The sequence below is a fragment of the Mirounga leonina genome, unplaced genomic scaffold (genome assembly GCF_011800145.1).
Source record: "Mirounga leonina isolate KUSES-001 unplaced genomic scaffold, KU_Mleo_1.0 Mir_173, whole genome shotgun sequence".
Classification (NCBI taxonomy): domain Eukaryota; kingdom Metazoa; phylum Chordata; class Mammalia; order Carnivora; family Phocidae; genus Mirounga; species Mirounga leonina.
In genome coordinates this window covers 66,869,792-66,940,988 of record NW_023270447.1, presented here as the reverse complement: position 1 = coordinate 66,940,988, position 71,197 = coordinate 66,869,792, and the positions used below count along the sequence as shown (strand labels likewise).

At 42.8% G+C, this 71,197-nt stretch overlaps 2 protein-coding genes across 5 annotated transcripts in view; both read left to right on the top strand.

Moving 5' to 3' along the window:
- The first annotated feature begins 21,805 nt into the window (after positions 1-21,805).
- Positions 21,806-59,299, top strand: LOC118019695 (protein argonaute-1). 3 transcript variants are annotated; one of them, XM_035019112.1, is made up of 19 exons: positions 21,806-22,027; positions 27,215-27,398; positions 30,631-30,751; positions 31,184-31,365; positions 31,762-31,898; positions 32,123-32,257; positions 32,396-32,483; positions 33,138-33,285; positions 36,876-36,995; positions 37,362-37,484; positions 37,624-37,757; positions 40,862-41,046; positions 47,590-47,749; positions 47,935-48,025; positions 49,098-49,292; positions 51,395-51,529; positions 52,076-52,177; positions 52,879-53,078; positions 53,317-59,299. In XM_035019112.1, the coding sequence occupies exons 1-19, from the start codon at positions 22,003-22,005 to the stop codon at positions 53,423-53,425; spliced, it is 2,574 nt and encodes an 857-aa protein (XP_034875003.1). In that variant the 5' UTR covers positions 21,806-22,002; the 3' UTR covers positions 53,426-59,299. The 3 variants fall into 3 exon arrangements, with proteins under 3 accessions (XP_034875003.1, XP_034875004.1, XP_034875005.1); XM_035019114.1 differs by lacking the exons at positions 21,806-22,027; positions 27,215-27,398 and adding an exon at positions 29,364-29,395; XM_035019113.1 differs by lacking the exons at positions 21,806-22,027; positions 49,098-49,292 and having other exon boundaries at positions 25,053-27,398.
- Positions 59,300-64,184: 4,885 nt separating this feature from the next.
- Positions 64,185-71,197, top strand: part of LOC118019694 (protein argonaute-3-like) — a 127,582-nt gene continuing 120,569 nt past the window's right edge. For both annotated transcript variants that reach the window (XM_035019108.1, XM_035019109.1), the window contains exon 1: positions 64,185-64,576. In XM_035019108.1, the coding sequence (XP_034874999.1) occupies positions 64,558-64,576 (19 nt within the window). In that variant the 5' untranslated portion in view covers positions 64,185-64,557. The remainder of the gene's footprint in view (positions 64,577-71,197) is intronic.

Below are 71,197 nucleotides of genomic sequence, written 5' to 3'. Positions count from 1 at the left end.
TAAGCTCAGACTGGTTCTTCAGCTTGCACAGGGCACATTGTAGGACTTTTGGGCCTCCACAACTGTATGAGCCCTATATTCCTATCATATATACAATTCCTATAATATATATAGTTCCTACTATACATATAATACCTGTATTTATATCTCTCTCTCTATATCTTCCATTAGTTCTATTTCTCGGGAGATTCCTAATATAGTAGGTAACTGCCTTTTTTCCTCTGGCTGCTTTTAGTATCTTCTCTGTCTTTTTTATTTTCAATACTTTTACTATAAAAGGGCCTAGGTATCTTTATATTTAGCCTGCTTGGTACTTTGTCTTATTCATTTTTGTGAAATTGGCACATAGCGTCTGACATATAGTAGATGTTCTTTTTTTTTTTTTTTTTAAGATTTTTTTATTTATTTGACAGAGAGAGACAGCGAGAGCAGGAACACAAGCAGGGGGAGTGGGAGAGGGAGAAGCAGGCCTCCCGCCGAGCAGGGAGCCCGATGTGGGACTCGATCCCGGGACCCCAGGATCATGACCTGAGCCGAAGGCAGACGCTTAACGACTGAGCCACCCAGGCGCCCAGTAGATGTTCTTTAATGTATGTTACACACATGAAACCCACAGATTACCACAGATATTTAAGGAAGTAATACTTGAACACCGCTCCACCCTAAATTTTGCTCTCCCAGTGATCCTGTCTTATCTAATTCTGAACTCGAGTCTCTCTGATCTCTTTCCTTGACCCTGCTCTTGGCCCCTAGACTTGGTTGTCATTTGAACTTGGTTTGGTTTCTCTTATGTTTAATCTTGCTTTCTCCAATTGCCTTCACTTGGCTGCCCTCAGAGTCTCAGTGTCCTTTGTGACATTAATCCCCCACCCCCAAGCCTGTGGGGGGGGGTGGGGGGGGCAATTCTGACATTAGGAATAATAGAAAGTTTTAAAATTCTTTTTTTTTAAGATTTTGTTTATTTATTTGACAGAGAGAGAGACACAGCGAGAGAGGGAACACAAGCAGGGGGAGTGGGAGAGGGAGTGGCAGGCTTCCTGCTGAACAGGGAGCCGGATGTGGGGCTCAACCCCAGGACCCTGGGACCACGACCCGAGTGGAAGGCAGACACTTAACGACTGAGCCACCCAGGCGCCCCTAAAATTCTTGTTAAAAAAGATACCACACACCATGGCAATTTATTTCAAATATTACCTTTCAAGGCATACACATTTCTATATAGTTATAATCTTAATGCATATAGGATTTTGTATTCTATTATTTCACTAACTATTACATAACGAATAGCTTTTCTTTTTCAAAACTAAAGTCATGTCATTTTGCAGTCATAATAATTCATTTGGCAAACATTTATTGAATACCTACTGCTTGCCTGACATTGTGTTAAGCACTGGGGCTACAAAGATAAAGTTCGGTTTTTCTTTATGCTTTTGAGAGTTTTGTTTTTCATGCTTTTGAGGCTCCTATGTGCTTAGAGGAGGGGGAGGTGGAGGAGGAAAGGGAAGGCCATGTCAAAAAAGGAGAGCAGCTAAGTGTTGCCACATACACCACAGGAAGTGCAACAGGGACACATAGGAGGGAATATCAGAAGTTGTCATGAAGGCAGGAAGCCTTGAGCTGAGTTTTGAAACACAAGTAGGTTTCACCAGTCAGATGGAGGAGACGTTGATGTTTTAGGGGGTTAATATATCATACCCTCTTCCCTACACCAGTTCAGAACCACCTGAAAGATGGACATAGATATCACATAGTTGGACAGAGAGTAAGATGTCAGCTTTATTGCTGGTAAGACTTAGATAAGAGGCCTTGCTGAGAAGTGAGAACAAATGGGAGTGCTAACATTGCCCTTTATTTAACATGCTTACCTTCACAGCAAGCACAGGACAACCTTGGTTTTCCACACAAGGAAAGAGTCTACTTTTCCAAGTTTAGTGATTATGAACTTCAGAATAAAATTGAAATTTAAAAAAAAAATCCCATTTAGGGTGCCTGGGTGGCTCAGTCGTTAAGCGTCTGCCTTCGGCTCAGATCATAATCCTGGGATCCTGGGATTGAGCCCCGCATCGGGCTCCCTGCTCCGCGGGAAGCCTGCTTCTCCCTTCCCCACTCCCCCTGCTTGTGTTCTCTCTCTCGCTGTGTCTCTCTCTGTCAAATAAATAAATAAATAATCTTTTTTAAAAAATCCCATTTGAACATCGTCAAAAATATAAAATGCTTAGGGATAAATTTGAAAAAAAGATGAAAAGTTGTGCTAGATCTGTACATTGAAAACTAGAAAATATTGCTGGTGGAAATTAAAGAAGGCCTTCATAAATGAAGAGATATATTATTATCATGGATCAGAAGACTTAAAAGACTCAAGGTGTTATGTGTACTCAAATCGTTTTATAGCTCTAACACTATCCCAGTCAAAACTTGGCAGGCTTTTGGTAGAAATTTACAGCTGATTCTAAAATTTAGATTGAAATGCAAAGGACCTAAAAGAGCCAAAAACAATTTTGAAAAGAAAAACATTGTTGGAGGGGTGCCTGGGTGGCTCAGTCATTAAGTGTCTGCCTTCGGCTCAGGTCATGATCCCGGGGTCCTGGGATCGAGCCCCGCATCAGGCTCCCTGCTCAGCGGGGAGTCTGCTTCTCCCTCTCCCACTCCCTGCTTGTGTTCCCTCTCTCGCTGTGTCTCTCTCTGTCAAATAAATAAAATTTTTTTTAAAAATTAAAAAAAAAAAGAGAAAACATTGTTGGAGAACTTATGCTACCTGTGGAGAATGGATTCTAAGATGGTCCTATAATCCCTAGCTCCTCATGTTCAGGTCTTTGTATAATCCCCTCCCCTTGAGTATGGATAAGACCTATAGCTTGCTTCAAACCAATAAAACATTGCAAAGGGTGACGGGACGTCATTTTGTGATTTACATTAAGTTATATAAGACTCTGTTTTGCTAGAAGACTCACTCTAAAATGCTTCTCTCTCTGCCTCTCTCACTACCCCTCCACCCACTGCTTTTAAATATGTTAGGAAAGCCCAGGTGGCAAGGAATTGTGAGGGGCCTCTAGGAGCCCATGGTGGCCTCTAGCTGCTAGCCAACAAAAAATGGAAGCTCTTGGTTATACAGCTGCAATGAACTGAATGCGGCTAACAAGCACAGAAGCAGGAAAGTAGATTTTTTTTTCCTAGTCGAGCCTCTAGATGAGAACCCAGCCCTGGCCTATACTTTGCACCCTGTGAGATGCTGCTTAAGCAGAGGACCTGGCTAAGCTATGCCTGGACTCCTGACCCACAGAGAATTGAGAAAATAAATATATGTTATTTTAAGCTTCCAAATTTGTGACAATTTTTATGCACAATAGAAAACTAGTACAATACCTGATCTTGAGACATTATAAAGGTGCAATAATCAAGACAGTGCAGTATCGGCATCAAGATAGAGAGATAGATCCATGAAACAGAAATAGACCCATACATATATACGGCCAATTGGTTTTCTTTTTTTTTTTTTAATATTTTATTTATTTGACAGAGAGACACACAGTGAGAGAGGGAACACAAGCAGGGGGTGTGGGAGAGGGAGAAGCAGGCTTCCCGCAGAGCAGGGAGCCCGATGCGGGGCTGGATCCCAGGACCCTGGGATCATGACCCGAGCTGAAGGCAGATGCTTAACAACTGAGCCACCCAGGCGCCTTTTTTTTTTTTTTCCAATTGGTTTTCAACACAAGTGCCAGGACAATTTAATGGGGGCAGTCTTTTCAACAATTGTATAGACTATTGGAAAAAAAAAAAGAAGAAGAACCTTGACCTTTATTTCTCACTATATACAAAAAATAGCTCAAAATGGATCATAGACCTAAATGTAAAAGCTAAAAACTTCTAAAACTATTAAACTTCTGGAAGAAAACCTTAGTGACCTGGCATTTGACAAAGATTTTTTTTTTTAAAGATTTTAAGTAATCTCTACACCCAACATGGGGCTTGAACCAACAACCCTGAGATCAAGAGTTGCATGCTCCACCAACTGAGCCAGCCAGGTAGCCCTTGGCAAAGATTTTTAAAACAAAATATAAGGGTGCCTGGTGGCTCAGTCGTTAAGCGTCTGCCTTTGGCTCAGGTCATGATCCCAGAGTCCTGGGATCGAGTCCCGCATCAGGCTCCCTGCTCAGCGGGAAGCCTGCTTCTCCCTCTCCCACTCCCCCTGCTTGTGTTCCCTCTCTTGCTGTCTCTCTCTGTCAAATAAATAAATAAAATCTTTAAAAAAAATAACAAAAAATGTAAATAAATTGGATTCCATGGAAATTAAAATTCTTTTGCTCTTGAAAAGACATTGCTATAAAAACGAAGAGGCAAGCCATAACCTAAAGAAAATATTTGCAAAGCATATATCTGCTAAAGAACTTGTATCTAGAATATATGAGGAATTCTTATAGTTTAACAAGACAGATAACCCAATTTAAAAATGGCTAAAAGATTTGAACAGACACTTCACCTAAGAAAATATACAAGTAGCAAATAAGCACTTGAAAAGATGCTAAACATAATTTGTCATTAGGAAAGTGTAAATTGAAACCACAATGAGATACCACCACACTCCCACTGGAATACTAAGATTCGAAAGACTGAGCATACCAAGTGTTTGGGAAGATGTGGAGCACCTAAAATCCTCACACACTTCTGGTGAGAATGTAAAATAATGCAATCATTTGGAAAACAGTTTGGCTGCTTCTTAAAAATTTCTTTATGATTTTCTTTAAAAGTAGGGCACCCGGGTGGCTCAGTCTGTTAAGCATCTGACTCTTGATTTCGGCTCAGGTCATGATCTCAGGGTCATGGGGTCAAGCCCCGTATCAGGCTCTGCTCTTAGCGTGGAGTCTGCTCGTCCCTCTCCCTCTTCTCCTCCTCCTGCTCTCTCTCTCTCAAATAAATAAATAAAAATCTTAAAAAAAAAAAGATCTTGTTAAAAGTTATGCACCTGCATTAAGATCCAGCCATTCCAGGGTGCCTGGGTGGCTCAGTCGTTAAGCGTCTGCCTTCAGCTCAGGTCATAATCCCAGGGTCCTGGGATCGAGCCCTGCATTGGAATCCCTGCTCAGCAGGAAGGCTGCTTCTCCCTCTCCCACTCCCCTTGCTTGTGTTCCCTCTCTCGCTGTCTCTCTCTCTGTCAAATAAATAAATAAAATCGTAAAAAAAAAAAAAAAAAGATCCAGCCATTCCATTCCTAGGTGTTTACTCAAGCAAATGTCCAAAAGACTTGTAGGCAAATATTCATAGCTTTTTGTTTGTTGTTGTTGTTTTTAATTCCGGTACAAGTAAGGTACAGTGTTATATTAGTTTCAGATGTAAATATAGTGATTCAACAGTTCTGTATGTCACTCGGTGCTCATCAAGATAAGTGTACTCCTAATCTCCTTCACCTATTTCACCCACCCACCCTATTTCACCACCAGTTTGTTCTCTATATTTAAGAGTCTGGGTTTTGTTTGTTTGTTTTTCTCTTTTTTCTTTGTTTTGCTTCTTAAATTCCACATATGAGTGAAATCTTATGGTATTTTTTCTTTCTCTGACTTATTTCACTTAGCATTATACCCTCCAGATCCATCCATTTTGTTGCAAATGTCAGGATTTCATTCTTTTTTATGGCTGAGTAATATTCCATTGTATAACCACATCCTCTTTATCCATTCTTCTATGGATGAACACTTGGGTTGCTTCCATAATTTGGCTATTGTAAGTAATGTTGCAATAAACATAGGGGTGCATATGTATTTTTGATTTAGTGTTTTCATCATAGCTGTTTTATTTCTAATGACCTAAAACTGAAAACAACCCAAATATCCATCAGTGTGTGAATGAATAAACAAATGGTCATATATCCATGTAACGGAATACTATTCAGCGTTAAAAGTGGGGAATATTGATACAAGATGGGTGAATAGCGAAATAATTATGGCAAGTGAAAGAAGCAGCCAAAAAAGGAATTTTTTCTGGTTATATAAAATACTGGAAAATGAAAATGAAAACGTATGGTGACAGGAAGCAGATCAGTGTTGGGGTGGCAGGGAGGCCAGCAGGGATTAGAGGCAGCATTACAAAGGGGCAGGAGGAGACTTTTGAGGGTGATAAGATATATTCATTATCTGGATTGTGGTGACAGATTCGCCTGTGTATGCTTACATCAAAACTCATCGGATTGCACACTTCAAATACATGCAGCTTATTGCATATCAATGGCACCTCACTAGAATGGGGTGGGGTGAGGGGGGATGCAAAAAAATCAAGCTTTCACGAGACGGGAGCGGCGGGAAGTAGGGAATGGGGCGGAGCTAGGCCGCGCATGCTCAGTCCTTCCTCCTCGCTCACCAATCAGATCCCGGTTGGGCGACCTGGCTCGGCTGCGGCGGTGTGCAGAGCTGAGAGGGCGCCATGGCGCGCGGGAGCTCTGCGAAGCGAGAGGTGCGGGGCTGCTTGAGGCCAGCCCGGAACTCGGTGGTGTTTAATCGTGAGGGCCCAGGGGAGCCATTGAGGGACTCCAACCAGGCAAGTGGTGTAACCTGTGTTCAGTTTGAAATGATATTTTGAAGCTGTGTGGAAAATGGGCTCAAGAGTGGGGAGCAACTGGTTGTCGGGAGGCTGTGGTAATTTTTTTTCCTGTTGGTCTCCCCCTTCAACCATGAACTCGAGGGAAAGGACTGTTTCGCACTTGTCACCGAAGTGCCTCTTACGTGCGTCCCAGCCCCGTGGCTGGTGGTCAGTGAATTTCTGGTGAGGGCGTTGAAGATCCTCAGGTCACACACAAATATAGCGCTTTTTGACTCCGGACCCGAGGCCTTTCCTTCTCAGCGCGATGAGAAATCTGGACGATATTTGGGATTCATTTTGGGATTCATCCGTCTGGTCGATGCAACGACTCTGCCAGCTGTGAAATGCCTGCCGTAAATCATGAGGGATTTCCGAGACGGTATGGAGGAGCTGGTGGATTTTGGAAATGACAAAAATTGAGTCAACAATTATTAGGGCCCCTACTCTTTTCCAGGCTATGCGTTTGGCGCTGAACGTGTCAGTGAGGAGGGTGGACATTGTCACTGCCCTCATATAAAACAGGCACTGTGAGAGCAAGATCTAAGCTCTCTTTTTTTCCCCTAAAATTTTGAAATTTGTGCTCTTACGCGAGTTTTTGTTTTGTTTTTTTTGTTTGTTTTTTTAAGTGGTCTCAGTGTGCTGAGCACAGAATGGCCTCTTTCTGGGCACTCGTGCCCTTTACTTATGAGGAAGTTTTTTGTATTAGATCTTTGATGATTTCTTCTCCATTTTCCCCCCTCCTCCTTCCTCAGCTGGATCTTTTATTGCTCAGATGTAGGACCTAATGAATGGCTCTTCTAATTTTCTTTCCTTTTTTAAAAAAAAAATTTAAAGATTTTATTTCTTTATTTGACAGAGAGAGTGTGCACTGGCACAAGAGACCATGAGCAGGGGGCATGGCAGAGGGAGAGAGAAAGGGAGGCGCAGTCTGGCCCCTGAGCAGGGAGCTGGACTTGGGGCTCCATCCCAGGCCCCTGCGATCATGACCTGAGCTGAAGGCAGATGCTTACCCCACTGAGCCACTCAGGCACCCCTTAAACCACTCTTCTGTACCGCCTCATGTTTAAGAGTGAGACCTGGCTTCTGGTTAAAGAAGGTGGATTACACACACACATTGACCTGTTTCCTCAACTAACCCCACAAAAACAATAATAAATGGATTTTTAAAAAAAGGTACAAACCCATAAGGACATAGAGTAAAGGAGAGAAGAAAATAGAAACAAATTTTGGGAAGTTAGAAATCCTAGGGACCAGTGGTAACTGACTTTGTTCATCCTAGGAAGAGAAATCCTCAAGTGATTTAAGAGAATCCCAAAAGGCAAACCAATTTAACCTGCATACCACATTCTTTCTGTCTCTCAAGCTCTTTCTTACACAGACATAGACACACAGAGGTTAGGAATTGGAGGCACATGGAACCTCTGGACATGGATATGAAGGTGGGGCTTAAAAAAGGAAGATATGTTGAAAGAATGGTAAAAGTCTGCCCAGATCTTCTTCAACTTTACAGCAGTCAGCTGACTGCCCATTTGGGCTGTATCCAACCTGATAGAAGATTGAAGGTTTATTCTGGGGAGGATAAAACAAAATTCTAGTCTGGGAGATATTAAGTACATTTGAGGTAAGAAGGACCACACTGAAAATAGGCAGTGAGTGAATGTGTACACATTAGTTGAGCCACTGCTCTAAGCATTTTATATATATTAAACAATTTCTTCTCCCAACTTCTGTATAGAGGTGGGTAATGTTTTTCTAAGATTTACAGATGAGAAAACAGATAAGGGACAGTGAGACTAAATTAGTTGTGTAAGATCACACAAATAATTATAAAAGAATATTTATAATGTATGGTATAAAGAAGAATGCTATAATGAACACCTATTACCGTTTAGTTTATCAAAAAAAAAAAGGAAAAGAGGGAGAATATACTTTTACCTTGTTTTTTTGTTCTGTTTTGTTTTTAACTTACTCTTTCAAAATGTATTTCTTCAAAATCCAGTCCTATTTTTTCCTCTTAGATGTAACTACCATCTTGAAATTTGGGTTTACCATTCCCTTGCTTTTCTGTATTGTTTAAAATATATAATTGTACCCTTAAACCATACAGTTTACTTTTGCGTATTTTTATTATGTAGACTCATTTTGTATGCATTCTTCTACAGCTTGTTTTGTCACTAAATATCATGTTTCTGAGATTTATATATATATATCTCCTACTTTATTCTATGAATGGAGTTAGTGTTGTTTTAATATTTTGAATATTGAAAATAATAAACAGTGCTACTTAGATTCTTTTTTTTTTTAAGATTTTATTATTTGAGAGAGAGAGAGAGTGAGCAAGAGAGAGAGAGAGAGCACATGAGTAGGGGCAGAGGGAGAGGGAGAGGGAGAAGCAGGCTACCTTGCTGAGCAAGGAGCCCGATGCAGGGCTTGATCCCAGGACTCTGGGATCATGACCTGAGCTGAAGGCAGACGCTCAACGACTGAGCCACCCAGGCGCCCCTGAAGGCAGGTCCTTAACGGACTGAGCCACCCAGGCGCCTTTGCTACTTAGATTCTTATGCATATCTCCTCTTGGTGAAAGCAGAAGTTTCTCTGGACCCAAACTGCTGGGTTGTAGGTTATACACATTTTCAGCTTTACAAAGGTAGTGTGCTGGTTGTACCAATTCACACTCTCACCAACAGGATCTAGGAGTTCTCATTATTCTACATCCTTATGTTTTACCCACTTTAGTTAGGTGAAATTGATGTCTCACTGTGATCTTACTCGGCATTTGCCTCATAAATAATGAGATTGAACTTTTTATATGGTTTTTCATTCTGCATGTTTCCTCTTCTGTGAAATGGTTGTGCATGAGTTTTGCCTATAAAAACATATACAGTTTTCTGTGTTTCTTATTGATTTGTAGAATTGTTACCATATGTTGGAAATTTACAATTTGATGGTTATATATATTGTAAATACTTGTTTTTGCCTTGTCTTCACTTTCTTTATAATGCCTTTTGATTAACTAAAGTTCTTAAATTTAATCTAGTTGAACTCATACTCTTTTTTTAAAAAATGGTCAGTATGTTTTTAGTTACTCTTTTATGCTTAAGAAATTCTTCCTCTTCTCAAGTTACTTATATTTTTTCCTACACATTTTTGAAAGCTTGCCTTTCACAGGAGTTGATTTTTGTGTATGGAGTGAGGTAGGTCTCCAAGTTTTAATTTTTCCATATAGGTAATCAGTTGTCCAAGTTCCATTATTATTATTTTTTTTTAGATTTTATTTATTTATTTGTCAGAGAGATAGAGAGCACAGATAGTCAGAATGGCAGGCAGAGGGAGAGGGAGAAGCAGGCCCTCCGCTATGCAGTGAGCCTGATGCAGGGCTGGATTCAAGGGCCCCGGGATCATGACCTGAGCCGAAGGCAGACACCCAACCGACTGAGCCACCCAGGCGCCCCGTCCAAGTTCCATTATTGGTTAGTCTTTTGCCTAGTGGTCCAAAATGCCACCTCCGTCAGTACTGCATCCATACATGCATGGGTCTGTTTCCAGACTGCAGAGTTCTCTAACTTTAAGCCAATTTATCGAACCCTAAGCCCCTACCTCACTGTCTTTAATTACCACAGTTGTGTAATAAAACTTGTTATCTGGTAGGACAAATTCCTCCACCTTACTATTTTTCTTCATAAGTGTCTTTGCTATTCTTTGGGATGCTATTCATCTATATAGATTTTAAAATAAGCTTTTCAAGTTATAAAACACAAAGTCACGCAGACTTGATGGAACTTTTATTACGATTCTTCTGAATCTGTAGATGAGTTTGAGAATAAAATAATGAGACTTTCTATGTAGGGGCAGAGTTTTTTCCTCCATTTTTTAGGTCTTTTAAAATGTTTTTTAATAAAATTTTTATAATTTTTTTTCTATACAGGTCTTGTACAGCTTTTGTCATATTTATTCTTTGGTACCTACTTATTTCTGTTGCTATTGTAAGTTATTATCTTTTTCCTGTAGTGGATTTTTAAGAATATTAATCTCTTATTTATCAGTCTTGCTGAATTCTCCTTTTTTCATATGCAATAGTGTCTATAGATTATTTTTGTTTTTTTATAGACAATTGTATCATCTGTAGATAGTAAGGTTTATTTCTTTCTTTCTAGTCTTCTAACTTTTCCTTTGTTCCCTCTGTACTGGCTGGACCTCCAGTACAATGCTGAAATAAGTAAGAGCCTATTTGTCTTGGTCCTGATTTTAAAGAGAATGCTTCTGATGTTTTACTATTAAGAATAAAGTTTGTGGGCGCCTGGGTGGCTCAGTTGGTTAAGCGACTGCCTTCAGCTCAGGTCATGATCCTGGAGTCCCGGGATCGAGTCCCACATCGGGCTCCCCACTCAGTGGGGAGTCTGCTTCTCCCTCTGACCCTCTCCCCTCTCATGCTCTCTCTCACTCTCTCTCTCTCTCAAATAAATAAATAAAATCATAAAAAAATAAAATTAAATTAAATTTAAAAAAAAGAATAAAGTTTGTATTTTGTAATTGTTATATCTGGATGATAGGTATCTGATGGGTACCTGGGAGTTCATTATACTAGTCACTCTCAATTTGTGTATGTTGGAACATTTTCACAATATAATATTAATTTATTTTTTTAAATATTTATTTATTTATTTTAGAGAGAGAGAGCATGAGTGGGAGGGGCAGAGGGAGAGAAAATCTCAAGCAGACTCCATGCCCCGTGTGCAGAGCCCAGCTTGGGGCTCGATCTTAAGAACCTGAGATCACAACCTGAGCTGAAACTAAGAGTCAGATGCTTAACAGACTGAGCCACCCAGGCACCCCTATAATATTAATTTAAACAGTGTTTGTTACAGGGGTTTAGTAGATACCTTAAAAAAAAAAAAGGCTCCACGCCCAGTATGGAGCCCAACATGGGGTTTGAACTCACAATCCTGAGATCAAGACCTGAGCTGAAATCAAGAGTCAGATGCTTAACTGACTAAACCACCCAGGTGCTCCTTGTTAGATACCTTTTAATTGTTTAAGAAACTCCCTTTTTCTTGGTTTGCTGAGATTTTTTTAAAGATTTATTTATTTATTAGAGAGAGAGAGAGAGAGAATGCAGGGGGAGGGGCAAAAGGAGAGGGAGAGAGAGAATCTTCAAATCGACTCCCTGCCAAGCTTGAAGCCTGATGTGGGGCTCGATCCCAGGACCCTGAGATCATGACCCCAGCCGAAATCCAGAGTTGGTCGCTGAACCAGCTGAGCCACCCGGGCACCCCTAAGATTTTTTTTTTAATCATGAATAGGTGTTGAATTTTATTAAGTGATTTTTCTTTTCTTTTTTTAATATTTTTTTTTTCTTTTGGGGAGGAGGGGCAAGAGGAAGGAAGAGAGAGAGAATCTCAAGCAGGCTGTATGCCCAGTGTGGAGCCTGACGCTGGGCTTGATCTCACGACCCTGAGATCATGACCTGAGCTGAAATCAAGAGTCAGTCATATAGCCTACTGAGCCATCCAGGCACCCCCTTTTTAAGATTTTTAAAAAAATTTTTAAATAGTCTCTACATCCATTTGGGGCTCAAACTCACAACCCTGAGATCAAGAGTCACATGCTCCATCCACTGAGCCAGCCAGGTGCCCCATTAAGTGATTTTTCTGCATCTGTAAGCAGGTCGTATTGGTTTTCTCCTTTACGCAACATTTGCAGATTTTCTAATGTTAAATCACCTTGCATTCTTGGGATAAGTGCAATTTGGTCATGAGATACATATATATAGATATAGATCTGGTTTCCCTTTTTTTTTTTTTTAACTTTTACATTCTTGCTCATGACTGAGACTACCCTGTAATAATTCCTTTCCTGTATAGCCTTTGTTGGTGTTGGGTATCAAGATTATACTAACTTGGGGAGTATTCCATTTTTTTCTTCTCTGGAAAAGTTTGTATAAGTTCAAAGGATCTGTTATTCCTTGACTGTTTGGCAGAACTCTCCTTTAAAACCATTTGATATATTTTTATTTTGTGGGAAGATTTTAAACTACTGACTCCATTTCGTTAATCATTTAGAGGTATTTAGCTAATGGTTTGAATGTTCTCTTTCTATTCTATTCCATTTCTTTTTTTAATAGCTTTTTTGGGACATTTTACTATATATGCTTACCAATGTCTAAAGTGAATCAACACCTGTATCTTTGTCCTAAACAGTAGGGATGCTTTAGAGTGCTTTAATTCTTATTACACTGTCTCCAAACTTACATGCCAATGACCAATATTTTAGTTCTACCCTGTTAAAGAAATAACTCCATCTCTGTTGACAAGTGATATAAAATAGTCACCATCTTCTTTTATTATTATTGTGCCTTACAGCAACCTATTCTTTTTGTTCAAAGCACTTATTTTGAAATATATATAAACCTTGTTTATTGTCTATGCCACTGTTTTCTTCATGAGAGCAAGGAACCACATGTTTACTTTGTTCACTAACTGGTAAGCATTGAGTAAATATGTGTTGAATGGGTGAATATATATTTGTATTTTGGAAAGATCACCCTGGACGCAATTAGAGAATGAATCTGAGGGTGCAAGACTAGATGCAGGGAGTTAGGAGGCTGCTGCACTTAATCTAGGCAAGGGTAAGTGGTGAGCTGGACTTGGACAATAGTCATAGAGATAGAGAAAAATAAAGAGGATTGAAAGATATTAGGAAGTAGAATCCATAGGATTTTATTACCATTTCAATATGAGGGCATGAATTAAGTGGTGTTTTTTAGGGTTTTGTCTTTGCTTTATTCTCACTCCATGTAACATACTCTGAGAGTCTCATTGATGCCTATGGCTTCAGTTACTATCTGTATGTTTCTAACTCAAATGTGGATTTTTTTTTTTAAGGTTTCAGATTAACTTTATTTGAAACAAATGTGGATCTTTTAAGTGTAACATCTTTTCTGGATTCCACACCACGTATCCAACCATGTATGAGACATCTGTACTAGGATATCTTGCAGGCACCCAAGCTCAATATGTCAAAAACCACACTAATATTCTTTTTTTCCCTTGTGCTTTTTATATATTTTTTTATTTTGAGATTTTTTTCTTCAGGAACATTTAACAAGAGATCCACCCTCACTTTTAACAAAATTTTAAGTGCACAGTTACTATTGTTAACTATAAGGATCTATGTTGTACAGCTGTTTTCTAGAACTTATTCCTCTGTCATAACTGAAACTTTATTTTTTTAATTTAAATTCAATTAATTAACATTAATGTATTACTAGCTTCAGAGCCATACTAATTTCCTTGCTAAACCTATTCCTCCTCTAGTGTTTTCAGTCTCAGGGTATGTCACCACCAACCTCCTACTTGCTTAAGCCAGAAACCTATTAGAAGGTGGCTCTTGGAGCCCAGCCTAAGATCAGCCTAAGAAAGGCAGATATAAGTATCTGCCTTTTAAAGGGTGTGGCTCATTTTCTGTTTTTATTTACTTTCCTCTTCATTTTCTGTTTTTATTTACTATTTTTAAAAGGTTAAGGCAAAGTAAAATCATGAGAAAAGAAAACAAGGACCTGCCCCAGGAATAGAGCAGAGGATCATAGGAATTATCATATATTCAGCACCTATAAATACTAAGCTCTGTGTTTGGTGTTTGCCATTAATTAATTAATAATTTATAATAATGAATTCCCACAACTCTATGAGATTTTTACAGATGAGGAAATTACAATTAATAATGGTACTATGGCTTGCTCAAGGTCACACATCCACATATGGTAGAGCTGAGATTTGACCGAGGTTTGTCTGATTCCAAGTGTTCAGTATGTAATTGGTGGAATTAGAAGTCAAAGAAACATCATTATGACTTGATAAATATTGCCAGATTGCTTTCCACAGGATCATACTGGCATAAAATGCCACTGTACCAGTTCCATCACAGTATCTTTAAGTAGGTAATAAGATTTTTTAAAATTGGTATATAATTATTATTCTATGTTGACTTTCTTTTGAATGAATGATAATTATATAGTCCTACTTGTACAGACTATCTTTTCCTTGGCCCATTGATATACTGAGGCCATATTTACTGTAAATATTTTTCCATTGAGCCCCCTTATGGATTAATGGAGGTGAAGGAAGATAGTGGGAATTAATTCTGCCCCTATCCTTACCACTAATCAACAGTTTGGTAACATCCACCCAGATAGATTCTGGGTTGAAAGTCAAATCGTTAGTTTACATTTTCTAAGAGGTAAAGATAGTACACCACAGGCTGACTACCATTTTCGGGGTTCATTTGTTATAGTAGATCTACATCTACTTTTATATCGAAGAGGACACCTGTCTTGGTCATACCTGACTTCAATATCCTAGAATTCCCTTCCCCTACTTGGATGTAGTTAAGATTCTCCAACCCCACAGGACTAGCCTGTCCAAAGGGATCTCCTATTCTGCTAGGTGAAGTTTAGGTTTTGGGGACCTCCATCTGGGTCAGTTCACTTCCAACCTGGGTGGAAATGAACTATGAATCTGGGTGGAACTACAGTGTGAGAACGCCTTGGGTGTCAGAACCAGGGACAGCTCCTTTGTCCCTCCCCCTGCTGCCCCTCCCCTGGCTTGGGCTGCAGAGAGAGTGGGCATATTTGAGCATAGTATATACTTCTCAGAGTTGCATTGAAATGATCATGTGTTGTCCAGTATAATAGCCACTAGCAACATGTATCAAACACTTGAAATGTTGCTAGTCTGAATTGAGATGTGCTACAAATGTAAAATAAACACCAGATTTCAGACTTACATAAAAAGGAATGTAAAATATTAATAATTTTTTATATTGATGGCATGTTGAAATAATATTTTTGGATTAAATAAAATGTATTATTAAAATTAATTTCACTTGCTTCCTTTTTATTTTTTATAATGTGGCTACTAGAAAATCTAAAATTATATATGTATCTCACATATTTCCATTTGATAGCACTGATCTATATATTTATCTCTTCTTAGGGGGTAGGGACTGGCGGAATCCATCCTTATCTCTTTGTATTTCTGGAGTGCAATACATGGGGATGGGTGGGGATTAGTCCTCAGAACTTGGGACTGGAGTAGCAAAGGTCTAAAAGACATTATTACATTATTTGGTTTTTCCATTCAGGAGCTTGGCCTCTCTCTACTTAGGCTTTTATATGTCTCTTTATTGATTCTTATAGAGTTTCTCAATCGCAAATATATTGTATTAAATTTATTTCTAAGTATTTTGTTTTTTTCAAAAAAGAATTTATTTATTTGAGAGAGAGAGCGCGAGAGAGCACGAGCAGGGAGGAAGGTCAGAAGGAGAGGGAGAAGCAGACTCCCCGCTGAGCAGGGAGCCTGATGTGGAACTCGGATCCCAGCACCCCGGGAACATGACCTGAGCCAAAGGCAGACGCTTAACTGACTGAGCCTCCCAGGCGTCCCTTGAATTGGATGTTTTATCATTATATTTTCTAATTGTTATTACTTGTTTGAGCAGTGAATGCTACAGATTTTTGCTTATTTTCTTGAATCTTTCCACTTACTTAGTCTTACAGAAGTTTTAGTAAGACTGTACATTTTCTTGTTATATAATTGTATCAACTACAATAAAGATATATTCTTATATATTTAAGTTTATCTTTCTCTCTTCACCACCCTGTGCCCCTCCTCTCTCTTTGCTGGCTAGAATATCTAAACCAGTATTAAAATAGTGTTAGTGAGGGGGAACTTGGATGGCTCAGTCAGTTAAATGTCCGACTTCTTGATTTTGGCTCAGGTCATGATCTTAGAGTTGTGAGATCAAGCCCTGCATTAGGCTCTGTGCTGGGCATGGAACCTGCTTAAAATTCTCTCTCTTTCTCCCTTTCCCCTCCCCTCCCTTCTAAACAAAAGAAATAAAATAGTATTAGTGGTATATAGTGACCTTGTTTATGCCTGTTTTAAAAGAAAAATATCTACTGCTTCCCCACTAGCTAAAAGTACTATCTTGTTAAGGATGAGTGATTTTAGTTATTAAGAATGGGTATTAAAATTTATAACATATTTTTACCTATTACAATTATCATGTTTATTTTTTATTAATCTACCTTCATGGCATATTAAGGTATTTATTTTTTAACCATCCCTGAATTACCCTTATGTTTGTGTTATGCTTTTCTTTTAATAATGTCATATAGTGTTGTGGTTAAGAGTGTTGACCCTGGAACCCTCCAGCCTGAGTTAAAGTTCTGCTTCTGCTAGTTACAAGTTGTGTGATCTTTAGGCAAATTACTTATCTATGTCTCCATTTTTATTTATTTTTTTATCTTTTTTTTTTAAAGAATTTATTTATTTGAGAGAGAGTGAGAGAGAGAGCCCAAGAGGGGGTAGGGTTAGAGGGAGAAGCAGACTCCCTGCCGAGCAGGGAGCCCGACGTGGGACTCGATCCCTGGACTCCGGGATCATGACCTGAGCCGAAGGCAGTCGCTTAACCAACTGAGCCACCCAGGCGCCCTTATTTTTTTTATCTTTAAAGATTTTATTTAGAGAGAGAACATGTGCACAAGTAGGGGGAGGAGCAGAGAGAGAGGGTGAGGGAGAGAGAGAATCTTAAGCAGACTCCATGCCCAGTGTGGAGCCTGACATGGGGCTCTGTCTCAGGACTCTGAGATCATGACCCAAGCTTAAATCAAGAATCTTATGCTTAGGGGCACCTGGGGGGCTCAGTCGTTAAGCGTCTGCCTTCGGCTCAGGTCATGATTCCAGGGTCCTGGGATTGAGCCCCGCATCGGGCTCCCTGCTCGGGCGGAAGCCTGCTTCTCCCTCTCCCACTCTCCCTGTTTGTGTTCCCTCTCTTGCTGTCTCTCTCTGTCAAATAAATAAATAAAATCTTTAAAAAAAAAAAAAGAATCTTATGCTTAATCAACTGAGCCACCTAGGCGCTCCACTGTGTCTCCACTGTTAATAATAGTACCTGCCTATGCTGGTTATTTACCTATTGCTTCTCAGCCCAAACCCACCTATTTGTTCTATGATGCACCAGGATTTTTGTGAGGAGTATGTGAGTTAACATATGTAAAGCGTTGGAATCGTACCTGGAACTTAATATTAAGTAAATACCTAGTAATGTTAGTTATTGTTGGGGCACCTGGCTGGCTCAGTTGGTAGAGCATGTGACTCTTGATCTCAGGGTTGTAAGTTCAAGACCCATGATGGGTATAGAGTTTACTTAAAAATAAAATAAAAAAACAAAAAAAATAATGTTAGCTGTTATTATCATAATAATTTTAATTAATCTCTTATAGAATTCTATATGCTAATATTTGACTTGTGACATTTGCATCCTCCATATTCTTGAGATCTCTTTTTATAATATCATCATCTGATAAGAGATGAGATCTTTATCTGCAACTGTGAACAAATTAGGAAAATTCCTCTTCCTCGCATGTCCTAGAACCATTCATATAACTGGAACAGAATTATTTCTTTCAGGAATGGTTGGAAGTATTTTCTTTAAAGATTTTATTTTTAAGTAATTTCTATACCCAACATGGCGCTTGAACCCACAACCCCGAGATCAGGAGTCACATGCTCCACTGACTGAGCCAGCCAGGGGCCCCAGGAATGGTTGGAAGTATTCAACAGTGAACATTTTGGGCCAGATGTTCTTTGGTCGCTTTTGATAACTTTCTCAGTGTCTTCTATAATTGTTGCTCAATTTTTGTTTTTGAACCTTGTTTTTCATTTTTTGAAGAAAAAGTATGTATGTAACTTTAAATTTTACTTAGGGTTTCAAATTCATTAGTCTGTAGGTATGTAAAAAATTACCTTTTGTTTATTCCTTGTAATAAGTTTTAAAATTTGGGAGTGGTAGATATGTTCCATACCCTGATTGTGGTGATGGTTTCACAGGTTGACACATAAGTTAGAACTGATTAAATTGTACACGTTATGTAGGTGCAATTTATTATATGTCATTTATAACCCAATTTAAAAAGAGTAATTTTGGGAGGTCTTCTCGGGGGACTCAGTCTGTTAGTTGTTGGACTCTTGATTTCCACTTGGGTCACAATCTCAGGGTCGTGAGATAGAGCCCTGCCTCTGGCTCCGAGTTCTGTGCGGAATCTGCTTGAGATTCTCTCTCCCTATGCCCCTCCCACTGCTTGCGTATGCACACTCTCTCAACTAAATCTTTAAAAAAAATAATAATTTTTTAAAAGTCTACCAGTTTCATGTCTTTTTAAAGTACCAGTTGACATTTATTAATTCTAATGTTCATGATTTCTGATTTTTAAAATTATCTCCTGAAATATATGAGATATATTTATTATAGATAAAAAGAGATGGTGCATGCAAGAGCAGCTGGTGATTCATTTCCTGATAGTAGGGTATATGATTTGGTTTATGTCTATTACAATACCTTGATCTCATTGTTTTCAGACTGTTTTAAATATAAAAAGAGGAAAATATAGATGGACTTTGATCTCGTTGTTCCCAGACTGTATTTTAGATATAAAAAAAGAAAACTATAGATGGAGATGCAATTTTTTTCCCAGGCCATTCTTGTTTTGTGGCCAGGAAACTCTGGCTGTAGAGAAGGTATATAAGTGGAAAGACCTGGGCTCTGGCCCACACAACAGAGGCCTTTGAGTGTGAGTTAGCGTGGACTGAGATGCAAGGATTGAACTACAAATAGGCAAGGACCCAATAGCTTTCTGGGAAAAGCACATTAGGAGTTACTGGAAGAAGTTTGTGTGCATAAAAATACCAAAATGCTATGAGGATTTCCCTTAAACTCTACCTCTTTGCCTAGCCTAGAGTGAAATCCTTGATGATGGAGATGGTCTGCAGAAACAACAGAAAGGCCAGGGCCAGGCTTGACTCCATTAGCCACTTGGAGAGGAGTCAGAATAGTGACCAGTGCCTTTCCACAAAGTTAAGTGTGAGACTTGGTATTTAGAACAGGGGATTCCAACTCTTCTAATGGAATGCTGAGCTTCTAGCTTAGTTATGCCAAGGCAGAGGTCCTGCTATTTCTGAGGATGTTTTGATGCCATCTGTTTGATTCAGATCAACCCATATTTACTGATCATTCTAGGCACAGCTTATGCCAGGCACTAAAGGGGGACGGAGATGCATCTGATTTGGTCTCTTTTCTTCGGGAACTTAGAATACAGTGCAATAGGCAGATAGTGATTACAGTAGTGACTAATATTTTGTCTGCATTCTTCTAGGTACTGTTCTAAGGTCTTTATGTGTATTAACAGCAGACCAATGAGGTAGGTGCTATTTCTACCTCCTAAAATGGGGGAGGAGGAAATTGAGATACAGAGAAAGTAAGTAATTTGCCCGGTGTTACACAGCTAGTAAATGGCAGCACCAGGATTAAAGCCAAAACAGGCTGGCTCTGAAGTCTTTGTTCTTAACCCTATGCTTTAGAGCACTAGTTCTCAAAGTGTGTTCCCTAGATCAGCAGCATCAGCCTCATCTAGCAACTTATTAGAAATGCACCCTGAAGGAAAAAAAAAAAAAAGAAATGAACATCCTTGGGTTCCACCCAAGACCTACTGAATCACAAACTCTGGAGGTGGGGCTCGGCAATCTGTTTTAACAAGCTCTCCAGGTGATTCTGATGCTTGCTATTTGAGAACCTCTGCTAGAGAGAAGCAAGGCACACTATGGTAAGTGTCAGAAATTAATATCCCTGTGGGTAGGGACTGGGTATGATCTTTCTCTTAAGTTTCTAGCCCTCTGCACAGCATCTAGTGTAAAGTAGGCATCAAAAAATATATGTGGTTGAATACATATAAATATATGGGAAAGTGATGTTTGAGCTGGGTCTCTTACCACCTCTCAACTGCAGCAAACTGAATGAGAGAAATGTTCCCAGAAACTGTGAGACTAGCAAGGAAGTGGCTATGTTTACTTTTGGCGAGGTATGTACCAGCATCAAGGATCTGCACTAGCACAAGGAGCCTGCAGAATGGTGGAGGGTCATGTGGGAGCAAGTCAGGAGGTAAACATGTCAAGACTTGGTGAACAGCTGAATGGGGGCAAGAAGCAAGGGAGAGAAATTGTCATTTCTGGAAACTGTCTCCATTTGCAGAGAAAGGAGGCACAGAACAAGTACATTTGTGGGGGAAAGATAACGAGTTTGATTTTGGACTCCAAATTTGAAGTGCTGGAGATCCAGGTGGAGCTGTCCAGCATACACTTGGAAATACGAGTCTAAGACGTGGCTGGAGATAGAGATTTGGAGGGATAGTTGAGCTACAAGAATGGATGAGACCTTCATGGAAAAAGTAGAGGGTGGAATGAGAAGAGAGGTGGATTTGAACCCACAGTGAACAGTTATTTAATGGGGCAAAAAAGCAACACGGGACCCTTGAAAGAAGACTGAAAAAGATTTAGGCAATAGGAGAGCTTAGAAAATTCTGAAGCCAAGTAAGGCTCAAAAAGGAAGGAGAGGTCAGTGCCAGATGCTGCGGAGAAATAAGAATCGAAAATTATCCTTTGAATTTTGACACAAAAAGTATTTTAAGTGACGTGGTGAGGACAAAAGCAGATTGACAGAGTTCAGGAGTGAGCTCTGGATGAAAAAATGCAGGCAGGTGCTTCCCAGGTCCCGCAGATAGAACTCTGTTGCCGCACTTAAGTTGAGACTGTGACATCTTCCAGGGTAGACAGGGTCTCTTTCGTTTGTAGTCCCAGCGCCCAGCAATCGGCCTGGAAGAGAGGGTGGCGTCAGTGAGTTCAGTGACTAGGGACGGAGAAAGGCTTCGCGGAGGCAGTCGCTTTGCAGCCGAGGCTGGAAGGATGAGGGTGATTGGGAGGAGAGGTGGGAGGCAGGGCCCCTGGGTGATGGGGCGCTCGGAGTGTGTGAGGGGGGTCTGGGAATGAGGTGGGGTTCCTGTAATGTGCGTGTGGCTGTGCAAAGGGGGAAGGCTGTATGTAGGTTTGGAGAGACCTGTTTGGGGAAAAGACACACGGCCAAAGGCTGCTGCGGGGGGGGTGGGGGCAGACACCCCCCCTCCCCGCCCCACCCCACTTACGCCGCTGCGCCGTTCCGCGGCGCCTCTACCGGAGCCCTCCCGCCGGGCTGCATGGCGACGGGTGACCGCCAGGGGCCGCTGCCTCGGGTCCCCGGTGCTCCCGCCCCTCTCCATTGGCCTTTGTTGCCGTCGGAGCGCCCCGCTTGACTCGTTCCCGTCCGCCCCCTGGGCCTGGCGGTCGCGCCTGCGCACTGGCAGCTGGCCGGGCGCTAGCAGGGGGAGCTGCTGCAGGCTCCGCGGCGGCGGCGGCAACGGAGGCTGCGGGGGCAGCGGCGCTAGCGGCCGGGCTTCGGGGGGGGTGCCGAGCCCGGCCCGGAAGCCCGAGCAGCTAGAGTGCGGGGTACCTAGGCCCCTCACTCTGGACTCCACAGTCTCCGGGCCGCCTGACCTCCGCACGGGTATATGGGATGGAAGCGGGACCCTCGGGAGCAGGTAAGGGCCCCCGGGAGTGGGGGACGGTGCGTGCTCCAAGGACCGGGGGACTCCCGCGTGAAGAACAGGATTTCCGAGTGAGGAAAGGCTTCCTGAGTGAGGAGAGGGGTTCTTAGGGGATGGGGGGCCCAGTTTGAAGGGGGCTGTATGCAGTTCCGGGGGAAACCTTGTGAAGGAAGCCCTAAGAAGGGGGCTGTTTATGAAAGGAGACTGTATGCACTCCTGGAGGTGGGAAGTAATCTGGGAGAAGGGCCTGAACGCACGTAAGGACTCCCGGAGATCCCGGGAGGCCTAGGGAGAGGCCCGGCAGGTGGCAGGGGGCGGGCTCCAGGTGTCCAGGAGAGGAGGGGGTCGACACAGATGGGCCCAGTGGGGCTGCTTGCCGGGGGGCGGGGGTAGGCTAATGTCTCTTGGGAGAAGGCGCCAGAGCTGGGCTGTGAGCTCCGCCCCAGCCGGGCCTGACGCGGGGGCGAGGGTCAGGGGGCGGTGGGTGGGGATCCAGTCCTGGGATTCCCCCCCGTGAGTCTGGGGAGCTGGAGCGGAGGCGCCCGAGCATGCGCGGAGGTGGCAGCTGGAAGTGGCAGCCCGAAGTGGTGGGGGCGTGGCTGCCCGAATCCCCCCACCCCGCCCGATTTGGCTTGGAAAAAGGAGCCCGCTGATGGGGCGCATTCTCTCTTAAGGTTAAGTTGGCAGAGTGCAAATAGAAATGGCCCCCTTCCCCATCTTTGGGGCTCTTACACTTGATCCTGGAAACCCTCAGTCACAATTTGCCAAGAAGGGGTTGAGAGAACCTGCCAAAATGCCGCCTTATGTCCCTGGGATGAGTAAAGACTGGGACCAAGGCAATGTCCTCCCCCTGAAGAGAGGAGTTAGAAAAGGTGTTGGTTACTGAGGGAGCAAGGCCAGGACCAGGTTTACCTGGAAGGGGTTGTCTGCCTGGTTTCCTCATTTCTGGTCCAATACTTTGTAGAGATGGGATATTTTAACCCAAAGATAATGATTTTTCCATTGAAATGTCTCCTCAGGTGACAGCCTAGTCTCTTTCTATTCTTTAGTATTTTTTGTGGGTCTATCCCCCACTGCGTATCTTTTCTTTTTCTTCTGTCTGCTCCCCAGAAACTGTCAGGGCCATGTTATTAGACCCAAGGTTGCCAAGTTAGCCTTTTGTCACAAGTAAGTTGTTTAGGGAAGGGGGAGCTTATAGCTTTCACGCTGATGAATCCCAGGTGATAGCCTTAACTTCTTATTCACAGGCAATCAGAGAGAGGCTGGGAAAGATGAGAACAGAGGAGAGACTGGGGTAGGGCTACCTCAAGATCAGAGTCTCCAGGATGGGCTGTGGGATGGTGGCACTTCCTGTGTCCTAGGTCTCTTACCCTTTGATCAGAGGAGCATTCTGGACCTGGGAATCCTTTAGGTCTTGTCTCACTACCTCCTTCCATTTGCTCTAGGGGTGGAAATAGGATTTCTTTTTTTTTTTTTTTAAGATTTTTATTTATTTATTTGACAGAGACAGAGAGAGACAGACACAGCGAGAGAGGGAACACAAGCAGGGGGAGTGGGAGAGAGAGGAGCAGCCTTCCTTCCCGCTGAGCAGGGAGCCTGATGCGGGGCTCCATCCCAGGACCCTGGGATCATGACCTGAGCTGAAGGCAGACGCTTGACGACTGAGCCACCTAGGCGCCCGGAAATAGGATTTCTGTTCAGGACATGAATTCCATTTCATTTGGGACATGAATTTCATTGCCGGTAGAAGAATCATTCTTTTTATGCCAGATCTTACCCCACCCCCCCAAGGAGATAGTTCCTACCAATTTACTCAGCTCATCCTTTTAGTGATCTATAAGTACTTAGTGACTACTTTTCCCCCAAACAAAAACGACTTTGTAAAGGCTGTGTAGGTCTTCATGAAGAGCACAGGGAGCAACTGACTTCAGAAAACCATTTCTCCTTCCCTTAGGATTCTTTCTCCATTCTAGGAACTCTCCTGGTTTTCTAGGCTGGAGACTATTTGAGCAACCTGTGTTCTAGATAGACTAGGAGTAGGTCACAGAGGTCCAGATGGATTGCTAGGAGCCGGCACCCATATTAGACTGCTAATGATTTCATTCTGATGAATTCCTAATGGACTGGAGGGATGAATAAACTGACTTTTTTGCTTGTTACAAGAGATAAGCTTCTAGGGAAGGGACTAGAGCCTGGTATCTGGAGTTGGCTGTAGCCTAATGGGACAGGCTTTGCCTCGTCAAAAGGTGTAATTGGAATTCAGTCTGGAAGCTGTGAATGGAGGGACCCCATAACTGCCTCCTTCCTAGGCCCAGATTATTCTCTTGGAAGTTGGAGGACACAGTACACAAAATTAAAGGTACTGGTGGTGGCTTCACTGGGCTATGTCCTGATGTGCTTTCTGTGCTCAGGTGTGTTCTAAGCACATATACTGGATTGGGAGCTCCAGGAGGGTAGAGGTAATATCTAATTTATTTGTGGAAACAGTGAATGTCTAGGCCCTGACACAAAGTACACATTTAGTAATTGAATTGAATCACATTCCAGTGTAAACATAAATGGTTAAGCACATATATGGATATTTAGTAATTTTTGTATACTCACGTGTGGACACTTTTTTTTTTAAGAGAGGTTGGCTTCTTAGTCTCTCCTTACTGGACAGCTAACCCAGCCTTGAGTTTGTGTTTTGAATAGGCAGTCTGGCTCCCAAGGAGGTATGTGGGCCTCAAAACTGCAGGGAAGGAATCCCTGAGCCAGGCCTTTCAGCTCTGTTACTTTTCCTTCTCAGGGCTGGTTGGGGATGGGGGAGGGGGAGTGTCCTTTTCATGGCCCCTCCCTCCTTGCTTTTGTCTGCAAGGAAGGGCCCCGCCCCTTTCCCCCAAGGCCCAAGCTTTGTCCTCAGTGCTGGGGCCCTCATCTGCATCACAAAGTGGCCGTCTGTCCCTGTCTGGGTTTGAAGGGAAGTGTCTCCCTTTCTCAGACTAAAAGCTGGGGGCAGGGTGGAGTAACGAGGGGGGGGGAACTTTGTACAGCTCTAAGGCTTGCAGGGGGATGGGTTGTGAGAGAGGTTCTCCCTTTTGCCTTCCCTAGTTTGGGGATGAAGGGGAAGGTGGGGGTTCCCCTGTTTTCCCAAAGCCTCCTTGGAGTGGAGGGTGCCTAAGGCTGAATTTGATGTGTGGTCCTATTTCTGGGGAAGGGAAGCCTTTGAGGTTAGAGTGTTTGTCCCATCCCCCATCATTTCTACCCACCCCCGAGCTCTAGGGGATGTCTTTTTCCCAAGAATTCAAACGATTATTCAGCCTGGAAGGCTAAGGAGATGAATGGAATGTAAAAACTTGGGGAGGGGAAGGGTATCTCTTATATCCACCAGGTTGTTTATCTTGTGCAGGGTTTATAACTGTGTTTGAGCAGTTTGCAGGTGTTTGTGTGCTGTGTATGCATGTGTGTTCTTTGTGATGTATCTGTGGATCTTTTTGTTCATTCATTTAATATCTGTATGTTGAACACCTCCTATATGCTAGGAGGCAAGATACAGTCCCTGCTCTTGAAGAACTCACCATCTAGGGCAGTGAGGGGTATGTATATAAAGGTAAACTATCTAGGTCTAAGTGTGTGCTTGGGTGTGTATGACAGGAATGTGTCTCCCTATGTGTTTGCATCTATCTGTTGCTTGTGTGCAATTTCTGTCCAGCTCTTTCTGGGGTAGGTACCCAGGTGCTAGTAGTTAGGCTTTCACTTCCCCATGTAGCTGAGTCCTTGAAGGCCTTTTCCGCCCAGGCTGAGCCTCCATTTCTGTCTGCGTTTCCCTGTCTGCAGAGTGGGGCTGGGCTTGACAGGTGGTTAGAAGGAGATGTAGCAGCTTAGCTCTGGGAAGCATGCCCCTCCCGTGAATGGTTCTGACCTTTTCCTGACCCCCCAGCTGAGGATATGCCCCATCCCCCAGCCTGGCGGACTGTGAAAGCAGAGCTACGGTGATGGGAGGTTCTGGGCTGGTTTATCCCTCTCTCCTCCCACCTGGGCTGGTCCTCTACTGGCAAGGACAATAGTAGCTGTGGACAAAGGCTTCTCTTAGTGTCCCTTTTTCCTCCCTTTCCCCTCAAGCTAGAAAATAAAACTAGGGGCAGCAATCTAGCTGGTGGCAAGAGAGGAGAAAGTAGTAGAAGCTGGCTCTGCCCTAGCCTTTTCCCAGGGGCCTGCTCTATCTTGAAATTGATCCCTTCTTTTACTATCTGTGCTTTCTGTGTGGAAGGAAATGTGGCTGTGCAGAGTACCTTATTCTCCTTCTCAGAGCCAGTATCTCATTCTTCTCCAGCATGCTAATGGCTGCCTCTCCTTCCCAAGTCGTCTACTCTAGCCTATTCATGGCTCATTCTCCTGTCTTCTTCCTGTCTTCATTCCCTAGCTTTTTCTTCTTCTGAACTTTTTCTTGTCTCCCCAATTGCAGCCTTGCTTCTTGCTCAAGCTCCCAATTCTAACCTATATGTTGCCCAGTCCTTAACTCCAGCCTTCCCTCCTTCCTAGATCAAGCCTCTTTCTGCTGTGATTTCCAGTTGTGGCGTCTTTGTCAGCTCCCTGTTTCAGCCTCTCTCCTTTCTTTTGTCTCCAAACTTTACTTTTTAAGCCTTTTCTACTTTTCTGTCTCTCCAACCTCAGCCATTCAGTTGCCTTAATCCTTTCTAAAACATTGTCTCTCTCACATCCCCCTAGCCTGACCTTTGGATCTTCCTCCTGCCTACATTGTATAGGAGCATTAAGATGTTGCTATTTCATGTTCAGGATGGTGATGAGTGAAGTGAGCATCTGGCTGGCAGAGAAGAGAAGCATACTTGGTCTGCTAGATACCTGGTGGAGGCAGGTGTCTTAATCTAGTACAAGAAAGAAAGTTTTATTATTGGGAGCCAGATTTAGTTCCTCTACTTAACATGTAATAGAAATGTATTAAGTATTCACTTGATGAATTGAAGAGAGACAAGAAGGATAATTTTCCTAACTGGAGAGAGGTTTGAAAAAAATGAACGTGGGTTGTCTGAGCCAGTGGAACCCCTCATTTGGGTTGGGTAGGCAGGAAAGAGCCTTCCCCTATACTCTGCTGTTCCTGTTCTGGGAGGCCTTGTGCCTTCTCTGATCAGAATGATAAGGAGATTGCTAGACTCTGCCCTCACCAGCCTCTTTATCTTGTAGCTGCGGGCGCCTACCTGCCCCCCCTGCAGCAGGTGTTCCAGGCACCTCGCCGGCCTGGCATTGGCACTGTGGGGAAACCAATCAAGCTCCTGGCCAATTACTTTGAGGTGGACATCCCTAAGATTGACGTCTACCACTACGAGGTGGATATCAAGCCGGATAAGTGTCCTCGCAGAGTCAACCGGTAAGTGATGGACATCTAAGCTACGATGTCCAGGAGTCTTTACGTTCCTGAGTCTCAGAATCTTCAAAGAGTATCCAGAGAAAACTGGTAGAGGGTAGTATCACCGGATTCAAGGAAGTTTTTGAGGAGGAGATTCCAGGTAAGGTAAACACTGAAAAATATCATTGAATTTGGCTACTAGGAGATAATTGGTGCCTTTTGCAAAGCAGTTTCAGCAGAGTAGTTGGGCTAGTAATCTAACTACAGTGAGTTGAGGAATAAGTAGAAGGTAAAGTGGTAGGGATAGTGAGAGCAGTTAGCCTTTTCTAAATAGCTTGACAGTGAAGCATGAGGAGAGAGAGAATATGTTGGTTAGAGAGGATTCATAGGGGTCAAGTACAATGCATTGCACATTGCAATATTTGTTAAAATGAATGAATGGAAAGTTTTTAAGAATGAGACATGGATATGCTTATAAACAGGAGAAGAAGCTAGTTAAAGGTACAGGACAGAAAGAAGAGGAATGCGTTCCCACTCATTGCTAAGGCAGGAAGACATTACAGGACACATAGTTGGGGGAATTAGCCTTAGAAGAAACAATATTTCTTTCTTTTTGTTTTTTTAAAGATTTTATTTTTAAGTAATCTCTATACCCAACATGGACCTCAGACTCACAACCCCAAGAACAAGAGTCACATTCTCTTCCGACTAAGCCATCTGGGTGCCCCGAAGCAATATTTCTTTTCAAAATTAATTTATTTCATTATTACTTGAAAACTACATATGCACAAAATAAAAATAAATAAATAAAATATTACAAAAAGAGCAGCAGTGAAAAATATCTCCTGTTACCCTGGTCTCCAGTCCCCTAGTCCCTTTCCCTAGAGGCATTCATTGTTACCATTCTTGAGTATGTTTCCATATATTTTTGTTTGCATATGCAAGCATATGTGTATATAAAACATTTTTAAAACGCACAAAATAGGGGCGCTGGGGTGGCTCAATTGGTTAAGTATCTGCCTTCGGCTCATGTCATGATCTCAGGGTCCTGGGATTGAGCCCCGCATCGGGCTCCTTGCTCAGTAGGGAGCCTGCTTCTCCGTCTCCTTCTGCCGCTCCCCCTGCTTGTGTTCTCTCACTCTCTCTCTCTAAATAAATAAATAAAATCTTTAAAAAAAAAACAACTCACAAAATATAGAATTCTATATGCCTTGTTCTGTACCTTTTTTCCACTGAACAGTATATATCAGATCATGCATATCTGCCTCAGTCTTTTGCATTGCTCGATAGATATTCCATTGAATGGATGTATTATAACTTATTTAATAAATCTATTGAGGAACACTTAGCTTTAACCTAACCTTTTGCTACAAAAAGTGAAACTGTTGAATATTATTAAATGTAGATACATTTTTGCCCTCAAATATGAGTGTATCTATAGGATAAATTCCTAGGAGTAGAATTGCTGACATAATACATTGAAAAATTTGGAGATATTACCAGTTTTTTTTTTTTTAAGGTAAGTTGTACCAATTTATACTCCCATCATCAGAGTATCAGTGCCTCTTCCCCTGTCTGTACCAGTCCAGTGTATTGGATTTTTTGACCTTTGGAATTCTGATAAGTAGAAAATTGTATCTTGGGCTAATTTTACTTACTTATTTTTTAATTTTTTTAAAGTAAGCTCTGTGCCCAGCGTGGGGCTTGAACTCACAACCCTGAGATCAAGAGTTGCTTGCTGTACCAATTGAGCCAGCCAGGTGTCCCAATCTTGGTTTAATTTTAAATTCTGTTTCTCTATTGAGTGAAGTTGAACAAATTTTCATTTATTTATTTATTTATTTTAAAGATTTTATTTATTTGACAGAGAAATAGCACAATTAGGCAGAGCAGCAGGCAGAGAGAGAAGGAGAAGCAGGCTCTCTGCTGAGCAGGGAGCCCGATGCGGGGCTCCATCCCAGGACCCTGGGATCATGACCTGAGCCAAAGGCAGATGCTTAACCGACTGAGCTACCCAGGCGCCCCAAATTTTCATATATTTAAAAATTAAATATGAAAGGGACATTTCAAGTGTGAGGGGAAAAGAAAAGAGGTGTACATATATAAATATGTTTATTCGTATTTCTGGGAACTTGAAGGTGGCCTTGCCTATCTTGTGCTCTCTTTTTAGAGTCATGAGAGTTGATTTTTGATTGGAGGTAGGAATGGGTTCTGCAGTTAGAGGGTAGAGGAGAAAGTTTGACACAGTCTATGAGGGATGGAACTGATCAGGGATATGGAAAAGATTGCTTGGTAGGACTAAAGCCTAGTTGGGATTGAAACCATGTGTTTACAGTTATTTACAATGTATAATTTGAGTTTTTTAAATCCAGTAGTATTCAAGAGCTTTGAAAGTGAAGTAATCAGATAGTTGGATGGAATGGTATTTTGAAGGATAAATGGACATTCTGGGATCTTAGTGGCAGAGGAGAGGAAGTGAAATCAAGAAAGAGATGATAGGGCGCCTGGGTGGCTCAGTTGGTTAAGCGACTGCCTTCGGCTCAGGTCATGATCCTGGAGTCCCGGGATCGAGTTCCGCATCGGGCTCCCTGCTCGGCAGGGAATCTGCTTCTCCCTCTGATCCTCTGACCCTCCTCCCTCTCATGCTCTCTGTCTCTCATTCTCTCTCTCTCAAATAAATAAATAAATAATCTTAAAAAAAAAAAGAGAGATGATAACGGAGTGATAATGGGGTGGTGGGACTAAGGGCTTCAGAGAGATGGAAGAGATGGGGTTCTTCTTCCACAGTTTACTCCTATTCCAATTCATATCTTTTCCTCATCTACCTTCTTTATGTCTCAGCTTGGGGATTGGAGCAGCCTGGATTTTGTTCCTGATTCTAGATAGACCCTGGGAATGAGTGCTTTTCCTCTCTGTGCTGCCCCCCCTCCCCCCACCCCCGCTCAGAAGGCACATGTACCTACTCTTTCAGATCCTTTAGAGCCTTGGTGATCTGAGAGCCAGAAGCATTACTTGATAGCTTGTTAGAACTGTAGAATTTCAGGCTTTGCTCTAGACCTGAATTAGAATCTGCATTTTAATAAAATATCCAGGTGATTCATATGAATGTTGACGTTTGAGAAGCACTACCATAGAGTAGATGAGATTAGAGTAGCTGCTAGGAGGGGATGGACATTACCTGAACATCGAATTGCTTCCAAAAGCTTGAAGTAGTAGTCTCTCAGCTCCTATAGGCTGCTCCTATCCCCCACAGGGAAGTGGTGGAATACATGGTCCAGCATTTCAAGCCTCAGATCTTTGGTGATCGCAAGCCCGTGTATGATGGAAAGAAGAACATTTACACTGTCACAGCACTGCCCATTGGCAATGAACGGGTAAGCTGGGAGTCAGGCTAGACCTGTGTCAGGTGTCTGGGGTGGTACAGAACTCATATAAGCCTATTTGGAGTCTGGCAGTCCAGAAATTCCTTTCATCTTTTATGATGAGCAAGTGTGTTTTAGGGTGAGGGATGGGTAGATGCTGATGTTTATTTAGCCTAGTGTATGTCTGTCCCTGTCCCAAACAGACTGAGATAAGACTTAAAACAGACCTAAAGGACTTCTGCTAAGTTGAGAAGGATAGAAGTACTGAGCTAAGGTACCTAGAGACTAAATGTCTGGATTTCGTCTGAAATCTTCTTTGTGAGCCCCTGTCAGTTTAAGGAGCAGGTGCTTGGCAAATCTGTGTGGTGCGGGACAGCTGGGACAGGGCAAGGAATGTTGGACTGTGGGAAGGCATTGGCAATCTTTCACTCCTTTCCTCTGAAGGTTGACTTTGAGGTGACAATCCCTGGGGAAGGGAAGGATCGAATCTTCAAGGTCTCCATCAAGTGGCTAGCTATTGTTAGCTGGCGCATGCTGCATGAGGCGCTGGTCAGTGGCCAGATCCCTGTTCCCTTGGAGTCCGTGCAAGCCCTGGATGTGGCCATGAGGCACCTGGCATCCATGAGGTACTGGGTTTAGTTAGTATCTGGGCAACTAGTGGTGGCAGAATTGCTATGCGGGGAGGTGGGGAATGAGCACATACTAAGGTCCCACAGTATGCCTTTCAAATAAAGCATTCATTGAAGCCCTACCATATGCCAAGCAGTGTGCATATACATTTAGGTGGTTTAAAGCCTTGGCCCTGGCCCTTATAGATATCTTTGGACCTTCACCCCATCTGTCCCTGCAGGACAGAGAAAAGATAGACTTGCACAAGGTCAGTCATACAACTAGTAAAGGATCAGAGCTGGAATTAAAGCCCTGGTGTCCTGCCTTCCAGGCCAGGGCTCCTCCGTGCCCAGGATGCCTCACAGGGTGGGGGCCTGTGCCCGAGGGACCAGTTCTCTGCCTGTCCCTGCCAGGTACACCCCCGTGGGCCGCTCCTTCTTCTCACCGCCTGAGGGCTACTACCACCCGCTGGGGGGTGGGCGCGAGGTCTGGTTCGGCTTTCACCAGTCTGTGCGCCCTGCCATGTGGAAGATGATGCTCAACATTGATGGTGAGTGGGGAGAGCTATGGAGCCAGGGGCACCCTGAGTCCAGTGACCATACTCCCAGCCTCATCCCTCCCAGCTCTGCAACCATACTCCTAGTCTAATCCCTATAGCCCTGGGACCCCTCTCCCATCCCAATACCCTATAAGGAAGAGGGTGTGAAGAGCAGTGCCTCCATTTATTCTGGAAGACCAAACCTGAGCTGAGCTATACCTGCCCTGTCCCCACAGTCTCAGCCACTGCCTTCTACAAGGCACAGCCGGTGATTGAGTTCATGTGTGAGGTGCTGGACATCAGGAACATAGATGAGCAGCCCAAGTCCCTCACAGACTCTCAGCGTGTGCGTTTCACCAAGGAGATCAAAGGTGAGGACCCAACCAAGTGGGGAAGGGAAACAGCACCATTTTGTCTTTAGTCCTACTTGGGATATGTCCAGGGGAGAGGCCAAGCCTGGGCGCATGAGCAGCCTTTTCCAACCCTGACAAGCAGTGTGTGTATCCCAGGCCTAAAGGTGGAAGTGACCCACTGTGGACAGATGAAGAGGAAATACCGTGTGTGTAATGTTACCCGCCGCCCTGCCAGCCATCAGACGTGAGTTGACAGGCTGCTAAGCCATACCCTGATAGAAGAGGGCTGATATTTCAACATACTTCTTTCACTCCCCTCTCTCTCCCCAAGCCCTACCAGCCCTGAGGATGAGCCCTGTTTTCAAAAATAAGCTGTGGGAGTTTGGTATCCCTCCTCCAGACTTCCCAGATCCTTAATACTCTCCTTAATGTTTTTACCTTCTTGGTCTCCACCTTTCCTCCTTGGGCCTTTACTGTAGAACAGGAGTCTTCTCCGGACTGCTGTCTCAGTTCTGTAAATGTTAGGATCTCTCACAACTTATTCTTCCTCCTGAAAAAGAAAGCAGGGCTCCTGGGCTAGACCTTGGGGAAACTGTCATTGATTCCATCTACTTTCTTGACCTCAGACTACTGGACTATGAGTACCTGCTGTGTGTTGGACTTTATGCTCAGCCTTAGAAATGCATATGTCAGATATGGTCTTGAATGTTGTGGAACTTGCCTCTCAAATCTTTTGTCTTCACTCTGGGAGCTGTGTATTGCCTGCTTTCCCATGAGTGGCAGTGCTCAAAGAGGCTGGATAGGGATGAAGCCAAGTCTGGGGCTTCCCATGGTCGTAAGCCTAAAGAGTTGGGATTAAATGCTGGGCTCTGACACTTCTTTCCCTTTCCCCAAACAGGTTTCCCTTGCAGCTGGAGAGTGGACAGACTGTGGAGTGCACAGTGGCACAGTATTTCAAGCAGAAATATAACCTTCAGCTCAAGTATCCCCATCTGCCCTGCCTGCAAGTTGGCCAGGAACAAAAGCATACCTACCTGCCCTTAGAGGTGAGGCTGCCAAGTAATGGCTGGGTTGGAGAACAAACATTGTACCTGCACACTGATATGAGAGGTCTGTTCTTCCATTCGTAGTCTCTCATTCTCATTTTGAAGTTTGGAAAATTGACGTTCTGAGAGGTATGAGGTCATTCTGTGAATTGTAGACCTCATTCTTACCTGCTAATTTCTTTCGTTATTCCCCATCCTGCTCTCATGTTCTTTTAGGACTGCCAGGCAAAGGTGAAAGCTGTATTTATGTTTAATAAATAAGTAGTTTGTTCATGACAGATTTCAGATATCCACATTCATTTTAATTTTTATTTCTCTTACCCTGTCTTAACTTTTAATTTTTTTTACCTGCAGCTGGGGATCCTAAATGACCTAGAGATACAAGTATACTTATTTTCCAGAAAATGGGAGATACCTGTTAGCTATGATGTGAATCCTATTCATGTTATCAATGTGATGATCAATGTGTTCCTTTTGAAAAGGTTTTAGGCCCAAGATTTATCATAGTTTTATGCTTTAGCAGACCTTTAAAATCCTGCAGTTAAAGAACAGAAATGCTGTTTAAGTCATAGAATATAAATGCAGAACCATTGGGGTATATTTGATTTGGTATACACTAGCCAAAATGTCTAATGAGAAACTACTGCTGACTTCTTCATTGTTTAGTCCAGTACTATTCCAGGTGTGGTCAGTAAGAGCAACAGGTATTACTTGAGTGGGACTTGTTTGAAATGCGGCATCTCAGGTTCCACCTAGAACTATTGAATCAAAATCGTCTTTTAACAGAATCCAAAGAGGATTCATATGAACATTACAGTTGGAGAAGCACTAACCTAGACTAACATCTTGCTCTGTTTCCACAGCAGGAGTCAGATAGCTGGGACCAAAGCTCAAGCCTTCCGTGAGCTTCTGGGATTTCAGAACTAACCAGGGGGAATTAGGCTGAGGGGAGATAAGATCCCAACACCTAAGAACTCTGATTTTGGTTAATAGCTGTTGATGCATGGAAAGTGGGATGAAGACAGTATGTTCTCTTGAAGTGTAAAAAGGAGTCTTCAGGGACAATCCCAGCTAAGTAGATAGGCTTTAGTTAATATCTACTGCAAGCTAAGATCTTTAGCAAATTAACATTACTTCTGTTCAAGCATTAGTTTCCAAGGTGAATAATTTACATAATGACATATTTTTATTCTTATTATCATTTGTTTATTTAACAAATATTAATTGAGCTCATGCTGTGTGTCATATGCTCTTTTAGGTGCTGGAAATACAGAGATTAACAAGACAGAGAAGGTCCCTGCTGTCGTGGAGCTTACATTCTAGAAGGGGGAGATAGACAATAAATAAATAAGATAGTTTCAGATAGTTGTAAGTGGTATAAGAATAATAAAACAGATTAAGGGGACAGAAGTAAGGGAGGAGGGGTTTGGAGAGCCACTTTAGTTATTATGGTCAGGGAGGGTCTCTTTTAGGAGACATTTGAGTCCTAAATTATGATAGAAACAACCTTTAATAACTTGAGGGAAGATCCTTCCAGGCAGGAAGTAAATAGTAAGTACAAAGGCTCTAAAGCAGCAAGGAGCTTGGATTTCTTAAGAGATAAGAAGGCCATAGTGGCTGGTGTGTAGTGTATGAGGGGAAAAGCAATAGGGGATGATTTCAGAGAGAAGTGCAGGGTCTAATCATGTAGGCTATTATAGCCAGGTGGGACTTTTGTTTTGTTTTGTTTTGCTTTTTAGAATAACTTTATCAAGATATAATTCACATACCATAAAATTTACCGTCTTAAAATGTACAATTCAGTGGTTTTTAGTATGTTCAGAGTTGTATAACCATTACCATTATCTAATTCTAAAACATTTCGTCATCTCCAGAAGAAAACCTATACCCATTAGTAGTCACTTACACTCCGCCTCGCCACGAATCAGCCCTTAGTAATCACTAATCTATTTCTGTCTTTGTGCATTTGTCTATTCTGGACATTTCATATGAATAGAATTATATAATATGTGGCTTTTTTTGACTGGCATATTCCACTTAGCATAATGTCTTCAAGGTTCATTATATTGTAGCATGTGTCAGAATTTTCTTCCTTTTTAAGACTAAATACTATTCTCTTGTACATATATACCACATTTTTTTATTCATTCATTCATTGATGGATACACTTAGGTTGCTTCCACTTTTTTAGCTATAATGAATAGTGCTATGAATATAGGTGTACAGATATTTGTTCTAGTCCCTGCTTTCATTTCTTTTGAGTACATACTCAGATATGGATTCACTGAATCATATCGTAATTATGTGTTTAATTTTTTGAGGAATCACCATACTGTTTTCCACAGTGGCTGTACCATTTCACATTCTCACCAGTAATGCACAGGGTTCCAATTTCTCCACATGCCTGCTTTAGTTTTTTCCTAATGTTGATTCTGTAGCTGAAATTATCTGTCAAGAGTGCTACAACTTTAAGGTGCTTTTAGGAGGGCAACCTCCTAAATTAACAATTCTGGATTTTTATTAATTGAATCAACTAATTTGTATATTCTTTGGGATATGGAATTTAAGAGCAGGTGACCTTGTTCTGGTTTTACCTACCATTTTTCAAAATAAAATTTGGAAATTAGGAGGAAAACCAGTACTTACATAGTGTTGGCCCTGTGGGAACAAATTACGTATTTCATTTTGTCTACCTCCTCACAACAACCTCATAGACAGCTAGTGTTTTATCCCATGACTGAAATTAAAGAAGCAGGGTCTCAGAGTAGTTAAGGGACCTGCCCAAGGTCATATCACCTAGAAATGGCAAAGCTGGACTTCAAACTCAAGCCTTCCCAACCTACTGGCTTTCTCTATACTCTGCCAACAGACTTCCTGTTCATAGCATCCTGAATGTAGTATATTGGGGAATGGAAGTCTTGTATTTTACTAGAAAGTCTTTTCTGATTTCCACTGTGTTCTCTTGGGCCTAAAACAGGAATGCATGGCAGGATGTCCCTCACACCAATAGAGGACGCTGTCAGACAACACAGACTGATTTTAGGGCTTAGTGATCATCTGTAGGCTGGGGCTCAAGAGTTAAGAGCCATCTCCAGTTCTCCTGGTGGGTTGCAGAGGAGCAACTGACCGCTTGTCACCATTTAAGAGGGCTATCTACTACCTTAGGAATCCAGTTTGTGTGTATTGAGTTTTTTAGTATCCAGAAGAGCTCTATACTGGGTCCTTTGGTAAATAATAATTTATGCTAGAGTTTACTGAGTGTTTACTGTGTTCCAGAACTGTACACAGTCCTTTAAGTGCTTTATTTTATTTAGTCTCTGAACAACCCTATGAGATTGTTACTGTTCTTCCCAGTTAACATGAGACCTGAGCCCAGATCTGGCTCTGGATCCCAATCTGTTAATGACAAAGTGGCTATATTGCCTTTTGTATTGCACATGGATATTTTCTAACTTACCTGTCTCTGCACAAGAGATTTTGCAGTCCCCTTCCCAGGGCTGACAGCCAAGGTCTCTTCCCTTATTGTGGGGCTCTGGGTACAGGGTGGACTGTACTCAAGCCAGAGCTACCTGTCCTTCTCGTTTCCTCAGGTCTGTAACATTGTGGCTGGGCAGCGCTGCATTAAGAAGTTGACCGACAACCAGACTTCGACCATGATAAAGGCTACAGCTAGGTCGGCCCCAGACAGACAGGAGGAGATTAGCCGCCTGGTCAGTAGGGCTGCAGAGAAATGTATGCTTGGTTGCTCAGTCATTGGGGCCCCTGGTAGCATAGATGCTTTTCTGCCTTGGCAGGATCCTCAGGAGAACACAAGTCTGGATTTGTTGCCTGGGATTCCATAGGACTGCTCTTGCTCTTGACCCTGTAGCTACTTGGCTTCCTATTTCTTTTTCCCTCCTGTATTACTTCCCTGTGTTATCCACTCCCGCTTACTTCACTTTCCACTTTCCCACCTTTTTTTAGGGCTATTACTTGCCAGCCCCAGCTGCTCTTCAGGGCTTTCTCCTTGGGACCCAGAGGGTGAGCAGTATTGCCAAGCTGCTACTCTCCTGAGATCCCCTTCTTTTGTCTTGCAGATGAAGAATGCCAGCTATAATCTAGATCCCTACATCCAGGAATTTGGGATCAAAGTGAAGGATGACATGACGGAGGTGACGGGGCGAGTGCTGCCGGCCCCCATCTTGCAGTACGGCGGCCGGGTGAGCAGGGTCAGGGCCAGACAACATCTCTAGGGCATATGGGAGGGGGGAATTGGGTTTATATAACCAGGGGCTTTTGCTCCCCTACTCACCTGGCTCTGCTGAGGCTCACCTGGGCAACCCCTCTGCCTATCCCCAGAACCGGGCCATTGCCACACCTAATCAGGGTGTCTGGGACATGCGGGGGAAACAGTTCTACAATGGGATTGAGATCAAAGTCTGGGCCATCGCCTGCTTCGCACCCCAAAAACAGTGTCGAGAAGAGGTGCTCAAGTAAGGAGGGTTGGGTGTATGGGTGGAAGGGTGGGAAGGACCCTAGCTGCCTACCTTCCCCTACCCACAAGGGACCAAGATTTGATCTGTGGTCTCTTCTTTCTGACTCTTGACCCTGCTTCCCTGTGCTTCCTGGCTCAAACTTCTGCCTGTTCCTTTTCTGTCCATCTGTGGTCAGAAGTCTTGATAAGAAGCTGTATTTGTGTCAGAAATGATGATTTCAGGACATGAATCTCCTAAGGGAGGCCTGAATTATTTTATTGTTATAATTACTAACATTGGTAGTAAATAGTATAGTGATGACTATAATGTTGCACCAACACTCTATCTAATTTTATGTTCTCTCATTTCATCTTCACAGTGAGTAGGTGGTGGTATTTCCATTTTCAGGAGACTGAGACTCAAAGAGTACCTTGTACAAGGTTTACATATCAGGAAAGTGTCAGAGTTGGGATCAAATCAGATCTGAGGCTTCAAAGCTTATATTCCTTATTGGAAACAAAAGCTCAGCTGGTTCTCTGCACTGTCCTCTCCTGTATTATATACAGAATTTGTTCATTCAGGTCCAAGTGACCTGAATTAGATGAACATGAGTTGTAAGGGCCTCTTAGCTTACTTAGTGGCTGAGGGGCTGGGAACATATGACAGCAATGAAGAAAATGATATAACCAGATGGTTTAAAGGAACACATTAGGGGAGTAATGGTCTTGAGCAAATGAATGAATAGTAAAGTAACTGACCCTTCCCCTGCAGTCTTTTTTTTATTGCGATATTTCAAATACCACAAAATTAACCCATTTAAAGTGTATGGTTAAGTAGTTCCTGTAGTCTTTTGATGTGGTCACTTCTTATTCTCTTTGGATCTAGAGTAGGGTCAAAGGATCAATGCCCACCTAGGCTGAGGAAGAGTTGGTGGAGCTGACCACTTTAGGTATTGACAAGGATAATAAAGCTGTGTGTTCTGGCAGGTTCAGCTGGCCTCAGATTTTCATAAGAATTAGTTACAGCAGCACCTGATGAATGTAGGGACTCCAGCTGCCCTGCCTGTCCTTCTCCCCTCTCCCCTCATAGATACACAACTACCACCATCACACTTAATAGTTTCTTTTAAATGAGTTCCTCTTGTCCCCTTTCCTGGGTTTTGGGGATTTTAGTGCCATTTAGATTAGGCCACTCCTAGCCTTGGCCTAGCATTGGAGAGCTGGCCTTTAGCAATATTGGAAAGGCTCCCAGCTCTCTGCCTTTGTGTCAGCTTATTGGCTAGCTCTGTTCTCTGTATGCGTCTCTCATTCCCATGTTCTTTCCCTGTTCAGTTCTTTTGAGAAAATCCATTGTTTTTGATATTTTGGGGTACAGAAACTGATAAACCTAGAATCTCTGCATTGGGAGTCTATTCATCAGACATCCCCTTCTACCAATGATCCCCAGATGCAAGGGGTAAGAATATGACTTGTACACCTGGGTCAGTGGTACCCAGTTGGATGTTTGGTTCTGGGCTAAGGATTAAAATCGGAGTCTTCGGGTATGGCAGTGGATGAGATTGTCCCGGGAGAATGTACATGGTGAACAGAGGCTGAATATAAGAACTCTGAGAAACTGGAAAGTAAATAGAGCAAAGTTCCTAAGTGTGTGTGAGGGGATGGGATCCAGAGCACAGGAAAAGAGATAGAAGAGAGAAGTGAAGGTGGCTGTGGAGGTTGAGAAATTGGTAATTGGGCATGGATGAGGGAGTCCTATGGTCAACCCTCAGGATTTTTCTTCTGGCTAAAGAAGTTCTGTTACCTCCACCATATCACTTTTAGGAGAGTATTTCAAGATCTTCCCCATTCTAGACTTCTTTCAACACGTGGCCCCCAGCACAGAACACAGTATGCTAAGTATGATCTGGTGGTAGAGAAAAGATTGGGAATACCACTTTGAAGTAGAGACCCACTTAATAAATTTGACTTACTAAATTTGATGTTCCTTTATATCCTCCATACTAGTTCAGTTCCTCCCTCTAATGTAGCCACTGTCATGAACTACTATGACCTTCCATCTAATTTATATGTTTTATACACCTATATACAAATGATTTAAATTTTATTTTTAAGATTTAGTTATTTATTTTAGAGAGACAGCACAGGGGTGGGGGGGGGCGGGGAGGCGGGAAGGGGCAGAGGGAGAGGGAGAGAGAAGCCCAAGCAGACTCCAAGCTGAGTGTGGAGCCCAACATGGGGCTCAGTCTCATGACCCTGAGATCACAATCCAGCCAAAACCAAGAGTCAGAGTTCAACGGCCTGTGCCACCGAGGCGCCCCTCAAGTGATTTTGTATTTTACATAATAATATCATACTGTATTTATCTTGTGTTTACTTTTTGTTTCTTTACTAAATATGTGAAAAAATACTTATTTTCTCACAATATAGACTTTTGAATCTATCATACTGGTATTTATATGCTATAGAATGTCCCCTAAATAATTGCTTTTATTCCCTATTTGTATATTGCTTTTAATCTAAATGTAGGATTTTCACAAGTTAAATTTTCTGCTATTTATTTCAGTCTGTCATTGTACTCAGGTAGCTGGATTTTTTAAATCTACTGCATATGTATCATTTCTTCCAACTTTCTCTTCCTTTCCTAGGGTAAAGCCCTAAAGCCAAAGGAAAGAAGCTTGTTTAATTATCTGCTCTTAGGCTTCAAAGAATCAGTAGGGGACAAGGGAGCTCAATTTTACTGAGCACCTCCTGTGCTCTGATCACTGTTGGAGCTTATTTTAATATGAGCAGAGGCCTTTCTCTTGGGCATTTGCCTGCTGCTACAGACTTAGTGCACAGAAATCAGCTACTTGAGTGGGACAAAGTGGGGACTCAGAATTCCCAGAGGTCCCTTCTCTGGGCTCCCTTGGCTCTCTGCTTATACCATTGAATACTTAGCAAGTGTGATTTTGTCCTACTCAGTTATAAATGTGTTTTTTTTTTATACTGGCTGTGATCATGTCTCATTTATCTCAGAATGTCTCAGTGGCTGTCCTAGAGCTAGGTACCTAAGATGGAGGCATTTGTTCAGAGGTATTAAAGTGGGACTCACTGCCTCCTGTCATGACCATACTTGTGCTGCAGGAACTTCACAGACCAGCTGCGGAAGATTTCCAAGGATGCAGGGATGCCCATCCAGGGCCAGCCTTGCTTCTGCAAATATGCGCAGGGGGCAGACAGCGTGGAGCCCATGTTCCGGCATCTCAAGAACACCTACTCAGGGCTGCAGCTCATTATCGTCATCCTGCCAGGGAAGACGCCAGTGTATGGTACAGTTCTCTGGGGACAGTGATAATGAAGATAGGACTCTTCTCAGGGTAGCTCCCTGGAGGCTCCTAGGGAGGACTCAGTGTGGGTTCTTTGCTCTAGCCAGAGTTCTTCCTTAACATCAGTATTCCTTTTGAAGGAGAAATATTAGCCTGTATGAGCCATTGAGCTATCCTAGGTCCTGCTTACCTGCTCACCCTCCATCCCCGTAATATTTACTGGGGTCCTCTGCATGCTGGTCTTTATGCCAGGCTAAGCTGAGCCAGATACAGATATGTGTCAGTCCAGATTCCTTCCTATCCCTAGGAGTGTGTTGACTGTCAGGACATTGTGCAGCACGCTCAAGCAGAATTGGTGGTGGTTCAGTAAGTGGTTTGTTGCCTGGGAATGACTTGGACTTTCTGAGAAGTTTTCTCTCTCTCCCACTTCTAAGAATAGGGATGATTACATATATCTCTGGCTCAATTCTTTTACTCTGTTTTCCCAGCACCTCTCCTGTTTCAAAAGAAGAGGTGTCCCTCCTCTTACCTTGTTCAGCCCACGTATGCTCTTGTTCCCATCTCATCCTGCCACTTTTGGGACTTCATACCCCTTGACCCTCAAACTTGTTCAGATTCCCCATCCAAGAGTACATTACCACAATCATGCCATCTCCTTTAGCTTTTGTCTTCCTGTTTCTTGTCTTTCTTCATCATACTTTTTGAATGAGTTCTCCACATTTTCTAGACCCACTTCCTCACCAGCTGCTTACTACTTTGCCTCTTTCATCTGTCTTACCTCTAACTTTCTCCAAAACTTCCCCTGCAGAGAGCCGTCTGTGACCTTTCTCACTTCTCTTCGCTTGACTTTCTCCTGTCTCTCTTTAATTATTTTTGTTATTACCAGATATGCCTGGTATTTTCCAGATTTCTATACCCTGCCTTCTCTATCTTTACATTCTAATGAAATTTTCATTTATTTCAGTTGCTTAAATCATCACCTCTTACTAATATATGTTATAATGTATTGTTAAATCTTGGTCCAACCCTTGACCTCTCCACTGTTCCCATCTGTCCCTTTGACCTTTCTCCCTTCTATAAGCATTTATTAATCACCTACTATGTGTAAAACACTGTGCTAGGTCATAAATACATTGGTGAATAAAACAGATGTAGTCTCTGCTCTTATAATGTGTTTTGATGGACATCTCTTTAGTAGCTTATCTTCTCTCTTCTCTCTTTATCAGTAAGCTCTTCTCTTTACATCTTCTGTGTTTGGCATTGTAATTGCTTCTGGGTACCTTCATCCAAACTCTGGAGGCAATGTTAACTTTGCTTCATCTCCATCATCATCTTTTTTACAGTCATAAGATCTGTTCTCTGCTCTCTACCCACACTTCTCAACTTAATTCTAACATTTTTTCTTAAATCTTTCTTGTATAAGAAAGGTTTTTCATTTACTGGATGAGACCTTTTGTAACTCTACTCCCAAAAAAACTTTCATTGGTATGAATTCACAAAATAAAAATTTTTCAGGGCCCTGATCTTAGTTTAATGTTTTCAGCTTTATCTTGTACTGTTCCCTTTGCCACACATACTGGGAAGATCACTTGTTCTGGAATTAGATAGAAATGGATTTTAATCCTGGCTATGCCGGTTTACTGATTTAGGCAAATTACCTAACCTTTCTGAGCCTCATGAATTAGTTATATAAAAAGCAACATCTAGCACAGTGCCTGGCACATAGTAGATACTCTAAATCTCATTTTTTCTTCTTTTTTTTTTAAGATTTTATTTATTTATTCATGAGAGACAGAGAGGCAGAGGCAGAGGGAGAAGCAGGCTCCCGCAGAGCAGGGAGCCCAATGTGGGCCTCGATCCCAGGACCCCGGGATCATGACCTGAGCCAAAGGCAGATGCTTAATGGACTGAGCCACCCAGGCATCCTAAATGCTCATTTCTTGCCTGTGCTTTCTAATCTTTGGCTTTGTTTACATCATCTGCCTTTTTCTAGAATATCTACATACTCTTCTTTTTATCCCCCCATGTTGCCCTTAAAATTCTATCTGTCAAGTCTCAATTTAAGTGTACTTATTTCTGGAAGCCATCTCTTATCATCCTACCTAGAGGATAAATCTTTCTGGATACCTCTGGAAATTTTATCAGGCTGCTGATCAGTTACAACCTTCCTTGATATTATTTTGAGCATGGAGTAGATCTTATTTTGCTCTGAAACCTTCTTCCCCTCTGCACATACAAACTTAAAGTCTTCCACTGACATGATACTCAGTAACTGCTTGTGGAAGGAAGTTGGTTGATCTCCAGTCCATGTCTCTGGGCCTTTATTGATAGCCCTTGGATGCAAAATAAGGATACATATTAGGAGAACTGCCTTGAGTAATTATCCACATTTCTGGTTCTCTCCATTAAGGGGAGAATCCAGTATTGGTTTACTTGGGGAATAGTATAGTACAGCATGCTGGGGGAAGGCAGTGCTTACTCAGAGAATTTCCCCCCATCCTGGGCTCAGTAATGCTATCCCTCTCTCCAGCCTTGATTAGGACCTTGGGTTTCTTCTACTTACGTTCTGTTCCTTGATTATATGCCACTTGGACAATGAAAACAATTGCCTAGGAATTAAGCCAGCAGATAAGAGGAGCAGTTAGATTCTTCTAAAGACCCTCACCTTCCCTCCTTGGAGACCAAAGCAAGATCCAGTTGCATTGTGGTTGCCCTTAGAGTATAGAAGGACAGTGTCACATTTATCCAGTTCTGATCTGGTACCACATCTCATCCTGTCCTTAGTATTTTTAATTCCTTCCTCTCCACTAAATTGATACTATTATCCTTTTTTTTTTTTAATGTAAACTTTTTATTGTAGTATACATATAGAAATCTTAAGAGTTCAGGGGCGCCTGGGTGGTTAAGCGTCTGCCTTCGGCTCAGGTCATGATCCTGGGGTCCTGGGATCGAGCCCCACGTCGGGCTCCCTGCTCAGCGGGGAGCCTGCTTCTCCCTCTCCTCCCCACTCATGCTCTCTGTCACTGTCTCTGTCTCTCTCTCTCAAAAAAAAAAAAAGCTTAAGAGTTCAGTTCAATGAATTTTTACAGAATGTCACAATAGGATAACCAGTACCCAGTTTTAGGAGCTAAACATTACCACAACCTCGGGCTGCCAGTCACTACAGCTCCCCATCAATGGTAATCACTATTTTGGCTTCTAATGCCATAGATTCGTTTTGACAGTCTTTGAACTTTATGTAAATGAATCATTTATTAGGTACTTTTTTTGTGTCTGGCTTTTACTCAACATTATGCTTATGAGATTCAACCATGTTTATTTAGTCGTAGTCTGTTACAGTTTTTCCATTAGATGAATATAACACAATTTACATGTATTTATCCATTCTACCATCGGTGGGCATATTTGTGTTGTTCCCAGTTTTACTGTTATAAATAAAGCCTCAGTGTACATTCTTGTACATATCCTTTGAACATATATACCCATTTCCACTGGGTGTGTATTTAGGAGGAATTTTATTTATTTATTTATTTATTTTTAAAGATTTCATTTATTTGTCAGAGAGAGAGCTCAGGCAGAGGGTGAAGCAGGCTCCCAGCTGAGCAGGGAGCCTGATGCAGGGCTGGATCCCAGGACCCCTGGGATCATGACCTGAGTTGGAGGCAGACGCTTAACCTAGTGAGCCACGCAGGCGTCCCTCTAGGAGGAACTTTAGTGTATAGTTTACACTTCCACCAGCAGTGTATGAGAGTTCTAGATATTTTATATCCTTACCAAACTTGATATTGTCTCTTCCATTTTAACTGTTTTTGTGGTGTCTGGTGATGTTGTGTTGTGCTTTTAATTTGATTTCTCTGAAGATTGATAAAGTTGGGTATCTTTTTATATGTCTGTTGGCTATTTCACTAGGCTGTTTTGTAAAGTGTATACTCATGTCTTTCCCTTTTCTTTTTATTGCCTTAACTACCTTTTTCTTATTGATTAATTTATAGGTGATTTCTTACTGATTTATAATTCCTTCATTTAATATGTATGTGTATTATACATATATTCTCTACTTTGTGACTTGCCTTTTTACTTTCTTAATGGAGTCTTTTGTTGAACAGAAATTCAAAATGTTCATGTAGTCCAATTTGTGTAACATTTTTTCTTTATGGCTAGGAAGTTCTGTGTCCTGTTTAAGAAATCCGAAGATCGTAAGATGCTAGCTATGTTTTCTTTTTTTTTTTTTAAAGATTTTATTTATTTATTTGAGAGAGAATGAGAGAGAGCGAGCATGAGAGGGGGGAGGGTCAAAGGGAGAAGCAGACTCCCCACTGAGCAGGGAGCCTGATGCGGGGCTCCATCCCGGGACTCCAGGATCATGACCTGAGCCGAAGGCATTTGCTTAACCAGCTGAGCCACCCAGGCACCCCTATGTTTTTTTTTTAAATGTGTGGTTTTTTGTTTGTTTGTTTTTAACCGTTCACATTTAGAATTAGTCTGTCTCCTCCAGAAACTCTTGCTTTCTCTGTCCCCTGGCAGTGGTTCCTCTGCTGGTGCAAAGCCTAGAATCTCAGCCTCCTGCCCACACCTAGAATCAGCAAATGTACCCAGGGTAAAAGCAGCTGCAGAAGATAGCTCACCTTGGTGAGACTCTCTTCCTCTCTGGTGTTTTTGCCCCTTCAGTTCTTGTCTCAGCACCTCTCTTTTGCCTTCAAAAGATGATTTCTGTATTTTGTCTGGCTTTTCTGAATGTTATCTGCAGAAGCATTGGTTGGTCACTAACTACTCCATCTCTCTTGATAGTGGAAATGATCCTTTTAGCTTTTTCAGCATGTTCAGGTCTCTCTCATTGAAAACATACTAAATCCTTCATTGATCTCACATCTCCTTTTTGGCACTTTATATCACCAAAATAGTTTTTGCCTCTATACATTAGTTTTTTGCCTTGATATCGATTCAAAGGACATTTCTGGGGGTGCTTGGGTGGCTCAGACGGTTAAGTGTCTGACTCTTTTTTTTTTTTTAAGATTTTTATTTATTTATTTGTCAGAGAAAGACAGAGCACAAGCAGGGAGAGCGGCAGGCAGAGGGAGAAGCAGGCTCCCCGCTGAGCAGGGAGCCTGATGCGGGACTAGATCCCAGGACTCTGGGATCATGACCTGAGCCGAAGGCAGCCACTTAACCGACTGAGCCACCCAGGCATCCCGTGTCTGACTCTTTTTTTTTTTTTTTTAATTTAAAGATTTTATTTATTTATTTGAGAGAGAGAGAATGAGAGAGAGAGAGCACATGAGAGGGGGGAGGGTCAGAGGCAGAAGCAGGCTCCCTGCCGAGCAGGGAGCCCGATGCGGGACTCGATCCAGGGACTCCAGGATCATGACCTGAGCTGAAGGCAGTCACTTAACCAACTGAGCCACCCAGGCGCCCCTGTGTCTGACTCTTGATCTCAGCTCAGCTCTTGATCTCACAGTCATGAGTTTAAGCCCCACACTGGGCTTCACACTGGGCATAGAGCCTACTTAAAAAAACAACAGAAAAACAAAGGACATTTCTGGTCCTTATTTTACTAGATCTCTTAGCATTTGATTTTGTTGAACATTTGCTCCTTCTTGAAACCCTCTCTTCCCTTGGTATTCATGATACAACACTGTCTTCCTCCTAGTTTTCTGGGTATTTCTCCTTTGCAGACTCATCTTCTTAGCTGTTCATCTTCTTAGGAGTTCCTCAAGACTCAGGCCTAAGCCCTACTCCTTTCACCTGTTCTCTTCCTTGATGATCTCATCAAGATCATGCCTTTAATTACTATCTGTACAAAATATCTAACAAATTTGTATCCCCTTTCAGACTGCTTTTGAGCTTTCAACTACTATTCTCATTGCCGAATTGACATCCTCACTGGAATTACCAAAAAGCACTTCAAATTCAAAAGGTTTCAAGAACAGTTTATGACCTATCTTTTATTACAAAAGCTAGAAACTTGAAGTTAACTATAAAAATTATTTTCCCTTACATATATCATCTCTGAGTCCCTTAAGTATCTCTTGAATCTGTTTGTTTCTTTCCATCTAAGCAACTGTCTTCTTAGTACAAGCTACCTTCACTTCTTGCGGGATCAGTCCGATGACCACATTCTTTCTCTCACACCATGGTTCCTTTGCTCTCCTTTTAGTTACTTTGGCCTTTCATTTTCTCAAACCTATTTCCTATCAGAGTGCATTTTTGATGCTGTTCCCTCTGTCTGGAATGCTCTCTCCCAACTCCGCCTCTCTTCTAATGAAACCTTTGGGTTTCATTTCTATCATTATTTAGTCCATTCCTGGCTGGGTTATTACCCCCTATTAAAAGCTCTCATATCTTCATGAAGTTTTCTGTTGTAGCATTTATCATTGTTGTACTTTTCATGACTTTTAAGATTAGTCACTAGACAGTAACCACTATGATTAGGGACCCTATGTTTCTGGTTACCATTGTGTTCTTACCACCTCGTATCCTGCCTGACATCTAATCAGCATTCAGTAAATATTCGTTGAGTGCATTAATTACATCTCTCCCTGCTTATAGCTGAAGTGAAACGTGTTGGAGATACGCTCTTGGGAATGGCTACACAGTGTGTGCAAGTGAAGAATGTGGTCAAGACCTCGCCTCAGACTCTGTCCAATCTCTGCCTGAAGATCAATGTCAAACTTGGTGGCATTAACAACATCCTAGTTCCACACCAGCGGTATGAACTCTATTGCCCACTTGCCCTGTCAAGCAAGGTACCGTGTCGGGGATTGACAAAACGACAGGACTCTGGCCAGGCAGAGTGAATCAGACACAAGGGGAGAGATGACCAGAATGGGTACTAGATGGTGCCAGGAAGAGAAGACCCAACTCCTCACCATTTGTTTTCTCTTCTTTGTTTAGCTCTGCCGTCTTTCAACAGCCAGTGATATTCCTGGGAGCAGATGTTACACACCCCCCAGCAGGGGATGGGAAAAAACCTTCTATCACAGCAGTGAGTGATACTCTCCAGCTTCTTCTTAAGGTTCTCATTTTAGCTCTGAGCACCGAAGACTACATATAATCTCCTTTTCTCAGCTCTGATGCTTGACCCTTCGTAAGAACTTTTTTTTTTCAGCTGATCATCCCCATTAACCACTCCCTTGATATCTTCATAAAACTAACTCTGTATGGTATCTATTTTTCAGAGAGAGCAGTGAGAGTGTAGGTGGTGGCCAGAGACTTTGCCCAGTCTCCATCACTCTTGCTCTGTGTTCAAATTTCTCTCTCTCTCTCCATGCCCACTTTTGGGATATGGGAAAGACCATGTCTCTTCTCTGAAATCCTTTTGAAGGTGGTTACTTAGTTGCTGGGACTGTCCTTTCCTCTTCCCCATCCCTACCCCTGATCCGTCTAGTAGATTAAATGTCTTTCCAGTCCCTCTCCTGACTTCTCTGCTCCCTGTCCCTAGAGACTTCCGAATTGCTAGAAGGATCAGGCCTTCTTCCCACTTCTCTTTCCTCAACCCTCACATTTCTCTAGGCAGACTGGGCTAAGCACAGTAAATGTGGGGAAATCCTGTACTATGCTTACCCTTGTTTTCCTTGTGGCCATCCGTCCTAGGCTCTGGCCACTGTGCCCTTTGAAAATGATGTTACTCCTACCTCCTGCAGGAACACTCTTCACTATGGTTTCTGGGTAGATTAGTACTTGAATTGAGAAAAGGACTAACCTGTGGCTCTTTGAGCTAGTAGTGCCAGACCTTCACATGCCTTCCTGCAAGGGGTAAGAAAATTGAACTTACCAAGCACTTACTGTGAGCTAGGTCCTATGCAAGGTGTTTTATATGTATCCGAGCAGCACTGCAAGCAGGTGGCATTCTTACCTATTTGAGAGGAGGAAAAGGATCAGATGGATTAAATAACTTCTGCATGCATGATAGAGATTGAAACCAGGACACATTGAATCCCAAACCCTACTAACTCGTTTGCGTAGTTTTCTTGCTAAGAAGCTTCCCCAAATCTACGTCCTAACAGTGTTGGGAGGGTGGAGATTCTGGAGGCTGATCCTGCCTCTTTGACTGTTAGGTAGTAGGCAGTATGGATGCCCACCCCAGCCGCTACTGTGCTACTGTGCGAGTGCAGCGACCCCGGCAGGAGATCATTGAGGACTTATCCTACATGGTGCGTGAGCTGCTCATCCAGTTCTACAAGTCTACCCGCTTCAAGCCTACCCGCATCATCTTCTACCGAGATGGGGTTCCTGAAGGCCAGCTCCCCCAGGTAGGGTCCAAAGTGGGTGGAGAAAACCTTCACATTGGGGCCAGAGGGCCTAATGGGTACAGAGAGTACTGCTCCCTTTTTTAAAGCTATTGGCATTGGGAGGTGGCACTTCTTCGAGAGCTTTGCTATAAATGGCGGTAGGCTTAGGAGCAGAGATCTCAACTGAGGATGGTGTGTACAGCATCTATAGACCTTTCTTGTGACAGAAGAGCCTCAGTGCGTATTTACTAGTTGGTTCATGTTGAAGACTGATTCTTTAGACTAGTAGTTCGCAAAACTTTAGCATGCATCAAGATCACCTGAAGGGCTTGTTACAGCAGTTTACAGGGCTCTAAGAAGTGCTGATTCATCTAGTCTAGGATGGTCCCTAGAATTTGTAGTTCTTTTTTTTTTTCTAAGATTTTATTTATTAATTTGAGAGAGACAGAGAGACAGCATGAGTGGGGGGAGGGACAAAGGGAGAGGGAGAAGCAGGCCCCCGCCGAGCAGGGAGCCTGACGTGGGACTCGATCCCAGGGCCCTGGGGTCATGACCTGAGCCAAAGGCAGATGCTTAGCTGACTCAGCAGCCCAGGCGCCCCTAGAGTTTGTAGTTGACAAGTTCCTAGGTAGGTGATGGTCTGGAGGCCACACTTTGAGAACTGCTGTTGACCTTCCTTCAGAAATGTTCCTCCTATTCTTTGTCCCTGCCAAGCCTTCATATTTCTGTTGTTTAGAATATATAATGAACTGGTTTCCTTGACTACCATTTAATATTAATATAAGTGTCATTTATTGGGTATCTCTTATGTACTATGAATTGTGGTAAGCACTTCATATATGTTCTATTTAATGCTTAGAATAACCCTATGAAATAATAATTATCACATTTGACAGATGAGGAGGCTTGGAAATGTTAAATGATTTCTTCAGTGTCAACCAAGCTAAGCAGTCATGGAACTGGGATTCAGACAAATTGGTCTGATTCGAGTTTATGGTCAGTTTTCTCTAAGTCATCCAGTGTTCCCTAAAACAGCAGACAAATTTATCCTATCATTTCTCTGTTCAGGAATGTCTAGTGGCTTCACATAGTCTTGGGTTAAAATTCAAACTGCTTATTAGCAAAGCAATCAGCAGTTATTAAGCCCCTACTAGGTTTTCTATGCTTTTACTTAATCTGTTATACTTTTCACAACAGTTTTGTGAGGCTGGTCTTACTAGTAACTTTGGTAGATGTGGAGAAAATGAGACTTAGAAGGGCTAAGTAGCTTGCTTACAGGAATACAACTAGATAAAGCTTGGGTTTAAATCTAGTTCTAGGAGCACCTGGGTGGCTCAGTTGGTTAAGCGTCTGCCTTCAGCTCAGGTCATGATCCCAGGGTACTGGGATCGAGCCCCACATCGAGCTCCCTGCTCAGCGGGGAGTCTGCTTCTCCTTTCTGCCTGCCACTCTCCCTACTTGTGTGCTCTCTCTCTCTCTGACAAATAAATGAAATCTTTATAAATAAATAAATAAACTAGTTCTAATTTATTTCCATTCTATGTATTTCTACCATACAGTTTTGATTCCTTATATCTGACTTCTAAGACCACAAAGCAACCATTGCATATGGTTATTTACTTGTGGGCCCTTCATTAGCTAGTCCATATTCTTAGAATCCTACTTCTTTGTAGGACTGAATTCATCTACTCCCACTGTACCAATTCCTGAACTGTGTGTCTGCTCTTCTCTGGTGGTCTCAACACTGTCTGCTTTTGGAGCTCACAGGGGAATTCCTGTTATCCTCCTGATCCTGAGATTGACCTTACTTTGGGCATTGTGATTTTAGTGAAGTCTATGTGCTTTGGTTCTGTGTCTTGATATTAGGTCTCTTTATGCATAGGAACCAGGTGAGTGCTCTCTGCTGATGCCAAGCCTCCTGGCCAAGGTTTTATAGCAACATATGTGAACTGAGTATAAGGCTGATTTGGACAGAAAGGCTGTGTCATCTGTAATGGTTGGGTGTCTGTTTATAAAGGGAGACTGAGCAAAAAGCCATATTACAAACAGCAACCTCTTAGTTGACAAAGATGTGACTCAAGAGGAGCTATTTCTCTTTGTCTCCCTCCTCACCCTGTGCCTAGATCCTCCACTATGAGCTGTTGGCCATCCGTGATGCCTGCATCAAACTGGAAAAGGACTACCAGCCTGGGATCACTTATATTGTGGTGCAGAAACGCCATCATACCCGCCTTTTTTGTGCTGACAAGAATGAGCGAGTGAGTGAGAGACTGAGGAAGTCACCCTTATCCTCATCCTATCTCCCTTCTCTTAATATGGAAGAAGCCCTTGAGATAAATCTGGGGATTTAGTCCTTGGTTTGTCTGTCCTCCCTAACCCCTTCCCCCAGCTCTTGTACTTCCTCTCCCTCCTCCTAGCTCCCTGGCCTATAGGCCCCCATATAGACCAGCTCCAGAGAAGGGAAAGGGAACAACTACTTATTGAACTTCTCTTATATGTCAGACACTGTACAAGGTGTCTTCCTCACAGCAGCCCTGTGAGGTAGGTACTGTTATTACCTCCAGTTTAACCTCAGAAATCTTAAACGACTCACTAAGGTCACACAGCTAATGAATAGTGAAATCAGCACTTAACCACAGGCTTGTGTGACAGTAGAAGCGCATTATTTCAAGATCTGGTACCCTCTGGGACAGCAACTTCTGCTTTACTTTTGAGATTCTGGTGGAGTCAGAGTAGAATTGAGTTGGGGCCCTACTTAGGGCCAGGCAGATCTTGGGATCTTGTTTGTCTTTGTCTCTATACAGATTGGGAAGAGTGGTAACATCCCAGCTGGGACAACTGTGGACACCAATATCACCCACCCATTTGAGTTCGACTTCTATCTGTGCAGCCATGCAGGCATCCAGGTAGCTGGGCTATGTCCAGGGCTTTCCAATGGGTCAAAGATGAGTTGATTATTCCCACTGCCTTTAAAATATATCAGTTGTCACTGAGGGCATTCAGAAAAGGATTTTTCTCTTAATAAGCCCTTAGCATACTTGAACAGAAGTACATTTTGAACATCTTAGGCAGGATTGCCCATAACAAGGGTGTTTTATGACATAGGTGGCTTTGTATTTGCCTTTTCGTGGATGGGTCTTCCAACCCAACCACACTTTTTTTTTTTTTTAAGATTTTATTTATTTGAGAGAGAGAGTGAAAGAGCACAAGCGGGGGGAGCAGCAGAGGGAGATGGAGAAGAAGCAGGACTCGATCCCAGGACCCTGAGATCATGACCTGAACTAAAGGCAGACGCTTAACTGAGCAACCCAGGCACCCCAAACGACACATTTTTTTTTTTAAGATTTTATTTATTTGCCAGAGAGAGACAGCACAAGCAGGGGGAGTAGCAAGCAGAGGGAGAAGCAGACTCCCCCACTGAGCAGGGAGCCCGATGTGGGACTTGATCCCAGAACCCTGGGATCATGACCCGAGCCGAAAGCAGACGCTTAACCGACTGAGCCACCCAGGCGTCCCCCCAACCACACTCTTAACAGTGATCCTGTTCCTTAGCATTGGCCATCCCTTCTGCCCAGCTTGGGGCCCCCTCATCTTCCTATCTTCCCAGGGCACCAGCCGACCATCCCATTACTATGTCCTTTGGGATGACAACCGTTTCACAGCAGATGAGCTCCAGATCTTGACGTACCAGCTGTGCCACACTTATGTACGATGCACACGCTCCGTCTCTATCCCAGCACCTGCCTACTATGCCCGCCTGGTGGCTTTCCGGGCACGATACCACCTAGTGGACAAGGAGCATGACAGGTGAGGCCTGGGATCAAGCTGGCTTCCCTTTTGCTTCAGCTTCTGGTACAGATCCTCTCAACTTTCCTTGGGCGGAAGGAAATGAATATTGTACAGTATGATATCCTTGGGCTCATCTGCCCAAATCTGGGTTGGGACTTTCTCTTAAGTTGGTATGGGAATTGGTACTCTGGATGGGGGAATGAATTAGCAGCAGCTCAGTGCACCAGGAAGGACTTCTTTCATTTTTGCTTTTCAGTGGAGAGGGGAGCCACATATCGGGGCAGAGCAATGGGCGGGACCCCCAGGCCCTGGCCAAAGCCGTGCAGGTTCACCAGGATACTCTGCGCACCATGTACTTCGCTTGAAGGCAGAACGCTGTTACCTCACTGGATAGAAGAAAGCTTTCCAAGCCCCAAGAGCTGTGCCGCCCAAATCCAGAGGAAGCAAGGAGGAGGAGGGAGGGTAGGGAGGAGTTCAGAAGGCCTTGTTTCCTTCTACAAAGGGGGCTTTAAAAGGGTGGGGAACAGGGCCAGTAAGCCAGACCACCAGCCAGAAGTCTCTGATGTCCACCTCATGACCCCCACCCCTCACCCCATCTTGTCACATCTGGCCCTGACCCCACTGGACCAAGAGGGGCAGCACTGGTGCCCACCATACACACAGGTGTCTCACGTGACTTGCAGTGCTAAAGACTCATGCCTGACAGCTTGGTAAGGTCGGCTCTGCAGCCCCACGGACAAAAGCTGGTAGGTTTGGGTTTGATAATTTAGATGGGAGAGTGAGGGGCTTGAGAAGGTGGGTGGGAGGAAGGAAGGATTTTTTAGGAGCCTTAATCAGAAAAGGTCTAGATTTGTTTAAGAGGAAAAACGAAACCAGACCCAGATCAATATTTTAGAATACTAGATGTTTTAATGGGTTGAAAATCCAGTTTGTAGGAAGATTTTTAATGCTAATGATTTTGGTTGCTCCTCCCCCAGCTGCCACCCCCCTTTCCCTTATTCCTTTCTCTCCACCTTTTCTACCCCACCTTACACCTCCTCCCTGACAGACATCCAGCCCCTAGTAAGACTTAAGGCACTATGGCACTTAGCTCTGAAGTGACACGACCCTGTCTTCCTTCCGCCTACTGGTGGGTAACCAGTGCCTTCCCTGTAACGGTAATGCTGCAGAACTGCAACCTTTTGTACCTTTCTTTGGGGGGATGGGGTGGGGGTGGGAGAGGAGGTAGGTGGGGAAGAAATACCCCTAACCCAACAAGCCTCCAGCCAGAGCGCCAGCTATTTTGCATTCAGAGGAATTGACTTCCATATTCATTGAGCTTTTAAAAAAGATCACAACCTCAAGATGGTTAAAGTCCATTGACATTTGCACTTTCAGACATGATGTCTTGGAGCTGCTGAGATGACTGGCCCCTGGCCTTTCCACTTAACGCCTCCTTTTCTCCCTGTCCCCCCAGCCTCCCCACCTGCCTGGGTCTGGAGTTACTTTCATAGCATTTCTCATTCTTGGCTTCTTTTTTCCCCTGATGGTCAGGTCGCTTATGTTTCAATATTTCTTAACTGGGGTGTCTTATAACAAATGATCTTAAGTCTAAAATAAGAAAAAAGAGCAAAAACTAAATGTTATTTTTATACCATAACTTGAGTCTATTGCCAAAATCTGGAAATCCCTCCCATGCCCACTAAGTTTACATCCCAGAAACATTGAGCCATCAGAAGGAACTATGTACCGGACTTGTTCTTTGGCCTGGCTCGGTAGAGGGTGGTTATCTCCTCACGGTGGAGCTCAGGCTCCATCCTTCCCCTGTGCAGATAATATCTTTTTCTTGCTATAGGCTCCCTCCTCTGCACTGCCCTGCACTCTTTCCTGCAAGTGCATCTTCCCTTTCTCTGGACTGTCCTCTGACACTTTGGCTCATCCCAGATTCCAGTGTGTCCTGTGGACAGGCTGGGGGATTTTGCTGCTCCCTATTGCTTCTGTTTACACAAATGAATTTTTCCCAGTTTCCCACTAGGGCATGTGAGTGGGTGGCATGGGCCTTTGTTTTGTTTTGTTTTTTGTCTCCCGAGATAAAGATGGGGTTTGGCTGTCTTGCAGAACTGGAAAAGTAGGGGGTTTCTAGCTTGGTGCCTGCTGGCCTTGAGGCAAGGCCCCCTCTTTCCTTAACTGTTCATTTTTTTCCTATCCCACTGCTTGGGATGAGGAGTTGCAGCTTCCGTGTGGATGTTCCTCTTTTTGAGGAGCCTGGGCTTGGGTTTGCCCCAATCTGGTGATGAAGCCATGACACTTTAGACCTAGCTCAGGCTTGGAGGCCGGTCTGAATCCTGGCCTGTGTGCTTAGAGCTACCATTTCCCCTCCCCAGCAGCCCTGTACAGACCCAGATTTGCTATGCAAAACAGTCTATCCCAGGTTCTGTTCTGGTTGGCTACTTTGTTCAGCGACTTCACAAAACATAGCACAAACATTGATTATGGAGAAGGCATCAGGACTGTTGAGTAACTCCTCCTCTACTTCTTTCCTACTGGCTATAGCATGGGATGCCCCATGGGTACAGCCCAGCTGAAGAACGGAATGGAGGGCTCTGGGAGGAGGCAGCTCACTGGAGAGCCTACATTCCTTACACAAGTGCCTAAAGAGAGTGATGCCAACACTCCATCTGCCCTGTCCATCGCCTTCATATACTGTCTACTTCGTGTTCAGTCACCCTTTGGGGAGGGGAGCTCTTTTGGGACAACGGGCTCTGCATGTTCTCTTCTTGGGTGCATTTAGGGGCTGGGATCAGGGCACTGTTCCTGGAGGGTCCAGTCATTCACCAGCATTTGCAAATATCCATAGGGAGCTGGTGGTAGCCACCTACTCTCAGCAACAAGTTTATGTTCTCTCCTTTTTCTCTCTTTGCCTCACTCTCTCCATTTGGGTTTTGAGCTGGGGCCTGAAATGCATTTTTTAGCTCTTTGGCATTGTACATGCCATTCAAGAAATAAAAAGCAAGAGAAGCGGTTTGGGCAATGGCAAGAAAATGACTTCTTGCTCTGATTTTTTTTTTTTTTTTTTAAATCTTTGAGACTTGAAAAATACCCTTGACCTTGAGGATTATTCTTATTTGAAAGATGGTGCATGTAGATTGAGAAGTGGTATTCGCAACAAGCTTTGGCTTTCTTGGATTTGATTTAAGTGGTGCTTCTTACTTGTGCTCTGAGGAAGTGTTGGGGGGATCCCAGCCTCCTCCTCTTGGACAGGTCTCTTGCTCCCTTCGTTCTATTCTCTTGCCTCTCTTTTCTACTTCTCTCTTTCCCTGGCTCCTTTTCCTTTTTTCTTTCACTAAGCTTGTTTGCTGGCCTGCCTGCCTATGTGATGATGAATTCTCTGCATGGCTTTGATAATCCCACTGTTAGCTAGCAAGGTCAGGCTTAGCTCCTTTGCTGCAGAAGACCAAGAATCTGTTCCCCAAGCCTGGTGATGTTCTCTCTGGGCTGGACTGCCATCAACGTTACACAAGGACAGAGCAGCAGGGCTGCCTACCTGGCATGAAATCAGGAGGGCTTCTGACAACTTGCACACCTGTCCACTCCTTGGAGTTGTTTTTTCTCATTGCTTTTTCTAGATCTGGTTCCATTTCTCTACCTGCCTCCCTTTTCTGAGGCTGTCCTAGGGTTGAGCTACTTGGTTTCCAGGGTTGGAGGGTTAGGGGATGGACTTGGGGGAAGAAGAGAGTGATGGGAAGAGAATGGAGAGAATTTGGATAAAAGATGGGAAAGAGCACTGTTCATTGATCATTTTTCCAGTCCAGTCTGACCCATTGGGGGTTGAGGTGCTACTGTTGAACTCGGGATAAACCTGGGGCTATTGTTGATGGGAACTTAGGTTTAGAATAATGTTGACAAGGAAGATACCTAAAAGCATGAAACCTCCCTTAAAAGCTCCTGGTTCCCACCTACTAGATAGCTCCACTGCAGCCTCCTCTTTGGCTAAGCAACAATGTTCTTGGATGGTTGTTTTTTTGTTTTGTTTTGTTTTTTGGGGGGGGGGGGTCCTAGAATTCAGTAAATGAGGCTAGCACTCAGGATGGGCGGCCAAGGGGACATTTTGAATTCTTAGCTGGCCCATGGGGTATCTATCTGCAAGGCTGGTGGGTAGTGTTTTAGACCTGGCATCATGTTTAACAAAGAATGGAAGTTCCTTCCCCTTCAGGGTGGAAAGTTATCTCAAACTAGCCAAAATGCAGTTTTGGAAACTACATTGGGGGAAGTTATTTTTTATATTTACTGGGCCTAGGCCAATCCAGGATGGTAGCTGGGATGCCTTCCTTCTTAAAGTCTGATCATGGCAGGGATATGCAGGGCACTCTTTCCTATTTAGCCTTCTAAGCAGATTGGGGAGAAGGGATTCTCTGGTTTTCTCTTTTCCCCCCTTTTATTAGGACTTGCCTTCTCCCTAGGTAGGGAGAGAGGCTAGGTTGGTGCTCTCCCCTTACTCTATTCCTACTGACTTGGAACCTCTGGCTGCTGTTTGGGAGCCTAAGAATGGGAGTGGAGGGAATGGGCTCAAAACAAAACAGAATAAGGTGGGGAAGGCAGATTTCCTTCTTTAAAAAGGAAAATAGGAAACTCTCCAAGGATTGTGCAAGTAAAGACAATGTGTCAAATGCACTGAGTCCCCTGGTGTAGTAGCAATAAGGAAAAATGAAATGACTTTCCTGTGCACACAGTCCAACCTGATTGGTGTGTGATGTTGCACTTAGCAGCCATCTGGTGGGCATGTGTGACTACTCTGGGTTTCACTTTAGTTTCTAAACTTTTTATCCCTCTCAAGTCCAGCATGGATGGGGACGTGTCCCTGGAGCCCCACAGCTGTGTACTTGTTTGCATTTGTTTCCCTTTGAGACTTGTGTTTGTGTCCTGCTTTGAGCTGTACCTTGTCCAGTCCATTGTAAAATTATCCCAGCAGCTGTAATGTACAGTTCCTTCTAAAGCAAGCAACAGCAGCAGCACAATTCTGTGTTTTATAAAGACAACAGTGGCTTCTATTTCTAAAGTGCGGTCTCTCTCTCTCTTTTCCCCCACTCCCATTAGCAAAGAAAACTGTTGGGATTAATTATATCTCTGATATATTTTAGGTTAGAGCATTAGATTGTTATAACAGCAGAACTATCACCTCTATAGGAAAGTGGATAAAACACCACCAGAGTGTTGAAGCGACAGATTATATGTAACCATACTTCACAAGGCCTCCATTTATTCTTCATTCAACAAACCATACAAAGCACTGTGTCCAGCAGTATTGTTGGGGGAGAAAGGAAGCACAATTCAGAAAGGAGGAAAACTGTGTCTCTCTCCTTAAGGAGCTTAAAGTTTGGTGGGGGATATGAGTGGCCAAATGGTTCCCTAGCCAAATGATGAGGGACTGAAACAAGGCTATAAAGCTATAGCAGTGAAGACAGGAAAGGGAAGATTTTTGAGAGGCACTCAGAAGATAGTACTCAATAGATGATGGAAGGGAGAGAGAGGAGTAGAGGCTAATAATGCTCAGGCTCCTACTTGAGCAATGAGTATATTGGGACATTCTTCTAACCAAGGCTGGGGGAGAAGGGAGACGATAGAAGAAAGATGGTGAATTTTGTGAAGACAGCCTTGTATAGACTGAGTGTGGAGGTTCCCATGAGGCAACAAGTTTAAGGTTTCCAGTAAACACTTATATTTTGGTGCTCAGGGAAGACTGCAAAACTGCAATTGTAGATAATGGGATTCATACTCCTATAGATGGTAGGTAAAGCCATAGGAATGAACAAGATGGCTGAGAAAAAGAGTAGAGCAAGAAAACATAGGGTCCCACTCCAGGAAACACAATTTAAAGGATGAGAGGAAGCTGAACCTAAGAAGACTGTTAAATCACTAGTAGATACCTTGTATATTTTTTACTTAATGAAGTGGGAGAAAAGTCAGGAGAATGGAATAGGATCCAAGAAGGGCGTAATTAACAAGATGAACTGCTGCCTTGAGGAGGTATTTTTTTCTTCTCAGTTTACCATCCTCCACCCCATCTTCTTTGGCATCTGGTAACTATATGGTCATTCTCCACTATTTCTTGAAAATGAGCATTGAAAAAACCTAATTTAAATAAGGCTAAGACTAGGATTTCCAAGTTGTTCACCACAACCACCACCTCCACCTCCAGCTTCCTCCTGTCCTCAGGAGATACTTGTAAAAGAATAAAATAAACAAACCTACTAATTTTGTTCCTAACCAGTGTCCTAGATGGTGTTCCAGTGCACTTGATAGTACTTAGCAGCTGGCTTTATTTTCATGACTTGTTTTCCCCAGAGCCTGTGAACTCCTATGAGCAGAAACTACATTCTGTTCATTTTTTGTCATCTCAGGGCTGTAGCTTATATCAGGGGCTCAATATTTGTGAATAGACTTGAAATTATCTAGAAATTGTGGTTCATGAATACAGAGGGGGAGTCAAGAAGTGATACTGAGTGCACAGGATGGACTCAGCATTCCTGACTCTTCAGGTAAGTAGAAACTTAACCAAATTACCATCATCTTTTCTTACTCTCACCAAAACTTGGAGGTTCTATGGTTTTGTACCTTAAGCTGATGGTACAGTTGTCAAGCATGCAAGTTCTGGCATTCCTCCCTGGTATTGCTAGAGCACTGTTATTTCTGTGTACTGGGGGAAGATGGCTCAGAGATGGATTCTGGCCCAGGGCCCAGTAAGAAATTTTCAGTGGCAGCTAGTATGTACATAAATGGGCCTAGCATTCCTCTGGAGGCCCAGTGTTGTGACTTTCAAATTGCAAAGCTAACCTGTGTCTACCACCTGTCAGATTCCCTTGGAAGCAAGCTAGCCGTACCCAGCTCCTTTTCAGCAGCAAGGGTTAGTTAGGTTGATCAAACTTGAGCAAATTGGAACATGGAGGAGATTTTTCCCACTTGAAATAAAACTTAAATAAATCTATAACCCTTGATGAAGCAGAAATAAAGTATTTAGCAGAGTAAGTGGGAGGATGATCATTATGACACATCTTGCCATAAATTTCAGTTTTAGAAATGATTGATGTTCAGAAGGTTTCAGAATTTGGCTGTTGGTTGCTACTCAAGAGAAAAAGATAGTGGGCTCCCACTATCCTGATTTGTCTGGTCCTGGACCTCAAGGTTTTGAGTCAGGGCTTGTCTTAATACCCCTGGCCATTCCTCTTTAGTTTTGGTTGAGCAGCCTTTCTTTTGCCCTGTCAATTGGCAACATATACCGTAGCACATTCTTGTCTAGGAAGTGCCTTGGAGCAAAGTGAGGCTGGGTATTTGTTGGTATCTTTTGGCTTAGCAAACCCCAGAATCTCATGGCAATTAGGGTTTGGTGGCTAAATGAAAGGGTTATAGTGCAAAGAGAAGACTATTTCAAGTTCTGAGCCTGGGCCATCCCTAGACTGCCATCTGTACTGCTTGAATGGAAAGTAGCATTGAATTGTAGCAAATAGCTCTCCCTATTTGTTTCTAGCTTTCAAACCCGTTTATTCCCCTGGCTACAGGCTGAGGAAACCTGGCAAGCTTAGAAGTTACAGAGCATGACAGAAGCAATCCTTTAAACTGGAAAAGTGGACTTTCTGGGGATGAGGTACATTTAAAAGTTCTCCACTTAAGCACCACAACCTCCTTCCCCAGGATATCTGGTTTTTAGACCACCGTGGTTTACCTTGCAGTAATACACTGTCCCTTTGTTCTAGACTGCAGGAGCTTCAGCACTATCCTCTTGGCAGTCTTTTTTGGACAAAAGTCTTGAGGGATCTTTCTAGGGAGCCCTCCATTCCTCTTCCCCACCTTCTGAAGGCAAGGAACTTTCTCTTAAAAGAGACAGTGGGAGTTCCTAGCCATGTTTTTGGAAAAGGCCAATGGCTTGTTAAGGGAAGTGATCTGAAAAGGAGCAGCAGCTTTGGATACTTGGAAGTATATGAGTAGGTGTTTTGTACAGTCTCTGTTATCTTATTTAATTGCATCTTCACAGCATTCGTGTGAAGTAGTTTATCTGTTCCTTTCAATTGCACATAACAAACCACCAATTAAATTGGCTTAAATAAGAAACCTGTAACATGACAAAGAAGTCTTGATTTAGTATGGCTCCAAGGTTGGTTAATTCAGTGGCTCAGTGATAATACCAACAAAGCAGGTTCTTGCAGTGACTTTCCTCTGCTATTCTTTGTTGGTTTATCCTCATGCTAGTTTGCCTCAGGGTCCCAAGGTGGCTACTGCAATTCCAGGAAGGAAATGCTGACAGAATAATGTGTAACAGAAAAGGGACTAATTTTTCCTTACATTTCATTTTAAAGTAAGAAAATCCTTGGAAGCCCCAGCAGATCTGGCCTCCTATCTTATTCACTAAAAATGGGTCATCTTCTCACTCCTGTCATTGGCAGAGCAAATGAGATCATTCATCATGAGTGGCTTAGATTAATTAGGAGTTACCCTCTGAGCAGTTACCGTGCTTCATCAGTCTGTGGATTAGAAAGACAAGTCTGGTCTGCTAGGCAAGAAAGAAGGGGATTAGGGCTCCTGGGTAGGTATCCAGCAGTGTCTTCTCTACTTGGGTACTCTGGCTTTTAGAGATGAGGAACGTAAGGTTCAGAGTGACTTTTTGGAATCACATACATTAGCAGAGAGCCTTCAGTCTCAGCTTTGTCCCTAAGGCCACTATGTTTTATAATGTGTTCTCCTACAGTATAAAATAACTTGCTGCTATGTAAAAACTGATGGTCTGGGAGAAGAAATTTAAATTCGAGTCAAATTGAGTAACTTCAACCCCCATGTAAGAGAGGATTCTATCCAGTTGCTCTCATCATCCAGTGGTGATGTTTATCTAACACAGGAAGCCTAGGAATGCAGCTTTCGGAGGGCACTGGTTTCCTTGTCCCTCAGATGTCTGTACTATTTTATAGTTCTCCCTTCTGAAAGCAACCAGTGCCAGAAGGGATGAGGGCAGAGTTTTAGCCTGCTTCCTGAGCCCCATTCTTGAAGCCCATTCATTCATCCATCCATCCCATAAATCATGGAATGTTGCTATGTGCCAGGCACTGGCACTGTTCTAGGCAGTGGGGCTATGGCAGTTAAGATACACAAAGATCCTGCTCAATGGCCTTAAGAGCCAACTTGTTTGGGAATGAGGTTATCCAAAAATAGGGTGTGCGTGTGGTCGGGGGAGAGCCTCATACAATTTGCTTTTGGCAGAATCATTAGACCTTTTGCCTTCCTACTTGATATTACACTTAATGTACTTTTCACATAGGCTCACTCTAAAGAGGTGGTGGGGTCCCTGAATAGCAGAAGTAGATGGGATACTAAATCAAACTGAGTTAGGAGGTCCAAATCCTGCTTAATCAAGGTCAACAAAGAAGACAGTGGCCTACCTCAAGGGTTCATCACCCATCACCATGTCTATTCTGGGAGAGGATAAGCCTGTAATCACTTAGGGAATCAGTTCCAGAATGGGGGGTTGAGGGTGTGATAGACCCTTGCACAAGAGTTGGTATTTACCCTGTGGGGATGATGCTATTGACTTGCATTCTGTATAGTCAGGTATTGAAAATAACTTTTAGGATACAGTGTTTCATCTGGTAACATTTAATTTGATACTTTGAAATTGAAATTCTGTAAAAGGGTTAAGGGTGGGAAGTAGTGAGGCCGAACTGAAGTCAGATGAGGGTTTGAATCCCATCCATTTATGAAATGTTCACTTTAAGGTAGGTGCATCTAATAAGTGCTTTAAAATGTTAATGATAGTAAACTTTATTCACTAACATTTAGTTAGGGAGGGTTTGTTCTGGTTTATGTGCATTCCCTAACCTCACAACAATTGTGCAAGGTAGGTTAGTCTCTCCATTTCTCAGCTAAGAGGCTCAAGCGACTGATCCGAAGTCCCACAGTGATTGGGAGGAACTGAAGACAGGATACTTTTGTTCTATACCCCAAACTTTAAAAAACAAAATACTTTGATTTTTTAAAAGTCTAAATGACATTATTGATGTTTAGGAACATAGGTAAAAATCATGAATCTTCAGTCAAGCAACATATTAAGGACCTACTATTTCCTAGTGAGTGTGCTGGCCACGGTAAGCTTATAAAGCTTACAAGCTAGTCCAGGAGGGGGCACACAAACTAGTAAGTAAAACAAATTACAGATTGGGAGGATTATTAGGGAAATGCTGTAATAGAAAAATGGGCCTCCACGGTAGATCAGTGGTCCGGGAAAAGACCTCTCTGAAATAAGGTTGAGAGAGAAAAAGAAGCGGCGGGCAGGGGAGGGAAGAAGACAACGTGAGGGTGGAGGGAAAGGAGAGGCTCTGTTCCTGGCCAAGAGAACCAAAAGCAGAGGGGCGCCGAGTCGGAAAGGGATGCGTTTTGCCCATAGTGGGAATCAGAAGCAGACCAGTATGGCTGTAGCATAGTGGTGAGGGAAAGTCTTGTTGAGGAGAAAGGAAGTGTCCGTTTACTCGGTGCGTTTTGGTCCTGGAAGAGTTTGACCTCAGTGTGACGAGACGCTATTAAAGCGTTCTAAACGAGGAAATTATCCGATGTGATGTTTGTGTAATGTCTTGTTTCTCAATACTCTTTTCCCAAGCTAAACTGTACACACCCCCGCCTCCCTCCCTCCACGGTCGTCAAAGCAACAGACTCGGAATGATCAATTGTGGTGGTCACTTGACCGCTTACTGAGGAGGAGGCGCGAGGTGCCGCCCAAGCTGGGCGGGGCGGGAGGGCTCCGTAAGGAGGGCGGCTCTGCCCTAGACGTGTTCGGCCCCGGTCACTGCGCTGCGGGTCGGGGCCCCGCACCACAGACCGGCCACGCTCCAGGTAGGCTCCTCCCCAGGTAAGCTACACCACCCCCTGCGACGTCGCCTCCGGCAGGCACCGCCCCACGCTGGGGTGGTGCTACGAGTCCAGCTCCTCCGAGTTGTCTCCGGCAGGCACGGCCCTGCAGAAGACCGTGGGAGGGCCCGCCCGCCGCGCGTGCCCCAAGCTCCGCCCAGGCCCGGCCCCCGCTCCCCGACACCGCCCCCGCGTCCTCCGCGCCGGCCGCGCCCGCACCGACGTCGCGCCCGCACGGCTTGGGGCGGAGAGGCGAGGCTTGGACGTCGGGCGAGCCCGGGCAGCGGAACTGACGCCAGCGGGTTTCCGGGGGCGGCCCCCGGGGAGGTCGGCGGCGGCGCCGCAGTCGTGGAGGGGAGGTGGGAGCGTCAGCGGCCGCGGGCGACGCAAGTTCCGCACGGGGCACTCCTTTTCTCGTCTCACGCTTCTCCTTCCTCTCGCATAGTCGCGTGCTGCCTCCCCACGGCGGCTCTTCCCGACAAGAGCTTTCGGAGTGCGGTTGCTGAGGAGAAGCCATCGCCAGCTCGTCCTAGGGCCGAGTGAGGGTGCCTGTCGCACCGCGTCGCCCCCTGCGCTGCCTCCTTGCCCCCAGTGGTGGGCGCCCTTCTCGTTCGAAGCACTCCCCCCAGCTCCATGAATGGAAATCGGCTCCGCAGGTGAGCAAGTCCGAGCGGCTGGCCCAGTGGGCGGGGGTTATCCCCAGAGCATCGTCGCTCCCTCCCGGCCCAGGTGCGCGTGGTGAGCGCGGTCCGGGCGGCTTCTCCTCCCGTCCCCCGCCCGGCCCCTCCTCCGCCTCCCCGCAGACCCGCCGCAGTTCCCCGGGGCCCCTGAGTAGGCGAAACTGTGGGGAGGGGACACTGCTTAAAGGATTGAAGTTTGGGGTTCTCCAGGCGATATTACTCTTTTTTTTCTCGAGTCTAGAAGGGTTTGTCGTCGCTTTTGTTATTCCGATTGAAGGTGTAACGGTGTGCGCTTCCTTATAACCGGGTTGTGTGTCCCAAGGAGGCACTGGGCGGTCGGCTCTCTCTCACCTCTTAGGGTAGTTGTGAAGCTACATGGAGATAACGGTGGGAATTAAGTTTTAAATAGGTGTAAGCACAACGTCAAATGCAAGATGGCATTTCCTCCATCCCCGAGTTCTCTTCTGATGTTTGTGGCAGCATGGTATGTAGTTCCCGAGGATTTCGGAAATGTCATATTGGCCCGGATTACTGCTTACGTGAGGAGGTGGATCTTAAAATTGCTGACAATATTTTTTTTCATTCCCTATTCCCTAGAGAAGCGGTTATCATATTCCTGGAAATTTGGAATTTAAAAAAACTGCTTTCTCTCCTTAGGAAAACGGCAGTCTTGAGAAAAATTGCAACATGGGCAGTACTTACCTTGAAAAAGAAAAAGCACTCTTTATGATTCGGAAGTAATTAATTGAGAGATATAAAGTAGGTGTTACATAATGGTTTGCTTTCCAAAAGATCATACTTAATATGTTAAATTTCATAGTATGTTTTATCCAGACAGTAACACATTTATAAGTTAATTTTCAAAACATTGAGGTAGGGGGTGTCTTGTTACTGATGGGATCACAAGTTCCTGAATTTCACATCTCGTTTTGCCAGTTTGGGAGGTACTTGAATATGAGAGAAACTTAAATAATAAAAGAAACCAGTGACCTAATGATGATAAAGGATCTGTTAATTAGGTTAAGACGTATAATTGTCAATAGATGCAAACAGCACAAATTTGTAGAGATGGGATGGGGAGAGGGGATTATTGCAAGTTTTATTATATGAGATTTTCTCTAATCCTTTTCTCCCATTTCTCTTTTGCATGCTTCATTTTTTGTCATCATATTTTCTTAAAAAGGGATACTTTGTCTATAGATTGTGAAGAGTTTTATACTTTCATTTGTTTATCACTGATTTGTATATTTCTGAAACTGTGCCTGGCTTTGTTTTTTAATTTTGTATCTTATTGTTTAGTGAATATAATGATCTAGGGCTATGGGTGACTTTTACATAACTGTCCTCTTGTCAAGCCTGGAAAACAAAGCATGAAAGTTAAATACTTTATTAATCACCCTGAGTTTTAAAGATAGTTTTTGTTTTTTAGTTTTTTTCTCTTTTGGGTTTTTCATATGAAATTATGCCCCAATGTATGGACAACGTCTTAGAAAATACTTCTGAAGTCCAATCACCTAGCCAACTGGTCCAGCTAGCCAAGTATGATTCAGTAAATGCTCCTGTGAATTCCTGAGCTATAGATAAGTTTTACATCTTCTTTTTGCATATGCCATTACTGAAATATATACCCGTTTAACTATCTTCACATCTGAGGAGGTAGAATTAGATAATATCAGCCATATGCTTGACCATCTTGAAACTCAAAGTTTGCTCTTCATTGCAGTTTATACATGATTAACTGTAGTCTAATGAAGATGAAGTATTATTATTTGGCTCAGAATTGTCATCATCAAAAACAAAATTTTCATTCTTCCTGAGACTTATGTAATTGTTACACTGCATTGTGAAATTGAAAGCATAGTTGGGCAAAACATGCAACTGAGTTTTAAATCAAGTATTTCACAGGTACCGGGGTGCCCGCCTGGCTTAGTTGGTGGAGCATGAGACTCTTGATCTCAGGGTTGTGAGTTCGAGCCGCACATTGGATGTGGAGATTACTTAAAAATAACACTAAAAAAAAAAGAATTTGACAGGTACATATTTTGGTTTAAAATGTTTTAGACATCTGCGTGCCTTGTTGGCTCAGTTGGTAGAGCACGTGACACTTGATCTCATTTGTGAGTTTGAGCCCCACCTTGGGTGTAGAGATTACTTAAAAACACTTTTTTAGACATAAATGTTCTCTGGTAGTTTGTTGAGTAAATGTTGGATCTTTGCTCCAATTTTGTTCTAAGGGTTTTTTTTGTGTGTGTGGAGATTCTTAGGTATTACCTTCTGATAGGATGTTTTAAATTCTAGTTGTTGAGAAGATACATAGAAAACTTAAATTACATTGGAGGACTTGGACTTAGGATACAAATGCTATATAATTGTTTCTTGGTGAACCATTCCTCACTAAAAGTTAGTATTTGTCTTCCTTTTTTGCATGTAATACTTTAAGTTATTTTTTAGGGTGTCCTGTACATTGTTCTGATTTAGAACTTTGTGAACTTTCATTTAACCAGAGAAGCTGGCACAGTTGGTTTTTAAATATAACAATAGTTTTGTTTCTGTGCCTGTGACTCCTTGGCTAGAGGAACTTCTGATGAAACCCTGTTTTTTAGAGTTTAGTTACATTTGGACTAAAAGTATATGTTTTAATTCTAAGTAAGTGTCAATAGAAGCAGCAGAAATGTTCATTGAGATATCTGTTCTCCTGAGTAGCAGTGTTTTAGAACCTTACTACTCTAGTCTGTATGTTTAGGTGATGTCAGACTATTGTTTAGGGCAGAAGGAATTGTACTCACCTACCAATGGAAGAAAAACGTTTACTGTTACTTTAAATTAATGATATGCAAAGTGATTTGATATATTTGGTAGTTGTCTTATACAGTGTTGCAGGAGTGAATAGACCATGTTTCTTAGTGATACTTTTAAGTTCATGTTTGGATCTGCAAAGTGGTCTTAAGGCTCTGCATTTCTTTACTAATAAAAATCTAGGGTCGCCTGGGTAGCTCAGTCCCTTGTCTTAAGTCTTTCCCAGCTCAGTCTTGGTCTTAGGGTCATGAGTTAAAGCCCCACGTTGGGCTCCACACGTGGAGCCTACTTAAAAATAATAATAAAATAATCTAGAAAAATCATTTGAGAACAAGTTCCAAAGGAACAGAAGTTGCGTATATGGAAACTAAGTTTGAATGAGATGAATAAAAGTTGTGGATTCAAAATACTAAAATATATAATGCCATTAGGTTCTCAGTTTAATATTTAAAATAATCTTTTTTAATCACTGTGGGATATGCTTTCTCATTTGTAGATTTTTGTCTTGAAGAAAAATTGTCAAAATGCTGCTCTGTCTGGAGGGCATGAATTTTGAACATGCAAAAGGTTTTTCTACTTGGTTGCCACTTAAATTTAAGTTTGTGCTGTTCTTGAGTGGCCACCATAACTTTTTCCTACTATTTTGCTGCTCTTGACTGGCAGTGGGACTTAACAAAAATATGCAAGATTATTTTGATTTTTGTTTTAGAATTGAATTTCTCTTACAGTGATGGATTTTTTTTCCCCTGAGGGAAAATTGAAAAGGAGGCAAGAAACAACTTTGTTCTTTTAAACAAAGACTTAAAGGAGAAAAAGAACATATAAGTAACCCTCAAACGTGATTTGCTTAATGTGATGAAAACTTTTAAACATTATCCATGATTCCATCACCCTGATCACTCTTTAAATTTCTTTTTTTTTTTTTTAAAGATTTTATTTATGTATTTGACAGAGAGAGAGACCGCGCGCGCCAGAGAGTAGGGGGAGTGGGAGAGGGAGAAGCAGGCTTCTGCTGAGCATGGAGCCCGATGCGAGCATGGAGCCTGATGCGGGGCTCGATCCCAGGACCCTGGGATCATGACCTGAGCCAAAGGCAGCCGCTTAACTGACTGAGCCACCCAGGCGCCCCACTCTTTAAATTTCTAAGCCAGATTTCAAACTAGTAAATCTCTATTCAAAAGAGGAAAAAAAATTAAGGAATTAAGTAATTTAGGAAAGCTGCTAGAATGAATGAAATCATTTCAAGATGCTACTCCCTTTTGCTCTTTTGGAAAATTTTATGTACCAAGTTGTGAATTTAAATTTAGGTTATATTCAATAATGTTTTCCAGTGGGGACATTGTGTTCGTTTGGTTCTATAAGCCTGGCCTGATAGCATGCAGAGAGGCCTGGGGCCCTGTAAAGGGGACATTTCCTGGAAAAGGTCTCTGTTGTATATGGAAAAACCATAGTTCAGAATAGAATTCTTGCTAAACTGTCATAAAACTATTGTATTCTAGTTGAAGACTGTGTTTCTTCATATTATAGCCATCTTTTTTCACATAGGTTCTTATAGTCTTAAAATATTTGAGGATCTATCTGAAAGATGAAGTAATTAAATATTTTGTTAATCTAACGAAACATTTTCTCTAATAATACTTAAAACTAAGATCTAAAGGGCGCCTGGGTGGCTCAGTCGTTAAGCATCTGCCTTCAGCTCAGGTCATGATCCCAGGGTCCTGGGATCAAGTCCCACATTGGGCTCCCTGCTCCGCGGGAAGCCTGCTTCTCCCTCTCCCACTCCCCCTGCTTGTGTTCCCTCTCTCGCTGTCTCTCTCTCTGTTGGAAAAAAATAAATAAAAATATTTAAAAAAAACCACCTAAGATCTAAAGTAATTTATAAGTTTTTTGTTTTTTGTGTTTTTTTTGATAGATGGGAGAATAAGGCAAGTGATAGTTCATTTTGGGAGAAGGTAAAACTAAAAATATAATTTATTTAAGAATAGTATTCTTTCTAAACCTATGTAGTCTCAGTTTGTTGGGATAAACAGCATTCACCAGACATTCCTACTTCTAATTCAGTTGTCTAGGATACCCAATAGACCCCCATCCTTGGCTCATTAACAAAACAGATGTGAGAAAGAATATTGTGTAGTTTTTCAACCATAATGGTTATGCTGTTAGGATACATGAACAGCCTTTCTGTATTTGGAGTTTCTGTAGTTTTCTGCCATTATCTGTGTTAATATTAATAACTTTCTTTGGCTATCCATTGCTTTAAAAAAAAAGTCTGTTGAGATTTAGCAAAACCATGTCACACTGATGTTTTCTCTTAATTTGAGCTTATTGTCATTTGATTACAATACAAAATTATTTACATTATTCTGAAATAATAGTGAAATAATTTGGAAGAATTCTTTGTTTTGAATCAGCCAGTTTTTTTCCTACATTGTTTCTAAGTTGTCAGGTTCTTGAGAAGTCAGAAGGTATCTAGAATATAAACATGGGATATTTTTATGTTTTTCATTTGTGGAAGAAATTTTTCAAGAAAATGTTCTCAATTGTAGGCTTATATAATACTATTTTTGAGTCATTACCAATACTTGATATTTTAACTGATTTCTAAATCATCTAATAAAAGAAGTTCATTAGTGTATCTGAATTTTTAAAAAAGGTTAAAGAATAGATTGCAAAATGGGCTTATACCTTAGCAATGAAGTCTTCTTTTTTTTTCCTTTTCTTAAAAGAAATTTCTGGTTTCTAAATTAAGACTTGATTTCTATCCGTATATTTAACATAAAAGTGGCATTCCTCTAAAATTACTCAAAAATTTTCTAAAATTTTTGCTTGGCTGATCACAGTTTTTCAGAAGCTACCCAACCTTTAATTATGAAATAAATCTCAAGGCATTTCCATTGTGCAGGACATACTTGGGTAATGTGCTCTCTTGTTTTCAAGGGGCAAAATGCCTTTTTAACAGTTCTTCAGTACTGCCATCTGAGAAATTTTACCCTCAGCAGGCTGAATTTCTGCAAGTGATTATTTAGCTCTAGTGAAATAATAAATGTAATATAGTAATAAGTGCACTGTTTGTAGAGGTTCATTGAATGAATAGGTAGAATTAGTAGGTGGGGGGTTACTAAAATCTCATGCTAATGTTTACTGCTTAGCCTTGTGGGTTTATGTAGTAAACAGGCATTTTATTATGTCAAAATTTGAAGCCAACACAATACATTTTTCCAAAACAAATCAAAATTTTTCCTGGGTCTAAAAATACTTATTTATTATTTTAAAGAAGCAAACAATATAGGAAAGTCTAAAATAGAAAGTGAAGGGGCACCTGGGAGGTACAGTGGGTTGAGTCTCTGACTCTTGGTTTCGGCTCGGGTCATGATCTCAAGGTTATGAGATTGAACCCTGCGATGGGCTCCTCACTCAGTGGAGCCTGCTTGTGACTTTCTCTCCCTCTCTGCCCTTCCCCTTGTGCTCTCTCACTCTCTCAAATAAATGGATAAATCTTAAAAAAAAAAAAAAAAGAAAGAAAGTGAAAATAATATCCCATCCTCTGGATAAAACCATTGCATTGGGAGCACTGGGTGTTATATGCAAACAATGAATCATGGAACACTGCATCAAAAACTAATGATGTAATATATGGTGATTAACATAACATAATAAAATTTGGGGGAAAAAAAAAACCATTGCTAGTATTTTTCTTGTATAGCTTCCGAGACATCCATCCATATCTCCATCCATTATATTGTTTTTAACCTGTTTTTTCTACTCCATAATGTGTCCTGGACATTTTTTCCATAATAATAC

What these genes read in the sequence shown, in the direction of transcription:
- LOC118019695 (XM_035019112.1), top strand. Translation starts at nt 22,003, where the DNA reads ATGGAAGCGGGACCCTCGGGAGCAG. An exon ending in AGGCACCTGGCATCCATGAG is followed by an intron (nt 31,366 to 31,761) that starts GTACTGGGTTTA and finishes TGTCCCTGCCAG; the next exon opens with GTACACCCCCGTGGGCCGCT. An exon ending in AAAAACCTTCTATCACAGCA is followed by an intron (nt 48,026 to 49,097) that starts GTGAGTGATACT and finishes TTTGACTGTTAG; the next exon opens with GTAGTAGGCAGTATGGATGC.